Source organism: Mercurialis annua, linkage group LG7 (genome assembly GCF_937616625.2).
Source record: "Mercurialis annua linkage group LG7, ddMerAnnu1.2, whole genome shotgun sequence".
In the NCBI taxonomy this organism is placed as follows: Eukaryota; Viridiplantae; Streptophyta; class Magnoliopsida; order Malpighiales; family Euphorbiaceae; genus Mercurialis; species Mercurialis annua.
In genome coordinates, this window is record NC_065576.1 from 8,265,855 (window position 1) to 8,326,802 (window position 60,948).

The window sequence follows — 60,948 nt, forward strand, 5'->3', positions numbered from 1 at the left end:
CTCATTTAAACTAAAATATATTAAAGTAATCTAATAAATTTAATGAATAATAAATTAAATATAATTTCCATACTCTTTCTGTGCCATCAAAAGGCCAAATTTCTATTTTAGAAATGCTAAAATATAAACATTTGTTATTTTAATTTTATTAGTTAAGTTTACTTATTATAATTGAAAAGAAAAGCGTTTGTAGAAGTAATTGAACCCACACAATAGCAGTTTACTATTCAACGTTTATACTATTTGGGTTAAAACTCATTGGTAATTTGATTAGTTAAGTTAACATTTCAATTTTATCTTTTATTAATTAAACCACTTATATAATACTCTCTTAATCATCGTCAATTATCATTTAATTTAATATAAAAAAATTAATAATAAATTTAATTTATAAAATTTATTTATAATTTCAAATAATAGTATTTTTAAAATATATAATAAAATAATTAAATAATTAAATTAAGAGTATAATAAAAAATGATTAAAAATATTAGTTTCGTTAATGTTTTTTATTTTTATATAAATTTAATTTGACCTATTTTTATAGGATGGATGAGTATAAATTACTAAATTTTATTATCTAATATCAAAAACTCAACATTTATTTTTGAAAAAGCTTATTAATGAAGTTAATACCTCCATTTAAAAAATGAAACGTTAAATTTTTAGAAGTAAAAATCTAACCAATGAACCGTTTTTATTTGAGACATAAGTTACTGCTTACATTTTCAAATTGACAGCTTTGAAATGGGTCAGAACTAAATTGTAGTGGAATGAGTCATTAATGTTGGGTTAAATTTGGAGAATGGACTTAATGGACAATGGACAGAATCCATCATCATCATCATCATCATCATCATCATCATCATCATCATCATCATCATCATCTATGTATGGTTAAACTTTTCTTTAGGCTGAATACATAGTTTGACCCCTGAACTTGTACCCTTTTACCCATCAAACCCCTAAACATAACGTCTCTCCTATCGAACCTCTGAACTTGTTAAATAATCCGATTTGACCCCTGAACTTGATAAAAACGTAAACATTGAACCCCTCCGTACACAATTTCTTCTAGAATGTTTCAAGTGACAAGTGGCACGGAGGGGTTCAATATTTACGTATTTATCAAGTTTAGGGGTTAAATCGGATTATTTAACAAGTTCAGATGTTCGATAGGTGAGACGTTAAGTTTAGAGGTTAGATGGATAAAAGGGTACAAGTTCAGGGGTCAAATTATGTATTAAGCCCTTTTCTTTACGCTTCTGTACTTCTAAATTTTTATTTACCTAGCCATTTTTTAAATTTTAGTCTTTCTATATTTTTATATTTAATTTATTTTAAATATTTTGGTCTTTTTTGAAATATGAAAAGAGCGTTCGTTACACTTTTCATGAAACGCGTATGAGACCAAATTTTAAATGTTAGAGAGATCGGATAACAAAAATTTATAAGTACAAGATTTTACTGAATAAAAAAAACATAAATTTATTATAAAATATCCACACCTTTTATTTTATTTTTTCGATTCAAGCACAATCTATCAAATGTCGTACCTCGTATCTCAACCCTCTTAAACTTTTCACTCTATTGTTCAATTCCGTTTTATGCGAGTTTTTTTTTTAAAATTTAATGTTGTTTTGGCTGTTTTAAATGACTAAAAAGACATCGTATAAAAAGTTGGGACGTAGTGTCATGTTTGTTAGAATGTGTTTAGATCGAAAAAATGTGAAATGTAAGAACATTTTATAACAATAATTCAAACTTAAACAAAAAAACTAAATACAAAAATTTGAAAGTTTAAAAAAATTTGTTATTTTTTGTATAAAAATTTAATGGAGTTTCAGCCATACAGTCACGATTTATGTCTATAAACGTTCTATTAAATACAAAATAATTAATACCTGGATCAATTGACTGATAAATTTTTGAAAGGAATCAAATCAAAAAAATAAGCTATAGTCGTTTGATGGGTTAAGCTTGAAATATTCTATACCATACATATATGAGTTTATGTGTTGCCAGTTTTATAGCTCATATAGTGCAAGAAAGGTACGTGGCCCTACAATATGACATTACTCAAATGTGAGTGACATTTTTAAAGTAGAAAGATGGCTAATTCATATTAGAACCCTGTATTATATGTATTTTAATTAAGTGATCCCCATAATTTTTATTTTTGATCGTCTGAGTTTTTACACATCATTTTTAATAAAAGATCGTTTATTAATTAACGAACAAAGGATCACTCGACCCCTTAACTTGGCAGGAAATATAAAAAAAAATTAAGTTTGCAAAATAGGATCAAACAAACCCACTATTTGACAAAATGGATCAAAAAAAAAATCCAAAGAGAACGGGATATCGCCCTTCTATTACGTAAAACCGGATCAATTCATCCCTTGAAAAGCGCCGCACACACCAATGACCACCGCCGACTCAGACACCACCGCCGATTCACATCACATCCGTCATAGAAGAAACGGTGCTCCTCCTCAACGGAGAAGGAACAACTGCTCCTTCTTAGGCGAGGAGCAGCGCTGATCTTTCCCATGAGAAGGAGCGATGTGCTCCTTCTCAGAAAAGAAGCAGGCGAGGAGGAGTGTCTGCTCCTTCTCTGGCGAGGTGGTTTTCAGTGGATACGGGCGGCGGTTTTCAGTGGGCATGGATGGCGGTTTTCGGTAGGTGAAGGGATGAAAAAAATACGATAAAACTCCTATTTTTTTTAAAAGAAATATTTAGTACATAATTTTTTTAAATTGTAGGATTTGTTTTTAATTTTCAAATACTAATTTGCAAAATTTTAAAATATAAAGGATTGTTTTAGACTTTTTAATATTTTTTTTATGGAGAATGTGTTTTTTAATGCGGCGTGAGAGTGGGTGAGGGTGGAGGAGAGATGTATTTTGATCCGGTTTGGCATAGTATTGGGTTTATTTGATCCGGTTTCACGAATTTGAATCTTTTTGATATTTCGTGTCAAGTTGAAGGGATCGAGTGATCCTCTATTCATTAACAGTGAGATGCGTATTCTCACACTCCATTAGTGAGCCATTAAATTAAAAAATATAATACATGCGCCCAATAATAATAATTTTTAAAAGCAAACTAATACTGAAAACGGTACATTATAATTTTATATCTAAAATAAGAGATTTTAAACAATTGATTTTTAAAGGACGAGGAATGTTTAAATTTAAACATTCTTATAATTTATTTTCTTTAGTCTGAATACTTCAGAAAACTAAATTAAAATAAAGGAAAAAAATCGGTTCAATTCGAACTGATTGTACCAACAAACTGTAACTCAAATGGTATAAGCGTTAGGTAGCAAACTGCTAAAGTTATGAGTTCAAATCTTTTTATAAGCGCTTTCCCTTCCAATTATATATAAAAAAATGGATACATCATACATATAATAAACATTGACAAGATTTTATTTTGGTGTGGTAAAAAGGTGCAAGATCTCTCATCAAATAGTCACCGGTTAGAAATATAAAAGAAACGTAAATAGTATTTTATAATTTTTTTTTAAGAGAAAAGTACATTATAGTAGTATTAGGTGAGATTTAAACATAACCAAAAAGAAGCACTTAAATCACATAAATCATTAGAACACTTAAAATGTAACGAAAGATATAGCAAAGGCTTTCAAGTTATTCAGAAAAAACATATAAATCCATTAAGTTTTTTTTTTGGCCATTCTGGACCCTTAATGTTTTAAATGGTGCGAATAAATTCCCATGCTTAAACAACCCGCATAAAATAACTAAAAACATGAGGGGCTACGTGTCAAAAAAGTAAAGTCAAAAGGCTTAAGCGCTCTTTCCGAAAAATTTAAAGAATGTTTTTATAACATTTAAAAATGTTGAGGGCCAAGTGGTCAACAAAAAACTAAAAAGGCTTATGTGCTCGTTCTGAATAATTTTAAAAACTTTTTCTTATCTTCAGCCTATATATTAGATATTCAGTTATCTGGTTCGATCAAATTTTGTAAAAAATCAAAATTAAAACCGAACTAAATAAATATAAACATTCAACTAAACCTATTATCTCGGCTCAACTCAGTTCAAAATATCGGTTAAGTGGACTATTTTAGATACATTATATCTTACGCATCAATATAATTATAAAAATTATACTAAATTATAATTAACTTGCTTTTGTATTATACTGTTTTAAATGAATTAGTCCTTTTAAAATATGTAAGACACATACAGATAAAATATGAGTACACAGAGAAATTTTTGTGTGTATCTAATTCACCATATACACTTATAAACCATCCATTGAAATAAATATCCTTTATTGATTGGAGATAACATTTAATTATGCCACTTGTCATATATTCAATGGATGGTTCGAAATTCTACGTGAGGTTCACACGAAAAAAATTCGAGCACACCACCCAATAATTCACTAAAAGAATCAATCTAATTCAATTCTTTATTAAAGTTGTATTCTCATCTAGTAGCTTTTTTATTATTTGTTTATTAGAGATAGACCTACTTTAAGTTAGTTGTTAACAGGGATTAGTGGAAGTTAGTATGTATTTTTTAAAGTTAAATCAGACAAATCACGGCCTGAGAAGAATCGGGGGGTCGAACTCCCAACCTCATGAATCGAAAAAATTGTATAGACAATGATCCTGTTGAACTCTACAATCCGCATAATTTTTAATAAATTTATTTATAGTTCATTTATTTTTATTTAATAAAACTACAAAAGCCCATATACTTAATAGAGTTTTATGTATATTACATATAATTATAATTATTTTTATTTTTATTCAACGTTTCAATTGGTGGATAGACCAGTTAAATAGTGAACTAGTCGCCTCGATTGGACCAACGATTAAATTTTTAAAAATATATCTTTATAAGGAAGAACATCTCCATTGCTTGTTCTATTTTTTATGTTATTTTTAGCACAAAATAAGGTAAAATACTATATATAGCACATTATTGAATTTCACCCCATTGCAAAATGCTAAATTAAATGCTAAATTTATAATTTTCTAGATAATTATCATTGTTGATGGAAAATCTGTAAATAATTTAGATATAATAGAATTTGGCATATGCTAAACTTTCTAATAAATTTGGCACAAAATTTAGCATATGCCAAATGGAGATGCATTTTTTTATGCTAAATTATAGTATTGTGAGGTATTTTTGGCAATAGAGTGGAAATATTTTTAGATTGCTCCCGTTGATTACAAAATAAATAAAATATTTTTAGGTAAAATTAAGAAGAACAATTTGAATTTAAATAAATTTTTATTTATTAAATTAAACTCGAATTTAATTATGCATATAAATAATCATAGTGTAGAAGGTGATATGTTAGATGTCGAACATTAGAAAGAATAATCCATTCTATGGTCCCTGAACTTTACATTTTTAGTTTATCTGGTCTTTAAAATTTTCATTTAGTTTATGTGGTCCCTCAACTTTATATTTTTAATTAATCTAATTCCTAAATTTTCATTTTATTTGGTCCTTAAACTTTATATTTTTTAGTTTATTTAGTCTTTGAACTATCATCCGTTTGAGGATCCGAGAAAATAAAATAAAAAATTAAAATTTAAGAACTAAATAAGAGCAAATTAAAATTTAGACACCATATAATTAAAAATGTAAAGTTTAACAAACAAATAAGACCAAATTAAATATTAAGAATTAAATAAATTAAAAATATAAAATTCAAGGACCTTAACATGGGTTAATCCAAATATCAACTAACATAAAGGTGAATAATGATGAACAATTGGGGATGCAAGAAGGTCCACAAAATGTTAATTGGTTAGGCAATGAGCATGAAGTGGTCCACTAACTTTTTTAAACTTTTGCTAACTTCCATTGTCCAAATTGGGGGAACAAGATAAAGAGCCCCACCTCTATTGTCTTTTTATATACAAAATCACACTCATCACTTTATTGTATTTTCTGGATTATATCATGGATCTCATTAAGTTAGAACCTTTCATGGATCTCATGGATTTGTATGCATTTTTTCCATCTTTGAATAAATTAGTATGTTTTTTTTAAAATTGTTTAATTAATTTAGACTCTCCTGCCCATTCTAATTTTAGCAATTCTTACCATTTAATTAAGACAAAAGGTTCAAAAATTATTCCATGATTTGATGCTTTGAAATTTTCAGGATGAAATATTTTTTGAAGGTATAATGACGCCTAGAAGTACAAAAAAATCAAATATCTATTAATCTATACAAAAGTTACAAAGATTGCAAATTTATCCTAGCCTTGATTTGGTACCGCTCTCGCGGCCCGCACCGAAACAGTGCTTTATCCCTAGATGTCCAATCAATTGATGTGCCTCAACGCATTTCAGGGAGAATAATTTTATTGTATGTCAATTTATTGTTTTATCAAACAATTTATATTTTATATTTTCAAATTTTTTATGCCCAAAGGTAAAATTAATTAATTAATGAAAAGAATTATATAGTAAAAGTAGAGTTACAACAGAAAAGAAAACAAACTTTCACTTCCTGAGCTAGTAAATGAGCCTCCATGTTTTCCGGTCTACTAATGTGGTTAAAAATACAGGAGTGGAAGTACGATTTTATCTGCCAAATATCTTGACAAGTGCCCCAACTAACTGTAGTTGGCAGTTTCCGGAATTAATGGATTGAATTACCAAAATGGCAACGCCTTCAAACTTCACTTATAGCATGTCCATACGAATACTGCAACTCATGACTTCCCTTAGCGCTAGAAATTTTGAAAAATTTGGGTCCCATATAAACCTGAAAATAGAGAAGAATCCACCTAGAATCTGCCCTTCTTTTTTCATGCTACTCTAGCAACCAACCCAAATTTAAATTGCTGATTAGTCCTCACATTGTATCTTATAATTATTAGATCCAAAGGGGGGGGGGGGGGTGTCTGCTGAATCAATTTATGATTTAGCAGCAAATTGATAATTTATGTGAACTTGAACCTCCACTAGTTCGGCACGGGAGAATTCCTCTTGTAATTGCAACACATTGTTGATAGTTTCTTTGACTGACCACAAATTTTGCTTAAAGATTTTCGAGTTTCTAGTATTTCAAATGGACCAAAGCATGAAACAGCAGAGAGTGGTGCTATTATCATAGTTATTTAATGATTGAAGGTCCATTGCAAAATTGATCCAAGTAGTTCGCTAACCCTATTTGATTGAAGAGATAGAGGAAATCCAAACTAAAATCTTTGGGCGAACTCACACAAGAAGAATAAATGGATTCTATTTTCAAGCTGATGCATCGTAAGCATTTTAGCTTGCCTTGGATTCGCACATTAATGCCTCCTACAATAGGGAGTCCGTTTACCAAAATTCGCTAGATGAATACTTTCATTTTTTTCCCGGCATACCTAATATCCAAATCTGTTTCTAATGGTGTCTTGATATAATATTGGAAGATGTCCTAGCTGACCTGTTATATTGATGCATGACTATAAAATAACCTAATTTCAACATATATTGGCATGAAGCAGTATGGTGCTAAATGAGTTTTGCCTTTTGTTGGAGTATATAGGATGGGTAATGATAGATTTCCAGGGCATCTTACTCAATGAAGAGATTTTTAACCAGTTCTTCCTTCTAGGATTTAGATTGTTGAGGGAGAAGGTTACTCACTACGAGCGGGTTTTGTGATTCCAAATGGTTGCTCTTGACTTTAGATGTAAATGTAGCTCTCATTGTGATCTAGGGATCCTTCAAAGGTTTTAACTTAGATCCTGAGTTAACTTGCCATCTCCTTCCCTACTGAATAAGTTTAAGACCATAAATTAAACTCTATCAACCCCGGGAAGGAGAGGATCCACTACTTCCCTCCCAAATTGTTGATAATTGAAAATACTTGCCTTCCAACAAATGAAATAGTAATGAGTTTTAGTTTTGACATATTCTCCAAATATATTTTGTAAGGAGCGCTTAATTGAATGCAATGAAGTCTTTGAATCTCAGGCCACATTCCCATTTTCTATTACACATTTTTTCCCAGGCCACCCAGCTAATTCTACATTTCTCACCATTTTGACACCACCAGAATTAGGACATTAAGTTGTAGATTCTTTTGCACAAGAAAACTGGCAGTTTGAAGCACACCATGGTATAAATTGCGATGGCCGCTACAACAGCTTTTAGTAACGTTTTTTCCCTGCCAAAGCTAAGAACTTCTTCTTCTAGCCTGCAAGCTTTTGTTGGATCATCTGAATGATATCCTCCAAAGAGGCTCTTTTTGACCTCATGATGAATGGGGGGAGTCCTAGTCAAGTACTTTCACTACCTATGTTCTGGACTTGAAGCATCTATAAAAAGTACCTTCATAGGGTTATATCAATGTTTCTACTAAAGAAAACTACTAAGTTTGAGTAGTTTATCAATTGTTCGATGGCCTTTCCATAGCTCTAGAGGGTGCTTTTTAGTGTTGTGATAGAATCTTGAGTAGCTTGAGTGAATATTAAGGCTTCATTTGCAAAGAAAATATGGTTGATGGGCCAACATTTTTTAAAGATTCTAACACCCTAGAGGTTACGATTTCCAATTGCCAAATTTATCTTGTGGGATAAGCTTTCTACACATAACATAAATAGAAGAGGGGAAAGGGGGTCTCCATGACAAAGCCTCTGGTTGGTTTAAAGTAATTATGAGATCGCCCATTGATCATAATTGAGTAAGTGACTGAAGACACACACTCCATGATCTAACTAATGAAGATTCTATTGAAGCCCCAAGCTATTAAGATTGTCATGAGATACTGTCATTCTACACGATCATAAGCCTTACTAATGTCAAGTGGATCTAACAGAAAACATATCCCTAAGTATAATCATTTATAAAATATGCACATGTGATTTTCAGGAGTAATTATATCATCCCGATAAGACGGGCCCAGAACAAACAAAAAGTATTCTAGGCAGATTTTAAAAAGTTTCCTTTAGTCCTTTAAAATATGTGTGTCAACTTCGATGAGCAGGTCGGTCAGCTCTTATTCGAATTGGGTTGCATTAGAGGATTGTGTTGCCTCGTTTCCACCTAAGGCTGACCTACTATTAACATCTAATTCTATCTCAAAACCTTCCGATATAGGATCATCTTCGGGTACTAAGTCTGTATCACACAAACCTATACTCTCACCACCATTCCTATTCCGGTTCTAGTCGAGAGATAATTTTGCTAAACCTAAGAAATCATGAAAAGCACAATAAACCTCTAATTTAATATCAAACCAATAAAAACAACAAAAAGCTGAATCATAAACCATTCAAGCGTTGAGAATAAAAATTTCAAAAGGAAAAAAGTAAGAACAATGCAAAAATCACTAGAAAAATGCAAAAACCCACCGAAAACAATTAAAAAGTACATTACAAAAAAAAACACAATGCCGATACATGAATTTCAAGCAAGAATCCTATAAACAATGGCAAAAACTACTTGATAACCCAAAAAAATTATGATACAAATCAAATATCACAAAAAATAAGAACTTGTTGTTAAAGTAACAGGTATCAACTCATAAAGAAAAGGAAGAACAAAAGTAGTAGCGGACGAACTGAGAACGAATATAAGAAATTAAGAAAACAAGAAGAAATAGAAAGCATAAAGAAAGCTTAGAGAAAGCAAGAAAACTATTGAGCGATTATAAGCAAAGATAAAGTAAAGGAAAGAAAAACAACAAAAATACGAGTTTATAAAATGAAAATGGAAAACTTAAAGGACTCAAAGACATCAAAGTCGCATCGGTTAAGTAAAGTAATAATGAGAGTGTCACACAAAGCGAGGGACGCTCTTAAAACGAGAACTGTCAAAATTAAAAGCAACGTTTAAAATCCAACGCCTCGGTACAGTTGTCATGTTGTCAAAACCAATCCTCTTTGTATGCCATGTCTTGTCACGGAACGCCACCCACGATAAACCCCAATAATAAATTGTTATCTCCTAACATAAGACACGGTATACCCTAACTAAGTATAATAGAGAAGTTACCATAGTAACCACGTACATATATATATATTTGATTTAATAAAGAGGGAGACGACTAGTTATAGCGTTATAGGAACGAAGCAACCTCAAAAATCTATAATATCTCTACGTCCAACAAGATCAAATTCAGCCCTCAGGCTCAAACCAACATGTAGGCTCAAAGAGACAACCGTTGGAGATGTCAAGATATAAGCTAAATGTATTTCGTATCCGAACTCAATAATAAAACATGTCCTCCGACGATCACACTTATATAGCCAAGATACTCGAAAATCACACATTACTTGCTAGATAAGTTATGTGAAAGAACCACGCCAATGTGAGGGATCATAAAAGATCCCTAAACACATGCGAGGTATCTCCCGCGCCATTCGCGTCTAGCACAAACTTCCCATAGCATAATAGAAAGTTCGACTTAACCTAGACTAGTAAATGTACACTTTATCAGCATGAAGATCAAAGAACAAAGATCTGACTATAAGTAGGTCGACTACATAAATCGCACTATGGCCAACCCTAAAGGTATATTCTTTTATGGGTTAATTTCATATAAAATCACCACCTTTACATGTTTTTTTATTTTAATCACGTCCTTTAAAAAGTGTCAAATAAAATCATCACCTTTTATTTTTTTGCAAATTTATCACGAATGTGAAAATTCGGTGTATCTTTATTAACCCGACAACCGTAATCAACAAAAAAAAGTAAAAGGAATGTATTTTGTGTGTTAATAGGGCATTAGTCAGATTAAAATATTTATTTGGGAGGAAAAAGACATCAAATTTTACTCATCGATGATAGATTTGAAAAAAATAAAAGGTGGTGATTTTATTTGACATTTTTTAAAGAACGTGACTAAAATGAAAAAACGTGTAAAGGTGGTGATTTTATATGAAATTAACCCTTCTTTTATTCTCGCATTTTACACTTGTCATTGTATTTGTTTATGGTTAATTACATATAAAATCACCACCTTTACACGAATTTTCAAAAATAACACGACCTTTAAAAGGTGTCAATTCAGGGCATCACCTTTCATTTCTTTTCAAAAACAACATGGGCACGTTTTTTGATAAAATTTAGAGTGCCACGTGTCACGCCACGTCAGCAAAAATGCCACTAAAAATGTGCCCGTGTTATTTTTGAAAAAAAATGAAAGGTGGTGCCCTGAATTGCCACGTTTTAAAAGTCGTGTTATTTTTGCAATTTCGTGTAAAGGTGGTGATTTAATATGTAATTAACCCTAGATTTTATTACTTTAATGTACTATATAATTTTGTTTTTGTATTTTAATGATTCACTTAATGTATTCACTTTAAAATACAATGACTTGTTACATTTGAAATAATTTTAGTTTTACAATTTGTTTTTATAATGGAAAAAATGTCTCAAAAACTACCAATCTCTAATTTCTTTTCCAATAGCACACCGATTTGTGAAATCATCAAGTTTACTATATTTTGCATTTTCAACTCTCAATAGTACCCTAAATTGAAAATTTCAGACGATTTTTTTACTCTAACGATGAAACCATTCAAAACAACTAAATATGAGGGTAATATCCTATTCTTTTTTTTTTCAAAAAAATACAAACAAGTTCTTTATTTAAAAAAAATTCAAATAAATCCTACATGAAAAATTAATTAGATGTATAATTATTTTTTGGGGTAATATCCCAAAAATTCATAAACTTAACATGTTTTTTCAATTTAATCATGTCTTTTAAAACTTGTCATATAAATACACAAACTTTCATTTTTTTCACAAATCCATAGACGAAGTCATAATTTTGCTAAGGTGGCAACGAGAAAATGACCTCCACCTCAACAAATTGCACCAATGAATGAGTACTACCTCAATACTGTGTATGAATTTGAAAAATAAAAATAAAAGTTGATTTATTTTTATGTCAAATTTTAAAAGGCGTGATTAAATTGAGAAAATGTGAAAGTTGGTGAATTTTTATAACATTAGCCCTTAATTTTTTTTTAATTTTTATTAAAAATTAAATAAATTTAAAATGGACATCTGTCAATGCCTCGGAGTCTGCCACCGCCCTCCTCCGACCCACCTCCTCCTTCGAACCCGCCAAACCGGATCTAATTCGTCTTCCATGGATGAAGACAGACCAGATCTGCCAAACATGGTCCGTCTATCTCCATGGCAGACAAACTAGATCCGATTTGGAGGGTCTGAAGAAGGCGGCGGCGGAGTCGCATGTGTTTGTCCAATTAAATATAAACAATTAATATAATTAAATTATATTAAATTATTTAAATTATTATTTCTCAATTTATGGAGAAGAAGGATTTTTATGATATTTATAATATCAAAGAATATTTAGAATATATGCTAAATATAAAGATTTTTTTATGAATTTTATACAAATGAAAAGAGGTCAATTTGATATTTCAGGGTACAACTGAAAATCGAAAATACAAAATAAGTAAAATTAGAGATTTTATAAAGTCGGTGTGCTATTGAAAAAAAGCCTAAAATAATATCAATAGTTTTTGTGACATTTTGCATTTATAATGTATCATATTGATGACACTTTCAAAGACACTTAGATTAGTTTTTTTGGCACTAAATTAGTTCTATATTATAAATTATATTTAAAATTAGGGATCATGTTTTCAAGTAAGTCAGTCTAATCAATAACTAAAAAATTATTTTTTAAAGTAATTTTATTCACTATTATTAAAAAAATTAATTATCTATTACAATTAGAAAAATAAAATGCATTACTAATTATATTTGAAATGATTTTATATTTTAATTTATTTTTAAAAGATGTAGAATTCGCCTTTAAAAAAGATGTAGATTCCTTGACCTCGTCCAGGGATTTATAAGTGTTGAAATCACCCGCTGGCTTGAGGACCAATTCTAAAATATATCCTAACTAGTTCCTTTCTTTAGCGAGAGGGGGGGGGGGGGGGGGGGGGTGAGAACATAGATTCCACTTTTACGAAATATATTTATATCTTTAAATTGTAATTCAGTGAAACTCACTCATTAAAACTATAACATCGATGCAAATAATCTCTTCAAACTAACTCATTTTATTTTTCAGTTAGAAAAAAATTTGTTTGCATCGATTTACAAATTTAAGAAAGATTGAACCAATTTACAATAACATAAAATCCAATAACCTTATTTAATTCAATTCTACTTATAATTGAAATTTTAATCTTCATATATTATTGTATGAGTTAAATCTAAGGTATTGTTTGATTCAATTATAGTATGAAATTCATTTCATTTTTAAATGAACTAATTAAAATTTAGTTGATGAATTCTTGTGTTTGGTATCACGAATTTTAAATATAATTTTTTTATTATATATTTTATAATTTATGTTTTTAATATTTTAAAAAATAGTAATAAATTGGAATTCTATCAGCATACCAAACACATATTTTATAGAAATTCAATTGAATTCTATGAAAATATAAGGTTCATTTGAAACAAAGACCCTAAGAGTTTCTATAATTGAATATTTCTCCTTAATTAAGAATATATATATATAGGGGATATTGACGATTTAAATTTCATATATGATATTTGTACCGATTTAATTTTAAAGTCTGAAATATTACACATCAAGTTCTAACATTTCGTATTTTTTCATTTTGTAAGCCAAGTATATTTTTCGGCAATTTTTCTCACACATGGAATACAACCATTTAATAATACAACCGTTTTCGGTATGAAAAAGAATGTAAAAAAACAAATTTTGATTTGTAATATTTTAAATTTTAGAATCAGGTCAATACAAACATCATATATGAGATTTAAATTGCCACTTACCCTATATATAATTTATAAAGATGTTTTTTTTTAAAAAAAACTATATAATGAAAAAGCTAAATTGGATAAAATGTTCAAATTTTGGTGTGTGCTAAGAAGGCATGTCACGAAGCAAGCAAGCAAACAAACTTGGGCCGCTGATGGTACCACAAAACCATAAACGGCTAAACCTAAAAAAAAGTTGAAGCCCAGTGGTTGTTGTTTTTTTTTTAAATTTGGATTTTTTACACAAATCCTTCAAAAGTGCTATACTGTTTCACTTTTCCCTCACCATTTTGATTTTGGCAAAAATCTCCCAAAAAAAAAAAGTTTTCAAGAATCTCTCATAACCCAAAATTAAAAAAAAAAGACAATATTGTCCTCACTATTTGGCAACATCTCATTAGTCTATATTTTAGTCAATAAAATGTTGACACGTGGCAAATATGGGTTTGATTAGACCAACCAACCAACCACAACCGACAACCGGTCAAATTCCGGCCCGACCAACCGGTCAACGGCGGTCAACGCCCGGTCAACGGCGGTCAGCAGCGGTCAGCTGTAGTGGTGAGATATTAAAAGAATTAATAAAATATAATTTTGCTCTTAGTGGGATTCGAACCCATGACCTCTCACTCTTTGTCCATGTACCTAACCACCAAGTCAAGACATGTTTATTGTCTTTATTTACTCTTTAATATTAATACATGTACTCTTTAATAATGTATAAAAAAGCATATAAACTAAATATAACCTACTAAAATGGTTGATTATAAATGATATATATTACAAAACACTAATAAGATATTACTCTTGTCAAAATTTAAATTAAATTACTCTAATTAAATTAATAGTAGTGTAAATTAAATATTAACTTAAAGTAAACTAAGTTAAATAGATTTTATATATTAATGTATTACAAACACAATTAACTTAATATCAACTCGACAAAAACTCAAAATAGATTATATAAGTTAATTGAGTTGATATTAAGTTAATTTTTAAAATTATAATAATTTATTAAAAAAATTATCTTGCATTGACATGTAATTTACAATGAGTTGACATTGAGTTTACATTAGGTTGACATTGAGTCAGCGTTGAGTTACTAAGTTTATATTGAGTTGATATTAATTTACATTTCAAAATTAAAATAATTTTCTAAAAGATTACTTCAGATTGACAATAGGTTTACATTAAGTTAATATTATAATTATATTGAGTTGACATTAGGATTATATTGAATTGACGTTAGGTTTATATTGAGTCGTCATTAAGTAGACATTGAGTCGACCTTCAGTTGATATTAAGTTAATTTTTAAAAATATAATATTTTACTAAAAAAAATTACTTTTGATTGACATGTAGTATCAAATTTACATTGAGTTGACATTTAGTGAACATTAGGTTCACATTGAGTTGACATTTAGTGAACATTAGGTTCACATTGAGTTGACATTGATTCAACGTTGAGTTATTAAGTTTATATTGAGTTGACATTGAATGAACATTAGGTTCACATTGAGTTGACATTGAGTGAACATTAGGTTCACATTGAGTTGACATTGATTCAACGTTGAGTTATTAAGTTTACATTAAGTTGATATTATAATTATATTGAATTGACAATAGGATTATATTGAATTGACGTTAGGTTTACATTGAGTCGTCATTAAGTAGACATTGAGTCGGCCTTCAGTTGATATTAAGTTAATTTTTAAAATTATAATATTTTACTAAAAAAATTACTTTGAATTGACACGTAGTTTATATCAAGTTTAAATTGAATTGACATTGAGTAGACATTAGGTTCACATTCAGTCAACATTGATTTATTAAGTTTACATTGAGTTAATATTAGTTTACATTTTAAAATTAAAACAATTTACTAAAAAATTACTTCATATTGACATTAAATTTACATTGAGTTGACATTACGTTTATATGGAGTTGACATTAGGTTTATATTGAGTTGATATTAGGTTTACATTGAGTTGACATTAGGTTTACATTGAGATGACATTAGGTTTACATTTCGTTGACATTGAGTCGACGTTGAGTTAATGTTAAATTTACATTGCGCTGATATTAAGTTGACATTAAATTTATATTGAGTTCAAATTAAGTTTATATTGAGTTCACATTAAGTTGATATTGAGTAGATATTCAGTTAATTTATTTTAAATTTACTTTTTGTTCATTTTAATAAAACCTTAGATAGTTTAATTCAAATAACTATTAATTTATCTCATTTCATAAATTATTTTTAGTAGTTTAAATAATGAAGTTGACATTGAGTTGATATTGAGTTTACGCACACCACGACGGGTACCACTACCACGTATCCGACCATGACCACTTCGGTCCGACCACCGAACCACCATATTTATTAATTTTAACAAACAAAATATATTTTTCAATTTTAACAAGTGAAAAATCTTACTAGTTTTACTCATGTATGAATAAAAAATGAAATATAAATATTTTTATTTTTTTATTATGTAATTTTTTAATAAATAAATTAAATTAGACTAATTTAATATTATATTTATAGTAAATTTAATTTAATTAGATATTTATATTTTATTTAATTTTTATTGTATTGTAGAACTAATTTCATTTTAATAAATTAATTAAAATTTATAATCAGTTATATATATATCATATAGAGCAAACATTGACAACAATAAGGCCTTGCCTTGATGGCAAAGCACAAAGTCTTTCATTCAAGAGGGCAGGGGTTCAAATCCCTTTATCCACAAAATGGTGTTTTATTTAATTTTTAATTATCTAACCAACATTGATTCAACCATTAAAAATGGTTAGACCACAAACCATTGTTGGTCCGACCAGCAATGGTCCGACCTGATGTCAACCGGCCGTTGACTTTCATTCACCTGCCGTTGACCTGCCGTTGACCGGGCTTTGACCCGCTGTTGACTTCCGTTGACCGGGCGTTGACCGGCGTTGACCGAAAATGGTCCAGTCAATAATATTCCGACCAATGGTTTGATTTATAAAAAATGGGGAAATTATTGAGTGTAACAAAAACACAATAGGTAAAATACACCATAGGGATAAAATAGGAAGAGTAATTATAAAAAGGTAGGCATGGAAAGTTTTTTTAAAATTTGAGAGATTTTTGCAAAAAATGAAATCATGGGTCACTAACATAAACTTTTCAATTTTTGAGGGATTCCATGACATTTTCTCTTAAAATTTGAGGACCAACTGCAAAATTTACAGATTTTCATTTCTTGTTTCTTCTCAATTGATTAATTTTGCATTAGATATGTAGAGGTTAATTATGTTTATCTTACTGACATTTTATACAGAAATACTTTGAAAGAAGGCCAATTACAATGGAGTGTGTTGTACAGGGGATCATTGAGACCCAGGTAAATTTCCTTTCCTAAAGTTTTAGTTCAACTTTTTTTTTTTCTGTGTATTGCCAAGTGCAGTTTTAGTTCAATTGGGGTTAATGTTATATAAATTCACCAATCTTTCATTTTGTGTCAAATCGATACATCGGCTCATAATTGGTATAATTTGCTGAGATGGTATTCTCTGCTGTAATTTGCTGAGGTGGAAGTTATTTTTCGGCTGCTACCTCAGCAAATTACACTGAATTATGCATTGATGTATCATAAAATGAAAGTTGGGTTCATTTGGCGTATATATTTGAGATATAACGTGTATAGTTGGTGAATTTATATGACATTACCCCTTTAATTTGTTTATGAGGTTTCACCGAATTTATTCGTTTAGGTTTGCTTTGAGAGGTGATGGATATTAGGATTTGTTAGGGATGGAAATTATGATTTTATTTCCCCAAATGATTGATGCTCAATAAACTGTGCAATCTTTTCCTCTTTTGAGAATTTAAATGAAAAATCTGACCCGTCATTATATATACATTTTAAGTTTATCAAGTTCCTTTCTTGGTCTGTTAATATTTTTTATTTTTAATCAACAAGGTAGAATATGTATCCTTAATAGCCATAGTGTTTAAACTCTGGAATTTGATTATTTGGTGAGTGCATATTGAGATATGAGAGTTTGCAAATGTATGTTCTATCTCGGGTTTCTATCGTAGATTCTTTTATGATGCATTATTTGATATCTGGGGTTTTCCATGGATCTAGTGGGGTAATTTGAAGCTGGTTGAGATATGCGGTAGTTGATTGAAAATGTGCCTTATAGCTGCATGATGCAGTCAAGAATTATGCATGTTTCTTATTAATATGTATGTGTTCTTGCAGCATGTTGAGGCCCTTGAGATTCTTCTTCAAGGTCTTTGTGGTGTTCAGAGAGCGCGCCTAAGGATCCATGAATTCTGTCTGAAAAGTGGTCCTAATCTTGGTATGTAGCGCACGTTATGGGCGGTAAGCTCAATATTTTATCTTGCTGGCATGAGTATTCATTCACTCGTTGATATTCCCTGCTTGACTTTCATTTTCAGAGGTTCGACTTTTGTGTGACCTTGAGCAGCCAGAACCTGCTTGGTAAGGTATCGGTTGCTCACACCATGTTTTTTGAATATTAGATGCTCATTTCTGCTTATGCATTTGCTCATCAGAAGCGCTTTATCTTGTAGGACTGTTAAACATGTTGGAGGTGCAATGAGAGGTTCTGGGGCTGAACAAATCTCTGTCCTGGTGAGGACTACGGTGGAAAGCAAAGCAAGCAAGAACGTGCTTCGCTTATTTTATGCCCTTGGCTACAAATTGGACCATGAGTTGCTGAGAGTGGGGTTCACATTCCATTTCCAAAGAGGTGCTCGGATAACTGTTAAGGTGTCATCTGTTAACAAGATGACGAGAGTACACGCAACTGATGAGGCTGTACCTGTAACTCCAGGGATACAGCTCGTTGAAGTAACAGCACCTGCAACACCTGAAAAATATTCTGAAGTTGCTGCTGCAGTATCATCCTTCTGCGAATATCTTGCTCCGTAAGTTTATGACTTTAGATGCAAATTCAAATTTTCATAATCAAGCATAGAACCAAAGCATAGAACACCATTGAGATAATAGATAAGATTACCTATGAGCTAAAAATGATATATTCTTTTCACTGCTTCTGATATTTAGACTTTATGGGCATAACAACTGAGGTAATCATAGGAATCCTCTGGTAAAGAACTTGGACAACATGGTATGCTAATAATTAGCGGTGGAATAACTTTTGCAGGCTTCTACATTTGTCAAAACCCGGTGTTTCAACAGGGGTTGTTCCAACTGCCGCGGAAGCAGCTGCATCTCTTATGTCAGATGGTGCAGGCACAACTTTGTAGTGGGGACGTAACGGAGCTTGATATTGAGGGATAATTGTATTGACAACGGAAACTATGTATTGGCACGATTCTTGTTTATTCTTAAGCCTCCATCGTTTGTGTAGAAACAGATTGCTTCTCATGGGCGAATAAATGGTACAAGTTATAACCTCTAAAGAAAAAAATTAATTTAAGTTTGGAGTTGTTCAGTAAGATGCATTGCTGCAGGATGTGGGGCAACGATCGAGTGAAGTGTTCGTCGGACTCACATTTATGCTTCTACTGTACTTCCCTTCTCATGTGCTTTCGGAATATAATTAGTCTAGGTCTGAAATTTGCTCATTTCTAAATAAGGTTTGGATTGAAGTCTTAGCTTGGAGTACATTTTATCGGAGAGAAGGGTCATTTTTTGTCATAAATTTATGTGGCTAGATCAGTTAGGAATAAATTTATGTGGCTAGATCAGTTATGAATTTTGAAAAATTATAGTTTTCGGCATATTTTAGTTTTTTTAAACTGAAACCAATGAATATATTTTATTTTAAATTTAATGTAGTTATATTAAATTAATAAAGTTAGTTTTAAAGTTATCTTATTATATTAACTAAATATTAAATAGGATTCGAACAAAAAAAAACTTTTCATAGCATAAATATTTCAATTTAAAAAAATTAATCGAAAATCATTAAATCTGGGCATCGACCTAGTTTTATTTTATAGATGCAACGGGTTCTGCATGGTGCACTGACCATTGTATTAGTTAGTATGAAATCATCAAAGCTTGATCGTTAACTAATGTGGATTCTGAGAACATTTCTATGCATTTGCTGATTATTAGATATTCTATCCATTTGTTATATGACAATTGAGCATATTTATGTCATGTTTTTTCTGCTATTCTGCTTACTTGTTATAGGGAAAAAAGCTAGCTGTTTTGCTCTACAGCAACTAAAATTTCAGTTATAATATGTCTTGAAAACGTTATAGGATTGGTGGTGAGTCCATCATAGAAACAGAATTAGTAATCTCATTTATATATTTTTGATGCATTTTTTGATTTTACCTTGATATAGGAGCGGTCGTAAGATGCATATCCGTTTCCTGGTAGAAGCTTGTGATGAGTCCGTCTCATTTATATTCTATGTAAGATGCATATCCTTTTCGATTAGTTTCTTCTCTGCGGATCACGGATTAGCATATATACATGCATTTGCCTTAGCATTAGGACATGTTTGGTAGCACAAAGAATTGGAATTTAAGTAGAAATGATATCCTAATTCAAAGATTTTTTTTGGTAACTAAATAAACTCTACAAGCATATATATCTCCTTGTTTTTATACTTTCTTGCTTGTATATCCAGGAAAAAGAGAAGCATGGGGTAGGATCTCATCGACGAAATTTTATTTCATGCAGATGCTAAGCGTATCGGAGAGAGATTGTTTGCTTTCAAATGAAGCAACAGAGTTTTGTTGTTTTTTCATTTTTAAAGGTAATCATGTAGGATTAATAGAGGAGTAAAAAACAAACTAAGTTACCATGCAAGTGATAGTCCTGTTTCAATCTGCAGAAATTTGTAGTTCTGGACCAATTTTTTGTGTGTAAATATTTGAGAAAATTAGGAAAAATACTCTATTTTTGAAAATAATATGATTTCCTACCTCAACAAAGAAAAGATAGAGAAAATATCTCACCATTTTAATGTTTTTATTTTTTTACTCTAACACTTATTTATATTATAATTATACCTACCTTTTATTATTATTTTACTCTAACCATATTTTTTCTACTCTTAAATGACAACTGTCACTTATTTTCTTTTTTTCTCTCTCCTTTTCTCTTTCTTCTCCATTCATTTTCTTCTTCTTCTCTGTTCTTTTTTTTTCGCCATTCTTTTTCTTTATTTTCTTCTTCTTCATTTTTGTTCTATTCTTCTTCATCGTTAATTCATCATTCCGCCGTCGTTCCGCCATCATTCTGCTGCTGCTCAGCCGTTTTTCATATTCAATTTTAGCGTTTTTTTCTCGACTCGTGGTGATTAATACGATTTGTTTAACTTTCAGATCTAAATAAATTACTCTTGAATTTTTTTCAATTTTAGATCTAAAAATCTGCATTAAAAACGTTTTTATACATTAAAAATGATTTTCTGAAAAAAAAAAAAAAAAACTGCTTCTGATTATCATATGAGTATCATCACTGCATTATCATGCAAGTATCATAACACTGCAGAAAAAATCAATTTTTTATTAAAAAACAGTGTCTGATTATCATGTTATTATCATGTCGTTATCATAACATTAATTATATGATTATGATAAGGTTATGATAATGCAAATGTACGATAATGATAATAGTATGATAATGTTTTTATGATAATATAATGATAAACTTATAACAGCATGATAATATGATACTTACATGAATTTTTTTTTACAAAAATAGTGTCATATGATAATGTTTTATCATATGATAACGAGATGATAATATTTATGGTACATATATGATAATATCTATGATAATGTATGGTAAAATAGTGTCTGATTATCATGTCGTTATCATAACACTGGAATATGATAATTAGATGATAATGAATTATGATAAGGTTATGATAACTGGATGATAATGTACGTGAAATTAGAATTACAAAAAGATTCATGACACCAGTATGATAATCAGATGATAATAAAATAATAAAATTATGATAATAGTATGATAATATGATACCTATATGTAAAAAAAATTACAAAAAAATTATGACAATGAGATGATAATGTAAATATAATATGATGCCTGTATGAAAAAAATAATTACAAAAAAATTATGATAATGAGATGATAATGTGAAGATAATAGTATGATAATATGATACATGTATGAAAAAAACAATTACAAAAAAATTATGATAATAAGATGATAAGGTGAAGATAATAGTATGATAATATGACCTTATTATACTTCATTATCATAATATTTTCTTCACATTATCATCTCGTTATCATAATTTTTATGTATTTTTTTCATATAGGTATCATATTATCATACTGTTATCATAATTTTATTATTATGTCGTTGTCATAACATTATCATTTAGGTACAATAATACATTATCATCTCGGTATCATATGATTATATTATGATAACGAGATGATAATACAGTGGTAACAACATGATAATCAATTTTTTTGTAGAAAATCTTTTTTTATACAGTGTTATGATAACAACATGATAATACAGTGATACTCATATGATAATAAGAGACTGTTTTTTTTTTATAAAAAATCAATTTTTCTGCAGTGTTATGATAATCATATGCTGTTTTTTTTTTGCAGAAAATCGTTTTTTGTGCAGAAAATCGTTTTTTTCATCATAACATCGTTTTTCATTTAGATTTTTAGATCTAGAATTGAAAAAAAAAATCAAGAGTAATTTATTTAGATCTGAATGTTATAAAAATCGCAATAATCACATGAATTAAAGAAAAATTTGCTAAAATAAAATATGAAAGAACAATGCAGTGACGGTGGAGCGATGGAGAAACGGCGGCGGAGCGATGAAGGAACGAAGAAAAAAGAAAGAAAATGAAGAAAAAAAGAAATAAAGAAGAAGAAGAAAATTGACGAAGAAAAAAAAATAGAGAAGAAGAAGAAGAAGAAGAGAGAGGAGAGAGGAGAGAGGAGAGAGAAAAAGAAAGAGAAAGTCATATAAAAATGACAGTTGTTATATGCTAAGAGTAAAAAATATAATTAGAGTAAAAAATTAAAGAAAAGTAGGTATAATTATAATATAAACATGCTTTAAAGTAAAAAAATAAAAGCAGTAAAATGATGAGGTATTTTTTTTTTCTTTTTCTTATTGAGGTAGGAAATCAAATTATTTTAAAAAATAGAGTATTATTCTAATCTTCCCTAAATATTTCACATTATTAAAGTATGCAATTGGGCTATATTTGAAACTAAATCTTTCAAATGATCAGGCCATTAATAAATAATTGAAGTCCAAAAAGCATTAAAGAAAACTTCATGTGTGAAGGCTGCAACCAAAGCTGGAATGTCATGCATTATTACATTATATACATCATCAACAGCTGACCAGGTTATTGATAGCTATCATAATTTATAATCTGGTGGCTAAATTATTTAATCTATTCAAATTAACTTTGAATTTGTAATGCATTCAGGATTTGATAGATCCCATAACAATTTATCCGGATCTGAGTAACGTCAGGTAGGGCGTACATTAAGCTTTTGTGGTATAATACATGTAACATTCCGACATCCTTTTTTCCTGCATCAATGTTCAGTTCATATGATTCTTACCATTTCTGCAGATGAGAAGACTCGGAGTTCTTGCTTCAAAATGCCGTCGCTGCCGGTTAGAAATTTCGCATATTGCTGGCGAAAAAATGACAACAATTATGCGCCTTTATTACATTTAAGTTGTTTCATATTTAACCATCGTTCAAAGGTATTGTTGGAATATGTGGAAATAAAATAAATTTTTTTTAGATATATCTTTAGTCGATTCCACAAGTTTGATTGATTATTGCATTAAGTCTCAAGTATTTTCATAATGTAAAAATACTTTTATTAACTAACTAATGTACTGAATTCAAAAAAAAAAAAAAAACTAACTAATGTACTACTACTCCTTAATTGTGTATATTTTGTGAGAGATTGAAGTAATGATTTAAGTTATTTTTCTGTTGATTATAATTGTAAGATTAATACTTATTTATAAACAAAGGCTTAATTACTTAAAAACCACCCACCTTGCAATTTTTTTTCATTTATACCATGACCTAGGAAAATTTTCAATTGTACCCTATTTTCGATTTTTATGTTTCATCTCTACCCTAATGAGTTAAATTGACCTATTTTCTTTTGAAAAAGAGTTTAAATTAGTCCTTCATTTTTAACCTATATTCTAATAAAACGTTAATGTTAATCATTTATGTATCTTGTTTTTAATATTTTCATTCTTAAATTGATTAAATTATCAAAATTTTTAATTTTGGGGTACAAATGAAATATAAAAATCGAAAATAGGGTACAATTGAAAATTTTTCTAGGTCATGGTATAAATGAAAAAAAGTTACAAGGTGGGTGATTTTTAAGTAATTAGGCCATAAACAAGTAATGGGTACCACCTTTAATGGAGTTGGAACCTTTCACAAAAGATACTTCTTAACGCTTTAGTCCTCTTATTAAGTTTTGATATCAGTCAATTAAAGTGGCGTTTGGTAAAACTGAAAATAACTCCACTTGAGCGCAAAATTTTGAAAACAATAGAGATATAAAAGTCAACTAAAGAAGAAATTCCTAAAGTTTTGTAATTGAGATTGTTAAATGGAAATTATAAGTTAAAACTTTTAACTTATTTTTCTAAGTGTTTTTTGACTTAATTAAATAATTTAAGTTGCCTTATTTTGGGTTATCAAAACAACTTAAAATAATTAAGTGCTTAATATATTAATTTAAGTAATAAGTTTGATTATCAAACAACTCCTAAGTCAAAAGACTTAATTACAAAAAAAATTCAATTTAGTTCTTACAGTTATATTTTTAATATATATAAATAAACATTGTATTATTATTAAAATTTATTGACCAAATGATTTTCGTTTAATATTTAAATATTTATCAACATTTTTAGTTTTAAAAATTAAAAGAAGACAATTAAAAAAAGTAAGAAAAGTAATATGAATTTTATTGTATTTATTAAGCTATCGAATCTCATAAAAACAATCTTTTTAGTTTTGCACTTGTGTCAAAAATATATTTTAGGGAGAAATTCTTATATAGACTCGGTCTAACACGTCATCCGTAGACTAAACCTATCATAATATGATAGTCATTAAAATGATGACAATCTTGTAAATTCGTTTGTTACTTGTTTACACCTTTAAATAGTAATATTATAGAATTGTCATCATTTTAATGATGTATCATAATATGATAGGATTAGTCTACGAATGATGTGGTAGACCGAGTCTACTTAAGAGTTTCTCTATTTTAGGACTAAATTGAAATTAAAATTTGTTAAGTTAAGTACTTTAACTTAGTTGACTGACACTAGAAATAGACAGAGGGACTAAATATTAACATAGATAAAAGAGAGACCACATATCGTTTGATTAACAGAAAAGAGAGAAAATATGAATTATGCTATATAAAGGTGACTTGAGAGTAATTTATATTTTTTTTGCTAATATGACGGAGTAATTAAAAAAAATATGATTTTTTTTTTAAAAACGGCCAAACCGGCCAATTCTGATTCATGGTTCTGATTTGATTGCAACCAATTGAATTGTTTTTTCAAGAAATAAAATTTATCAAGAGAATATCATAGCTTACAGAAAAAGTAAGAGCCAGAAGGTCCCAATTGCAAGAAAAAATGGGAGAGAGCTAATAATGAAATAGAAAAGTATATTATGTATCCACTTTTTTTTAGGGACATTGTGTATCCACTTATTTATTGGTTGTTAAAATTATTATTGATTTTGACAATTGCGACTATGTCAGTTGAAATAAAATTTTAATCAATGAATAATATAAAAACCAATTTGCATAATAAAATAAAAAATGAATTATTGAACAATAACTTAGAACGTTATATTGAGAAATATATTTTTTTATAGTGAATTGATAATTAGACTATTGTACGACGCTTTAAAAATATGCAAACTGCAATTATTTTTTGGTGATTGAAAATAATTCAAAAGATAATTTTTTTTATTAACATAATTTCTATATAAATACTATTTATATATTTATTATTCACGTGTCGTTTAATTCAAACTGAAAAAATTGTGAACCATCTTTTAGCGGTGGTTATTCTTTGTTCATATGTCGCTATAGACCAAATTAACAGCCGAATATAGAGCAAATACTTTGTCAAGATTGATAGATGCAGAGGTCTTCTCATATGAGGGAGATATTGCAGTTGGTTGTCTGGTGAAAAGATGCAAAAGATTGCATTATTAAAGCCAGGCAAAGCGGAGGACAATTATATATGACCCTAGTGCAGATGAAAGACCGGAGTAGTATTATTATTGAGTCGGATGCTAAAGACGTAATTAAGGATTTCAGGATTTCCACCTTAGCGGAGGCCGATGTTTTATTTAAGAATCGTATTGAATTATCAAAACAATTTATTAGTTTATCTCTTTTTTTTTAAAAGTAATATGCAAATCGAGCGGCGTATTTATTATCGCAAAATACTCATCTGTTGTTAGGTTATCAAAATTGGTTGTCTAATTGTTTCTGAATATTTTACTACTGTGAATGTTTTGTATTATCTTAATGAGAATTTGATTTGGATTTAAAAAAAAAAAAAAAAAAAACAGTTGTTAGGCCATTTACAAACAGGGACACCAAATTTTTATTTGGTACTATTATTTTTCTCTCATGATTCACCAAAATTGATGAGCTGTAAGAGAGTGGCCAAAATGCTGTTTATTTCTTTTTTATTTGATAAAATTATAATTTAATTTTTACTTAAATAAATATCATTTATTTATAATGTTAGAAAACCTTTTGATACGCAATAAAATTAGAATAGTCTAAAAATTTATTTTTCATAATAAAGTACTGAACTTAATATGAACATTTTATTTTTATTTTATTTTTTTTAAGAATATAAAGAGTTATTTATTTTTTTCTTATTATTAATTTCATTTTATTTTTTGAAATATAAATAATTGAATGGATATTTAATAAACATAAATTTATGCATGTAGTTAGTAAAAAGTATATAAAATATTATAGTTAGAAATGAATAAATATTCAAGATTAAATTATTTTCAGATCCCCTACATATGTCATAATTCACTCTTTTATCTTTCTTATTTAAAAATTAAATGATATAATCCTCAATTTTTTATTTTCATTAACGTTTTAATACTTCTGTTTAATTTTGGTGTTTGTCGTCTAAGTCAAACGACTTAATTGAAAAATTAAAATTTTAAGTTAATCCTTAAACTTAAAATTGTATTAGTTATAAATAAAAATTATATTATTATAAAAAAATAATTTTAAATATTTATTAATGCTTAAATTTTGTTTTAAAATAACTTTCCTATTTTTAGTTTTAGAAAGTAAATGAAGTAATAAAATTAAAAAAAAATGTAACAAAATAAATAAAATAGATTTATTAAGCCATTGAGTCTTATACAAATATAACTTTTATTTATATTTGTGTCAAAAATAAGTTTAAGGATTAAATGGAAATTAATTATTTTTAGTTAAGTCTTTTGATTTAGTTGACTACCACCAAAAATAAATAGAAGAACTAAAATGCAAATAAAAAACAAAAGTAAAGAAACATACTATTTGATTTTTCAAACAAAAATAATGGAAGTACGAATTATGATATATGCGATGTTCTGAGCGTAGTTTGCTTAAAATTTTAAAATAAAAAGAAATTTTATCCTATTTGGTATTAAATTTAGTGGTTTTTATTGAAATAAATTCGAATGTGCACTGTTTTTAGGCTTAAGGTCTGAAAACTACCGACCTCTTAATTTTTTTCAATTGCACCCTCACCTTGTAATTTCTTCAATAACACCCTATTTTGTATTTTTGGTTTTCAATAGCACCCCGACCTTGTAAAACAGTCAATATTACCCTATTTTCTATTTTTGACTTTCAATAGCACCATAAATTATCAAATTAAACTCATTTATCGAGGACTTATTTGAATTTTTTTTAAGTTAAAGGACTTGTTTAAAAGTGTCCAAATAGAAAAAAATATGATTTCACCTTTAAATTTAGTTTTTTGAAAATTTTCATTCTTATAGTAATCAAATCATATAATTTTTTTTAATTTAGAGTGCTATTGAAAGCCAAAAATACAAAATAGGATGCTATTGAAAAAATTATAAGGTGAGGGTGTTATTGAAAAAAAAAATGAAAGGTCGGTAGTTTTTCAGACCTTAAGCCCTGTTTTTATGTATGTGGACACGAATTTAGTAATTTGGAGATGGCCTTAAAGACTTATTTGACAAACTTAAGATATAAGGGCTTAAGATATCCTTGCCATTTAAGCACTGAAATCGGATACTTTGAAGTGTCAAGTGTATTTAAGTCCTTTACAAAAAAGACATATATGTTATTTAAAAATAAATATTAGGTTGTATTTGTTTGCAACAAAAAAATCATGGATTCAATTTCTGAAAGTCGTGGATCGGAATGGTGACATAAATTATAGGCCTAATGGTAAAAAAAACCCAAACCTTTACGATTTGTTGTAATTATATCCAAACCTTTTAATTTTTGCAATAATATCTAAATTGCATTTTTTTTGCAATAATATTCAAATTGTATTTTTTGTAGCAATAATAGTCAAATTGATGGCTAAACTTGTTATTTTCAATTAAGATATTAGGCTATTATCATGTTTTGATGTATAATAATATAGTAAAAGTCCCAAAAAATGGCAAAAAAACTCAAAAAAATTCACATAAAAAGTGCAATTTGGATATTATTGCAACAAGATAATGCAATTTGGATATTATTGCAAAAATTAAAAAATTTGGATATAATTGCAATAAGTCGTAAAGGTTTGGATTTTTTTTGCTATTAAGCCTAAATTATACTAACTCATATTTAGTACTCTGTTAAAAATCGTAGATTTAATTTCTTTTATAAACGCTCCTTTGCTTGAATAAAAAAAATTGAAACTGAGCCAATATCCAAACAAGCTTGATATTAATAAAATATATATCATGCACGGCAAGGCTCAATTGAAATCCCACATGAGCTTGACAAATTTACTTGCAAAATTGTTGAAATGCTACGATCCATGTCTCCTTGCTTATAGAAAAATGTGTTTGTCCTCACATCAATAATAATCGATCAATAAAAAATTATACTCCTTCTAATATATATTAAAATAATCAAAATTTTATCTTAAATTATAAAAAAATAATATAAATATAACCTTATTACTTAATAAATGCATTATAAATTGACTCATAAAATCATTTATTAAGAATGGATACATTTAAAAGATAATTGAAATTTTAAAAGGATGAATAATTAGAGAACAAACATATTTTATTAAATGGAAAACTAAAAAAACAGAGAGAATACTAGTAATAAATTTTACATAATTGTTTAATAATATAAAATTAAAATAATCCAAACAAATTAAATATCATAGCAGCAAGCATAGCATTTATGAAAATAATTAACTTTATTGATTATTAAGACATGTATAGAAAATTTAAAATTTAAAAATCAAATATCAATTTAATAAACTGAAAAATCATAATCATTAATTTTAAATAATATTATAATAACTAAAATAATAATATTCAATTAAAATAATTGTTATTTAAAAGAATGTCAATCTTCATGATCTTTGATCACAAGAATTTATCAATATTTTTGTCTTAAATAAGCTTAAGCTGAACTTTTTAACGTAATTAAACATAATGTCTTTTTTATATTTTTGTAATAATAGAGATTTAAATGAGATGACAATGACCATAAGAGCTATTATTACATCATATATAGTTAATACTTTTTTTATTTGTTTACTTGTTCATTTAATTAAAATTACACATATTAAAAAATGTTCCTTTTGTTTTAAGTTATAAATATAGATACTCATATAAGTTTATTAGTTTATAAATGCTTCATAAGTTGATCATATAATCATTCTTTAGAAAATGATAAATTTAAAAAATAATAATTAAAATATTTTAAAATCTTAAATAGATAAACAGTTATAGACAAATATATTTGATTAGAAGAACAAATTAAAATACAGAGGAAGTATATTTTAATTTATTTTTTTGACACGAAGAATAATATTTTATTAATATTAAACATTTACAAGTGTAAAAATTTAAAAATATTATAACCGTTTCTAATAATTTGACATAAAATAAGATGCAAACCCTTGTTTGCAGATCACCTTAAAAAATTAAAATCAAAACTATATAACTACTCCATATAATAAGAATCTAAATTTTTTTTGTCTAATAATCTGACATAAAATAAGATGCAAAGCCTTCATAAAAAGACAAACAAATTTTTTGTAGAAAAAAACAAAAAATTTCATTAAAAAAACGATCACCACAATAAAAGGCATCAGAAAAAATTAGTGTAACCTCTAATTAAACAATTTCATTTCCAGTTTTAAAAGGTTTTAGTATCTCTAATTCTTGACTCATTTATATATACTAGTTTTGCATTACGTGCTATGCACGTGGCTCGTAAAGTAACTCGTTAATGAATATATTAGTAAATTTATTATAATTATATCAATTTTTTATTTATAATTAATATTAAATTAGTTAAGAATTTCTATAAAAATAAATATAATATATTTGGTTATAAATTTTTTTTCCATACTGAATTTATTCTTCTTTTGGTTATTTAATAACCATAATTAAATAATTAACTTAATTTTATTAATAATGTCTTTAAAAATAATAAGATAGAAATTTAAATAATATTATATTGATCAAATACAGTATTTTAATTTTGTAGTTTAATCAAACTAAAAGATATATATTCCTACTAATTTGGAGACAATTTAGTTATTTTTACATACTAAAAACTAAATTAGAGATAATTTAGCTACCTATTCTAATTAAGACTTTAATTACAATAGTGATTAATTAAATAACTAATTAGTTAATGAGTATAAACCTTTATTTAGTAGTAAATTGAAAAGAATTATTCATAAATTTGCATGTCCCCATAATAACTATAATTAAATAATTAACTTAATTTTATTAATACTATCTTTAAAAATAATAAGATAGAAATTTAAATAATAATATACTGACCAAATACAGTATTTTAATTTTGTAGTTCAATCAAATTAAAAGATAGGTATTCCTACTAATTTGGAGACAATTTAGTTATTTTTTACATACTAAAAACTAAATTGGAGACAATTTAGCTACTTATTCTAATTAGGATTTTAATTACAATAGTGATTAATTAAATAACTAATTAGTTAATGACTATAAAAAATTTATTTAGTAGTGAACTGAAAAGGATTATTCAGTAAATTTGCCTGCCCCCCTCTCCATCCGTGCTTTTATATATAGTATATAATATATATATATATATATATTAATGCGTCTCGTTGATAAATTTATCAACAAAAACAAAAAAGATGAAACATGAGGATTGTTTATTTTATTCTATGTAAATAAAAAGAAAATTTTTTACGGTTAGGATTTTATATTTGAACAAAGGGTCAACGCGCCCCCATAAACTTGTGACACGGGGTCATATAACTCAATTTATATCTTTTTAAGCAACTAACCCCAAAACTTTTCATTTTTGGGTCAAATAACCCTATAATTATATTTTTAAAACGCGTAAAATACAAATCGAAGGTGAGGGATTCAAAAATAATAATTAAATACTTCCCTAATTGTTGCAATATAATTATCCTAAATCCATTTTTTAAAATTAAAAAAATAAATTATGGGGTTATTTGATCTAAAAATGAAGAATTTTGGGGTTAGTTACTCAAAAAAATATAAATTGGGTTGGATGACCCCGTGTCACAAGTTCAGGGGGCGCGTTGACCCTTTAAATTTCATTTTTTTTACAATTAAATTATTACATTTATCACAGTTTATTCAAAACAAATAATTATATTTATTGATTACTAATTATTTTACATTATTTGATAAATGATCAATAGATTACCACAACCATTATTTTAATAAGATATGATAAAGTCCATCAAATTTCAAAAATTCATAACTTATTAAATAATAATAATTTTTTATTGCATTTAGTAGCTAAATACTAATATTAATTATTTTATTTTGCCAAATTCTATTATAAATTATTTTTATTTTAAAATAAATTATAACCAATAATTTTTTTAAATGTTGTTATATATTTATGTTTATAATGTTCATGAATTGAGTTTGACATGTTCGGACTTGTCACTTTTTTAAATATAAGTCTGAACCCGGCTCGGGACTATTTGGATCCATATTAAAATTTTGTTAATCATAAAAATTAAAGTTTTATATAGAAAAATTAAATACAAGCTTAAATTGGAACTGATGTAAAAATATAAATGTTCAAATTTGGTTCAAGCGGGTGTTTAGTCCGATGATTAGATCTATTTTTGTTATACTAATATTAAAAAATTAAATATTTAAAGAGTAATTTAGGATGGAGTAATTCTTTTAAGTAAGATATATTTTTAATTTTTATGGAATTAATTACTGTATGTAGGATAATGAGAGTTATTGGCCACTAAATACCAAAAGTACTAAAAATGATTAATTCTATAGAATTTGCACTCTTGCTTGGAGAATTATGTATATTTGTCTATGGAAATTTTTTATCTAGTCCCGGTTTATGAATTTTCCATGCACCTACCCATTAAGGTGTTAGAAAATTTAATACAATTTTCTCTCTCTTGCTATTATTTTCTCATTTCTCTAACACATCATTGGATAGGTCTATAAAAAATATTTTGGAGCGCGAAAATCATTTCCCTAAAGTAGACGTAACTAATCCTCATAAATCACTTTCCTTGTTAAATTATTGAGCTGAACACCATATATATGATAATTCTAAAAACAAACTGACTTTTCAAAAGATTATTTTCAGACATTTATTCAAAAACTAAAGTAGAAATAAACTTATGAGGTCCTCAAAAACTAAAGTAGAAATAAACTAATGAGGCCCATAATATTAGTACCCCATGCTGTGCAGTCTTCATCACCTGCAACTATAAAAATAATGCCAAACCAACCCATAATGTATGCATTAAAACCATATTTTTGTATGTTTTAAAGCCAACACAAAAACAATTCTAATTCATATCACTTTAGCTGAGAAATGGGTTCTGTTGGAGACACAAAACCCCATGCAGTATGCATACCATTTCCAGCACAAGGCCATGTTAACCCTATGATGCAACTAGCCAAGCTTTTGCACTCAACAGGCTTTTACATAACCTTTGTCAACACGGAATTCAATCATACTCGACTAATCCGGTCTAGAGGACCGGAGTCTGTCAAGGGTCTGCCTGATTTCCGATTTGAGACTATACCGGACGGGTTGCCACCGTCCGACAATTTTGATGCAACACAAGATGTTCCACCCTTGTGTGATTCAACAAGAAAGAATTGTTTGGCTCCATTTAAAGAACTGCTCAGCAAGCTAAATTCAAAATCGACGGCTGATGCGCCTCCAGTTAGCTGCATAGTCTCGGATGGAATCCTGAGTTTTTGTATAAAAGCTGCAGAGGAATTGAACATTCCTCAGGTTCAGTTTTGGACTGCCTCAGCTTGCAGCTTTATGGCGTATTTACACTACAGTGAACTCGAAAGAAGAGGACTCATGCCATATAAAGGTACATCTCAAACTACAATAATTCAACTATGTAACGAAACGAAGAAGCGCTAAAACAGAAAACAAAAGAATGGTATTTTTTTGGCTGAATTACATAAAAAAAATGACGACCATGCAATTATTTTCCTTTTAATCATGACTTTTAAAAGGTGACATTTAAAGGCACGACCTTTTAATGTTTTTCAAATTCATCATTTTAGTGTATTTTTGTTGACTAAGTTCTTCACTAAACTATTAATTAAAAACCCAAATTATAAATTGACACAAAATCTTATTATCTTTCAGTTATAGTATGTAGGATTATGAATTTTTAGTTATAAAAATTACATCGAATTTTATTTTGGTGATAGATTTGAAACAAAATTAAAGATCGTGTATTTAAATGCCAACTTTTAAAATTCGAGATTAAAATGAGACTACGCGTAAAGATCGCGATTTTTTTATGTAATTAACCCTATTTCTGTAGAAAAAAATAGAGTATAAATATTGAGTTTCAGAATTTTAGATGTGTTTTCTGAAATGGAAATGAAAAACATTGAAATATATGACTCGAAAAGTTTATGTGCAATAGTAATTCAATAAACATCATATGCACTGCACTCACGAGCTAATAATTTCTGCTATATTTATTTTTGTTTCAGTTAAAGATTTTCTGAATGATGGTATAAGTTATACCCCAATTGATTGGATCCCTGGCATGACTGATATTCGATTGAAGGATATGCCGACGTTCATCAACACCTCAAACGATGAAATACTGTATGATTTCGCAGGATCAGAAACACGGAATTGCTTGAACTCTCCTGCAATTATCTTCAACACATTTGATGAGTTTGAACGTGAAGTTTTAGATGCTATAATTGCTGATAAGTACCATGGGAAACTATACACAATAGGTCCACTTAACTTGCTCGCAAGGCACATACCAGAAAATGAATCCAAATCATTTGCCTCAAGCCTATGGAAAGAAGACTCAAACTGTCTTGAATGGCTTGATAAAAGAGAAGCTAATTCCGTTGTGTATGTAAACTACGGAAGCATAACTACAATGTCCGAGAAACACTTGAAAGAATTTGCATGGGGTCTTGCAAACAGCAAATACCCGTTTTTATGGATAACCAGGAAAGATATAGTAAAAGGGGATTCTGCAAGTTTACCCCAAGAATTTCACGAGGAGATCAAGGATAGAGGATTGCTAGCAAGTTGGTGTCGACAAGATCAAGTGCTAGCACATCCATCAGTTGGTGTTTTCTTGACACACTGTGGATGGAATTCTACCATCGAAGCTGTTAGCCATGGTGTGCCTATAATTTGCTGGCCATTTTTCGCTGACCAACAGACCAACTGTCGATATGCTTGCACTAAATGGGGAAACGGTGTGGAGGTTAATCAGGATGTGAAAAGGGATGAAATTGAAGGTCTCGTAAAGGAAATGATGGAAGGGGATGACGGAAAGCAAAAGAAGCAAAAGGCGTTAGAATGGAAAAGAAAAGCAGAAGAAGCTACAAATAAAGGAGGATCGTCTTATAATAAGTTCAATAGATTCATCAAAGAAGCTCTTCATAGCGATTTGCAATTAGTAGAATAAATGCGAAATAATGTCAGGAGGGGAACTATTACGAGCTATTTGTTCAATTGTGATATCTTCGTAATGTTTAAGTGTGCAATTATTTAATAAGTGGCAGGCACAGGCAAATCACTTTTATTAACATAAGGCTATGGAGATTATTCTGTTATGATAAGCTACCTGAATTTTGCCAATTCATTTAAGCACTTCTTTGGTCAGACTTGTTCTTTGATACCTAATTTTCCTTGTTTTTTTCCTTCGATATAATGATAAATTTGGTTATTAGATGATTGCAAACAAAGCACATGCGACATTGTAGGGAACAAGATTTATTATTTAAACTACATGAAAGTTTCATGACATCGTTTCAAACAAGAGATAATATTATCAGCAACAATTTATTCATTTTCATCCCAAAATGTGCATTACTCAGCAATCAAGTTTATTCTGTGTATATTAAGAACCAATAGTAAGTAACCTCCCTCCAAATAATATAATAGGGTACATCTATACAGGGGCGGACCTACGAAGAGCGTATGGTGGGCAACTGCCCACCTTATAATTTTGAGTCCCTTTAAAAAACGTTGATATGGAATTGAAAAATATGATTTTATCACCTTAAATTATATAGTTTGCCCACCTTAAAATTTATTTGTTGTCAATTTTACTCATCTTATAAAGTTTCAATATAATTTTGACCATCATATAAAATATTTATGGGTGAGTCACTGTATATATATACCATTCAATTGAGCCCACGGGAAGGTAATACTTACCCTGAGGACTCGATGAACACTACAACAAGGACAATGAGCTTCTCGCATCAGCATCAGAATCAGGATTTACTTTTTTTCATTAGCGAAGTCATGTGCTCTGTTTTCTGCAAAAGAAAACAAAACAATTCAATTACAAGTAACCAAGCTGAGATGACATATAATTTCTTGTTTAGAACAATGGGATTAGCCGTGAACAATTAGTTTCTGTAATTAGTTATGTAATAGATTGTCGGAAACTGCAGGATATATAGTATGAATGATAGAAATTGCTGTTCTTTTCCTTTGAAATTAACAGGATATATACTATGGTTGACAAACTGAAGAAAAACAACGAAAGAAATAAAAAAGAGCCCTAAAATCGATGTAAACAAAAGAAGAAGAAGAACATAAAACCTCCGTTAGCGTCATCCTCCGCCTCAGAGTTGAAACACCAGCTTTTAGTTTAAAACTAGGTCGATGCCCGCGCGCTGCGCAGTTTTGATAATAAAATCTACAACAAATTTATTTTCTTATACTATATATATATACATGAAAAATTTGAACTGTAACAAAAATTAAATAATTTTATTTCATTATATGATCATATATAGTTGTAAAGTTAAAAACACTCGTAAAATATAATTCATGCATATCACTACTAAGCAAATAAAAAAAATATCATTCAAATATACTTACTAATTGTAAGTTAACAATTTACGTGCATTTTTTCTCGTACAATAAAACACTTTAATAGAGCATGAATAATAAAAAATCAACCATAAGTAATTTTGTTTTTTCGTGAAATATAAATAAAATGTCATTTGAAAAGATGATAAAATGTAACAAAAATTAAATAATTTTATTTTATTACATGATCTTATATAGTTGTAAAGTTAAAAACACACATAAAATATAATTCATGCATATCACTACTAAGCAAATAAAGAAAAATAATATCATTCAAACATGCTTTCTAATTATAAATTAACAATTTACGTGCAATTTTTTCTCTTACAATAAAAACACATCAATTGAGTATGAATAATAAAAAATCAACTATAAGTAATTTTATTTTTTTGTAAAATATAAATATATTTTATCATTTGAAAAGATGAAAAATACATACCTCTCTTTTAGTATACAAGTGCATACATGTATATAAGATAAGAAATTATATGTATGAAATTTGATTGATGTTTCGCATTTATATATAGAAAAATAGTCTTTTCACATATTTCATAAGTTACAAATATTAATAATATAAAAGACTTTTAAGATTTCATAATAAATGACTTTAAAAACTTATAATTAATTAAACTTATAGCTAATTAAAAATAATAATTGATTTCATAATTTATAACATTAATTATGTATAAAAAAATTCTTTAAATTAATAACTTTTTAAACATATATAATATATTAAACATTAGAAATATTCAAATATACTATATACTAAATATTAGAAATAAATTAGACTCTTTAAATTTTAATTTCATATTTTCTTTTAAAATGCAATGAATTTAAACCTTCATTTTTTAAATTCAAAATTATTTTTTAATTAAATTTATTTCCTTAAATTTTAATTTCATAATTTTTTTTAAAAATAAAATGGATTTAAAACCTTCATTTTTTATATTTTAAATTACTTTTTTAATAAAAAATAATTTTAAAAATATATTTTAAGTCATAATTTACAAAAATAAATAATTAAACAAAACTCTTCAAATTTTATAACTTATAATAATCTCTTTGAATTTCGTAACTATAAAATTTATTGTGTTTAAGAAATAATTAATTAAATTACATAAATAAGAATTAAAATAAATTTGAATATAGTTGTACACGTGGATGAAATATAGAAAGACACTTAGCGAAATTGTGTGAAAGATCTTTTAGAGCTCAAGATTATAATATATATATATAGATAGATATATATAGATATAGATAAGGAAGTGCAACATAAAAATCTTCCGAGTACAATGGTAAAAAAAGTTCAAAATAGTTTTTAAAATTATCTGATTACTTAAATTAGCGTTTAATAATTATCAAATATCAGTTTAATTCCTACAACATTAAAACTTCAAAAATCTTATCAATTTTTAAATAAAGATGCAAGGACCATTTTGCACTTTTTGACATTTTGATTATCTCCTCTCTGACTTTCGAACCCTAATTTATTAATAACCCTTTTTCTTATTTTCTTCTACCACCACCGCTTCTCCTTTCTATACCGAGCCATCGTTACCTACCGGTTGAACAAGCAACAACATCGACGGTCTTCAACTCCCGCAGCAGCGATGAACGACGGAACAATTGATGGCGAAACTATAGTTAGGTTTAATCATGCTTAATTATAATTAATTAGAGTTTTAATATAAGATTTTAATTAGAATTATAATTACTGTTAATTGGGATTTAATTAGGGTTAATTATGATTAATTGATGCTAATTAAGTCTCAATCTGTTGATACGCATATTTTATATAGGGTTTTTCCAAGTATTTGATATAGTATTATTGCATATTTTTTAGGATATTATGCTTGGAAAGGTGTTTATTTTGTAGGTTTATGCGTATGGAGTGAATCAAAGCAATTTGGAGCAAATTGGAGAAAAGCTGGAAAAAAGTGCCTAATTCCTCAAAAGTGCCTAGTTCTTAGGAACCAGACACTATTGAGGAACTGACCCGGATTACATTCTGCGAATCCTTTGTGGCCAATTCCTAAAAAATGTCGTGTTCCTAGGAATCAGGCACTATTGAGGAACTGGCCCGGATTTACCTACGAATCTAAAACGTGAAAAATCTTTTTTCTACGCGGATTTTGACCCGATTTCAACTACAACTCTTGCAACACATCAAGGACTCCTCCTCTATATATAAAGACATCTCAAGATCAGGTATTCTATCTAGTTTTTCATTATTTCTAATCTACAAACAATTTGTCTTAGGTTAATTTTCTTTTAGTCCTTAATTTTATTTTAAAACTTAAAGCTTTGAAGGTTTGACGTTCCTAAACAATTTGTTTTCTTTTTTACTTCTATTCATTGTCTCTCTGAGCCTTCATGTTACAAAGAAGCAATTCTTGATTCTCTTTGGCAGTGTGCTATGGCTGAGAAGCTAACTGCTCTTCATCAAACCCATACTTGGGATTTAGTGTCTCTTCCTGCAGGAAAACGAGCTATTGGTTCTCGTTGGGTCTATAAGATTAAAACAAAGTCTGATGGGTCTATTAAAAGATCTAAAACTCGTTTGATGGCTAAGGTTTATTCTCAGGAATATGGTATGGATTATGAGGAGACTTTTGCTCCTGTTGCTAAAATGACTATAGTTCGAACTCTTATTGTTGTTGCTTCTGTACGTCATTGGGATATAACCCAAATGGATGTTAAAAATGTGTTTCTGAATGGTGACCTTCATGAAAAAGTCTATATAGTTCCTCCTCCTGGTCTTGATCATTGTCCTGGTGAAATTTACAAACTTAGGAAGGCTCTGTATGATCTCAAACAGGCTCCCCGTGCCTGGTTTGTGAAATTTTCTACAGTCATAATTTCTCTTGGTTTTCGTCCAAGTAACCATGATTCTGCTTTGTTTGTCAAGTGTACTTCGACTGAACGAATCTTACTTTCCGTTTATGTTGATGATATAATTATTACGGGTGATGATGTTATTGGAATTAGCTTGTTGAAGTCCGAGTTGACTTGCAATTTTGCTATGAAAGACTTAAGTCCTCTTCATTACTTCTTGGGTTTTGAAGTTGCATCTTCTCCAAAAGGGTATCTTCTTTCTCAATCTAAGTATATTTTTGATATTTTTTAGCGTTCTCGCCTATCTGATAATAAGACTGTTGATACTCGGATTGAGCTCAATGCTCCGTAATCTATTTCTGATGGTCACCTCTGCCAGATCCAAGTCTTTATAAAACGGTTGTTGGGAGTTTGGTTTATCTCACTATCACTCGTCCTGATATTGCATATGTTGTTCACATTGTCAGTCAGTTTGTTACTACTTTTACTACAGTACATTGAGCTGCTGTGATTCGTATCTCACTACTAGAAAACTGCATATTAGCAACGGATTTTTCCGTCGCTAAAAGCTGAAATCCGTTGTTAAATTAAGTTTGTCGTTGGTAAAAGGCTAAAATTCGTCGTTAAATCAAAAAATTTACGTCGGTAATTCTCTGTTTTCTAGTAGTGTCTTGAGATATCTCTATGGCACTCAGTTTCAGACTCTTTTGCTTTTATCTACTTCAGCTTTAGAGTTATGTGCTTACTCTGATGCTGATTGGGAGGGTGATCCCACTGATCGCAAATCCACTACTGGCTTCTGTATTTTTCTAAGCAATTCTCTTATCTCTTGGAAAAGTAAGAAGCAGGATGTTATATCTCGGTCCTCATCTGAGGCCGAGTATTGTGTTATGGCTTCTACCACTTGTGAAATAGTTTGGTTGCGATGGTTGCTTTCTGATATGGGTGTTTTTTTGCGGCGACCAACTCCTTTGCACTGTGATAATAAGAGTGCCATTCAGATTGCTCAAATAACTCAGTTTTTCATGAAAGGACCAAGCATATTGAGATTGATTGTCATATTACTCATCATCATCTTCAGAATGGCACATTGACGTTGCCCTTTGTCTCTTCTTCCTTACAGCTTGCAGATTTGTTTACCAAACCATTGTTCTCTTTGCGCTTTCGTTTCTTGACTGACAAACTCTCGATGCTTATTGTTGTCGCATCATAAGTTTGAGGGGCGATGTAAAGATAGTTATGTTATGATTATATAAGGGTAGTATAGTCCTTTCCTATTATTGTTTAGGTTTTTTATTTAGGTGTAAGATTTGGAGAAGTGGCCAAGTACAATGCTTGGAGTAGTGGCCAAGTATAAGACTTGGAATAGTGGCCAAATATACTTTCTCACTAAGTTAGTTAGTCTATATATATAAATGTACTTTTATTTTAGAGATTAAGGTTTTCCCTTCTAATATTAGCCTCCATCTTCTCTTTTCTCTTATCAATGGTATTTGCTATTTCTCTTGTTATTTTTATCATACTTAATTTGATATAATGTCAATTCTAGACTTTTGATACTCTCATCTTTAAAATAAATATAAGCATAATCATGACCTTCTTATACACACACACGTTGCATACACAATTATCATTCAACTAACTTATTTGATACATTTTAAAAAAGGCCTAATTATTTAAAAACATTCCATTTTAAACTTTTTTTTCGTTTATATTCCGACGTAGGAAAATTTTCAATTATATCCTATTTTGGGTTTTTCATTTTCAACTCTACCCCCACTAAGGGTACAATTGATAATTTGAATAATTTATAGATAAAAATGTTAATAACAACAAATAGAAGGATCATATCATCTTTTCTCTTATTTGAAAAAATACAAATAGATTCTTTAACTTTTAAAATATTTAAATAAATCCTAATCATTAATTAAAAAATTAAATTATTTTTTAAAAAATTCCGATTTACCAATACTTCTTTAAATTTAAAACCCGTCATTAAAATATATTTTTTAAAAAAATTATTTTTTTTTAATTTTTATGCTCCTTCCATGGAAGGAGGAGCTGCGTGCTCCTCCTTCCATGGAGAAGGAGCTGCTCCTCAGATCAGAAGGAGGAGCCCGAGCTCGGGCTCCTCCTTCGAAAAAAAATCTGAATTTTTTTTTAATTATTTTAATTGTGTAAGTATTAATTTTTTTAAGTTTTTTAATTTTAAAAAAATTAATGATAATTAATATAAATTAAATAATTATTATTAGTTAATTTTTTTTAAAGAAGATGGTATTTTTATATAATTAATAACATTAACGTCTAATTAGAATATAAGTTAAAAATAAGGGACTATTTTAATTTTTTTTAGATGAAAAAAGAACAATTTAGTATTTCGGGGTAGAGTTGAAAACGAAAAACCCGAAATAGGATATAATTGAAAATTTTTCTACGTCGGGATATAAACGGAAAAAAAGTTCAAGATGGGCTGTTTTTAAGTAATTAGGCCTTTTAAAAATGTTAAAATACTGATAAAAAAATAAATAAAAATTCAGACTGAAATAAAAAAAATTAAAAGTTCACAATCCCTTTATTAATAAACTAGCATTGAAGTTTAGCGTATATTCAAACAAGCTCTTATCTCATCAGCCATGACTCGATTAATTTAATTATAAAATTAATGAATTGTTGTATTCATGTTTCCTTTCTCATAGGGAAATGTGATGTGTATCCTCACATTAACAATAATCAGTCATAAACATACAGATGGAATTGGTATCCTTTGCATCACTAATTTACTCCATCATAAATACTCCCCTCTACTCTCCCTCCCAATCCTTTTCTCACATTTTTCTTCACAAAATTTACAAATATAAAAATAGGATTAATTACGGAATTTTTCTACAAGTTAAGTAAACTAATATTTTCATATTTTACATTCTAAAATTAATATATGTTATATTTTATTTTTTATATCTAATCAATCATATTTTTTTCTAAAAATACTATTATATCCTCAAAACATTACTAAATTATTTAATATTTATATAAAGTATAATAATTTATTTCTTAGTTTAGACTTACTCTTTTTTTATAGATACAAACTATTTGTAAAGATAAAAATTGTTTTCAAATTGTTTTTTATATATACGTGTGAGTATTTTTTTAGATATTCATAAAAATTGATATATTAAAATGTATAATATTTTATAATTATATTTTAAAATTAAATATAAATATTTTTATTGTCGAGCCAATGCACGGTTTCCATGCGAGACAGAAGCACGTAAAAAACGATCAACATGTTGGCGACACTATTTAATAAATTACAATCTTTAAAATTAATCTTTCTCTATTGCCTCTATTTAAAGTCTATATTCATTGTTATTATTTCAAGAAAGTGAATGTAGTCATAGTATTTAATAAAAATATAATAAAAAAAATAAAGATCAACTTATAAAAACTTGAAATATTAACTGTGTTGAAAATAGAAAAATAGACAATTATTTTTGGACGGATACAGTACTAAACAATACCTAATAAATAAAATTATTGTATACATTATACATCATGTATTGAAATTATAATTTATAAAATTAAATCAATAATATTTATTTTGAGCTAATTAGAATCATACATTTTTACGTTAATTAATAACGTAAAGTTTAGAAAAATAAGAGATAAAGTACGAAGGATAGCTTAAAATAGATAGCAAAACAAAAGTAATGCTCAAGAAGTATAATAATTAGAGTAAAAATTATAATTGGAAATATATATATGTAAGGAAAGTATGTATTTCACATATTTTAAAATTTTATCCATAAAAATACTTTAAACTTAAAAAATTGCACTTCATGCGTAACCAATTCACCACTTGAACTTTTTTAATCTTTTATTTTTTATTTTTAAATTTACTGAAAATAGAAATATTGTGGTTTGGAAGCAGCAAGTGGTGGTCTGATGGCGGCGGCCGGTTGCTGGTGACTGATTACCAAAATTTGGCCAAAATTTTGGTCTGTCAGCGATGGTCAATGGTGGTATGTTGACTGTAGATCAAATATTAACATTTTTTCTCTCTGTCCTGCTCTAACTGATAAAATGTCATTGTATAGATGTACTATTTTAATTGATAATTCGCATTTAAATTTTATTTTTAATTAAATTTTACTTTTTTATCCTTTTTTATTATTAGATTTAAAATGAGCTTTTTAATATAACGTGAAGCATTTAATGTAATAAATAAAAGGATATAAAAATAAACTAAATTTCATTTAATGATTTTTTTAAAATATTGTGTAAAAAAATTTTTGACAATAAGGAGTGGATCTTAAATAAATTTTAGATGAATTTTAGTGTATTATTCACTTGAAATATTATAATCTCAAGATCAACTCCTTTCAAATTACCATAAAATCCATTAAAAATCACTTGAATAATTTTTGATCCAACATAAATACAATAATCTTAAATTTATTTAGATCCACCTAAAATATACTTTATAAATTCACCAAATCCATCTCGAATTCATGTCATATAAACACAATAAAATAAATTTATCAAAATTATGTCAAGGTCCACCATCCGGATTCATCGGAGTAACATTAAAAATGAATTACGATGTGATTTGAATACTGAAAAATCACCAAAAATATTCGCGGCTAATTCCAACGGTAATTTTTAGTTCATAGACCAGGTCTAGGTAAGAATTTCCCGTTTTTTAAATCCAGCAGTTTTGCAAATTCATTTTTAGCTGACAGTTACTGTTTGTACCAGTATTTTAATTTTATTTTTCCAAATAATTGTGTAAAAACTTTATCTAAACAATTGAAAAGACATAAAAAAACAGCCTCATAAATTTTTAATTTAACAAAACATTTTCAGAAATTTCAATTTATATAAACTAATTTACTTTTTATTTTTTTACTTTTGTTTATTTAGATAATATATTTTTGAAAAGGAATAGTACGAAATATAAAGAAGATACAGTTGGTACTATTAAATTATCTATCTATATCTATACTATATATAAAAGCACGGATGGGGGGGGACAGGCAAATTTACTGAATAATCCTTTTCAGTTTACTACTAAATAAAGGTTTTATAGTTATTAACTAATTAGTTATTTAATTAATCACTACTACTAAATAAAGGTTTTATAGTCATTAACTAATTAGTTATTTAATTAATCACTATTGTAATTAAAATCCTAATTAAAATAGGTAGCTAAATTATCTCCAATTTAGTTTTTAGTATGTAAAAAATAACTAAATTGTCTCCAAATTAGTAGAAATACCTATCTTTTAGTTTGATTGAACTACAAAAGCAAAATACTGTATTTGGTCAATATAATATTATTTAAATTTCTATCTTATTATTTTTAAAGATATTATTAATAAAATTAAGTTAATTATTTAATTATGGTTATTATAAAACCAAAAAAGAATGAATTCGGTATGAAAAAAAAAAATTAATAACCGAATATATTATATTACGAGCCACGTGCATAGCACGTAATGCGAAACTAGTTAAATTAAACAGGGTAAAACTAGCTGTGCAATTTTCCAAGATTGCACAAATTAGACGTAACCAGTCCTAATAAATCACTTTCCTTTTTAAATTATTGAGAATGAAAACAAATTGACTTTTCAAAAGATTTTAATAGAAAATTAAATTAGAAATTCATGAGGCATAATACCCCATACTGTAAAGCCATCACCAGTGCGACTATAAAAATAATGCAAACCAACCCATAATGTATGCATTAAAACCATATACCTCTATGTTCTAAATCCAATAGAAAAACAAAAAAAATCTAATTCATATAACTAATTAGCTGAGAAATGGGTTCTGTTGGAGACACAAAACCTCATGCAGTATGCATTCCATTTCCAGCACAAGGCCATGTTAACCCTATGATGCAACTAGCCAAGCTTTTGCACTCGACAGGCTTTTACGTAACCTTTGTCAACACGGAATTCAATCATACTCGACTAATCCGGTCTAGAGGACCGGATTCTGTCAAGGGTCTGCTTGATTTCCGATTTGAGACTATACCGGACGGGTTGCCACCGTCAGACACTTTTGATGCAACACAAGATGTTGCACCCTTGTGTGATTCAACAAGAAAGAATTGTTTGGCTCCATTTAAAGAACTACTCGGCAAGTTAAATTCAAAATCGTCATCTGAAGCGCCTCCGGTTAGCTGCATAGTCTCAGATGGAATTATGAGTTTTTGCATAAAAGCTGCTGCGGAATTGAACATTCCACAGGTTCAGTTTTGGACTGCCTCAGCTTGCAGCTACATGGCCTATTTACACTACTGTGAACTCGAAAAAAGAGGAATCATGCCATATAAAGGTACATCTCAATTTCTTCTATCCCTTGACTAGATATTAAACTATGATAATTCAACTATGCAGCATGGAAACATTGAAACAAAAATATGCCAAAATAGAAAATGAAGAAACGGTAATTTTTTACAAAAATATATTATAAATATTGAGTTTCGAGGTTTTAGAAGTGTTTCCGGAAATGGAAACAAAACTGAAATATAGCAGTTGAAAAGTTTCCATGCTTAGTAATTCAATAAACGTCATTTGCATTGCGCTCATGAACTTATAGCCGTCTGATATCAAAAATGAACATGCTTGCAAGACAATTTTAAGCTCGTGCACGCAAGATTTATGAGACAACAATCATATCATTCGAAGCTTAAATGAATTGCAAGTTGGTATGATCTTACCTTCTTTTTCTTTTTGTTTCAGTTAAAGATTTTCTGGACAATGCCATGAGTCATACCCCGATTGATTGGATCCCTGGCATGACCGACATTCGACTGAAGGATATGCCAACGTTCATCAACACTTCAAACGATGAAATAATGTATGATTTCTTGGGATCAGAAGCACAGAACTGCTTGAACTCTCCTGCAATTATCTTCAACACATTTGATGAGTTTGAATATGAAGTTTTAGAAGCTATAATTGCTGATAAGTTCCTTGGAAAAATTTACACAATAGGTCCACTTAACTTGCTTGCAAGGCACATATCAGATAATGAATCCAAATCATTTGCATCAAGTTTATGGAAAGAAGACTCAAACTGTCTAGAATGGCTTGATAAAAAAGAAGCCAACTCCGTTGTGTACGTAAACTATGGAAGCATAACTACAATGTCCGAGAAACACTTGAAAGAATTTGCATGGGGTCTTGCAAACAGCAAATACCCGTTTTTATGGATAACCAGGAAAGATATAGTAAAGGGAGATTCTGCAAGTTTGCCCCAAGAATTTTTCGAGGAGATCAAGGACAGAGGACTGATAGCAAGTTGGTGTCAACAAGATCAAGTGCTAGCACATCCATCAGTTGGTGTTTTCTTGACACATTGTGGATGGAATTCTACAATGGAAGCTGTTAGTCATGGTGTGCCTATAATTTGCTGGCCATTTTTCGCTGACCAACAGACCAACTGTCGATATGCGTGCACTAAATGGGAAACCGGTATAGAGGTTAATCATGATGTGAAGAGGGATGAAATTGAAGGTCTCGTTACGGAAATGATGGAAGGGGATGATGGAAAGAAAAAGAAGCAAAAGGCATTAGAATGGAAAAGAAAAGCAGAAGAAGCAACAATTAAAGGAGGATCATCTTACAATAAGTTCAATAGATTCATTAAAGAGGCTCTTCATAGTGATTTGCAATTAGCAGATTAAATTTGAAATAATGTCAGGAAGGATACTATTACTTGCTATTTGTGGAATTGTGATATCTTCGTAATGTTTCAGTGTGTAATTATTTAATAAGGGGCAGGCAGATCACTTGTATAAGGGTATGGAGATTACTCTGTTATGATAAACTACTTGAAATTTGCCAATTCATTTTAGCACTTCTATCGTCAGACTTGTTCTTTCATAATACCTAATTTCCTTGTTTTTTTTTCTTCAATATGATAATAAATTTGGTTATTAGATTATTGAAACAAAGCACATGCGAAATCGTAGAGAACAAGATTCCTTATTTAAACTACATTAAAATTTCATGACATTGTTTTAAACAAGAGATGTTGAAATTTACTAGAGGTTCTGCAACCTTTTATTCATTTTGATCCCATAATGTACATTGTTCAGCAATCAAGTTCATTCTGTTTATTTTAAGAACCAATAGTAGCCTCCCTCCAAATAAAAAGGGTATATATATACCATTCTACAGAGCCCACATAAAGGTAATACTTACCCTGAGGACTCCATGTACACTTTAATAAGGACAATGAGCTTCTCGCATTAGCATCATAAATCCGGATTTATTTCTTTTCATTAAACCTTGGTAGCGAAGTCATGTGCTCTATTTTCTGCAAGGGAAAACAAAATAATTCAATTTCCCGAGAGGAAAAGGAGATGACATTTAATTTCCTGTATAGAACAATAAGGCTAATGAGCCATGAAAAATTAGATTCTGTAGTTAGTTATGTAGTAGATTGGGAAAGTGAAGGATATATAGTATGCATACAGTCCAAAAGTATACATATATATATCTTACGAAGTTGAGATGAACATATACATTTATTCCCACACTTTCTCTTCTTTTTTCTTATCTAGTTAAGGGCTGAGTTGGTGTTGTTGCATTGCATGTCAACATAAAATTTCTATTCCCGCCCTTGACAAACACAAAATAATACCGAGCACTGCAAAAATTACATATCTTTGTTGTCTGTTTTTTTAAAACAAAAGGTAGGTCAAATCCTAAACCAACAAAGCTACAACTCAAGGAAACTTTCTTTATATAAGTTTCAGTCCAATCCCCAACTTCATTTAAGATATGAAAAAAACTGATGGTTGAACTTAGATACTTCTCACAAAGGCCAATTTATCATCAATTATCGGATACAAGTTTTGATGGAGATGCTTTACGAGGATTAACTATGAAACAAAATTTGCTTTCTGCTGTTACTATGATTCAGTTAAGTACTCTTCTTGCTGTTCAGTTCTTATCTAATTTCTTATGTTTATTCTATCTCAACACAATCAATCATATACATAAATTCATAAGCCTTTAATTATTGTACAATATTAAAATCAACAAACCTGCTCCGAGTAAGGCAAATACTTGCCATCAAATGTCACAACCACACGATCCTTTCCATCCACCCCTTTCACTTTGTTAACAGAGCAGTAGAAATCTATGGCCGACATACTGATAAAACAACGAAAGAAGTCGAAAACAAAGTGAATTAAGTTAACAATATGTAACTTCATGCTCATATACATACTATTGCAGATATCCAGGTGCACATTAATCGAACATACATACGGTACAAGTGTTCTATAACAAGCATTAGGTAACACGGAAACGGACACGGGAAAAGGGAAACTTACATGCCATCACCATACTCTTCATTGATAATTTCTTTAATGCTTTCACCAAAATGCATAACTGCTTCATTCAACCTGTAAAACAAACAAATTTATGAGTGTTTATCCCATACATTGGTTGTGCCATGTCATATTTACAACAAGGCGATAGAGAATCTTTTAATTATTGTTTAATTTTTTAATTATTAACTTTTCCACATAGCTAACCCATCATTGATTTGTTCACATGGCACAACGGTTGCGTAAATTTTCCAAATTTATCAAAAATCTTTTAAAAAGAATATCAATTTAAGTACAATCAAAAGAAACCAATCAATATCACCTGTAAACAGTTGGTTCTTGGAGCAAGTTCGGGTCGTAGAATCTCATGGGTGGTTTCATCATCTCCTTAATAAGCTCATCGGTTAGATCCGGCAGTGCTGCTCGGAGCTTAGGGGCGGTTTCAGGCTTGAGTTGGGCTTGGCCTCTCAGTAACTGCGCCACGTACACGTTTGTGAGGCCAGTCTCCTCCGCTATCTGACTGTAGCTCTTGCCGGACTTCTGTTTCACGGCCAGTATGCTGTTTGCTACGGCTGATTTGCTAGTCTCTGCCATTTTCAGAAATTAGTCAAAAACGTCAATAGAAACTAGTAAACTGGTTTTCTTTATGCTCTTATCACATTTTTAATTGAACTAATTTTGTTTTAAGTGTTTGGTCCCCAATTTATTTATTTTATCAATTAAAGCCTTTTAAAGGATTAAGATGAGATATATTGTAAATATTAAAGAAATTTTTGATTTTTTTAATAAATTTGACCTCCTTGACCAACATATTTAACGAAAGAGTTTATTTGTCCAATAAAAAAAATTAAAAGGTTTAACTGCTCAATTTAAAAAGCATGAGGGTTTAATTGTACCCAAAAAAGAGTTTAAGAATTTATTTTTACATTTAAAAAAACTACGAGAGTTTTTTTATATTTTATACCTAAAAAATTTATAATAATTCATTATATATAAAAAATGAAAAAACCTTACCGAGAATTGGTTCATAAAAACTTAGAGAGAAATATTTAAAAAAGTGAAAGTTTACAAAAATTTAAAGAGGAAAAAAAATTGGGAAGTGAGAATTTGTAAATTTAAAAAAATAAAATTTTAAAAAGTGATAATTCAAAATATTTAGAAAGAAAAATTTAAAGAGAAAAAATTTCGTATATTTTTAGAAAAAAATATTTGAAAAGAGAAAGTTCATAATTTTATTAGAGTGGTGGAAGTGGAGATTTATAAATATTAGAGAGAGAGAATTTTAAAAAGAGATAATTTTAAAAAGAGATAATTCAAAATATTACAAAGAAAATTTAAAGAGAGAAAGCACATAAAAAATTAGAGAGAACATTTTGGAGAATGGAAAATTATAAATTTTAGAAAAAAAATTAAAAAGATATAATTCAAAAATATCTAGAAAACAAAATTATAAATTATTAAAAAGAGAAAATATTTAAGAGGGGAGATTTATGAACTCTCTCTAAAATAGAGCGCTCTCTCTCTAAAATAATTGTTCTTTCTTCTCTTTAAAAATCTCTTCTTCATTTTTATATGTTTAAGGGTGGGAGAAGGTGATTTTCTGATTCTAATCGAAAATCACTTCCTCTCCGTCCATGAATAGTAAGTAATATAGAGTTTTAATCTTCCTTTTAATAAGATCTCTTTAAGATGAATTTTTTTTTTCAGTGTAGATTTTATCATGTTCTTGTAAGAATATATATATATTTTGTAGGATCTTTTTTGTGTTGCTTGCTTTCATAGATCGCTCGAGAATTTTTAGTGATTGTTCGGACTTTTGAGGTAATCTTTTGTAGATCTAAAATTTGATGGGCTATATATTTATCTTCTAAGAATTTCATTGACAAAGATGATCAGAAATACAAATCTTCAATGGATCAAGCGGGTCATGTGTGGTCGGCTATCGGAGTAAAACGCATATCCAAGTCCCGCTTTAACAGAAATCTTGCTTCTCGTTCGGTCAAATTAATACGGAATCTATAGCTAAATTTATACTCTTTCAATTTTTTTAGCTTGTATGTTGGATTTATTAGTATTTTTATAGATCAACATTTGAAAGATGATATTTAGTTTTATAATATGATTTTTCTTATGTAATTAATCTTTATCAATGACTTCTATCTTTGGGATAAAAATCCCTGAAAAAAAAAAGATTTATAAATTTTGGAGATATATAATTTGTAAAGAAATAATTCAAAAACCTTAGAGACAGATAGCTTATAAATTTTTAGAAACCTATAAGTTTTAAAAAGATAAAATTTTTAAAAACGAGATAATTCAAAAATAAAATAGAGAGTGAAAGCTCATAATTTTTTAGAGCGAAAATGTTGAAGAGTGAAAATCATAAATTTTAGATTTTAAAAAATTATAAATTTTAAAGAGACAAAATTCTAAAAAGAGATAATTGTAAAAAAAATAGAGTCGGTCGTCAAAAAATAGTGCCATTACAACATATTTTATTTTTATTGACAAAACATTGTCGCATAATTTAAAATTTCGTCACTGAAACATTTTGAGATTAAATAGTTTCTCGCCCCAACCAGTTGGCGCAGTGGGACGCGAGTGTCCGGTTTGTAAATATATCTAAATTTTTAAATTGTTTATCTGACATGAATACAACAATTTAAAACCCACCTATAATCGACGTTAGATCCACATAAATTTCGAAATGTTAATCTGACATAAATACAATAATATAAAATTTACATCCTAAATCTATGTTAGATCCGCCTAAATTTTAAATTGTGGATCTGAAATGAATATAACAATATAAACCTTAGTCGAGTCCACATAAAACCAATGTTAAATCCACGTAAAATTTGAATTGTTGATCTAATATGAATACAACAATATAAGATTCACTTAAAGACACGTAAGATCCACTGTTAAAATCGGACGAGCGTCATATCCGCCTGAATTTAAAGTTATTAATCTAAGATGAATACAATATTACAAAGTCCAACAAAATTTACGCCCCATCCACAACCAAATTCCGGTAAACAGTCGTTGTATTTCGACGGTCGGTTAAGGAAATCCAGTGATAAATAATGGTCGACAACGGTCCTCTAGTGCTCTGTGATGGAAATTTGATGGTGAGAATAATTATACAACGCAATGGTTACGCCATGTCATTCTTGTAACAAACCAATGAGACGTTAGCCATATGTAAATATTTAATAATAAAAAAATAAGCAATAAATAATGACTCTATATTGCAAATGTTTATTGTTTTGTTGTAAAAATAACGTGGCACGTCATTTGTATGAGATAAATGCTCTGATGGTGATCATGGTGGTTGTCTTATATAAAAAAGTAATTATTGTTAAAATTATTTTTATTTTTAGATTAATTTTTAAATTAATAATTTGTTAATAAAATAAAACAAAAAATAATTATACAACACAACCGTGTCGCTATGTCATTCGTGCAACAAACCAATTGCGCGCCAGTCATTTAGAAAATTAAATAATAAAAAAATAAATAATAATTAAATAATTCCCTATCGCAAATGCTCATGGCTTGATGTAAAAATGGCGGGGCGTAATTGAGATAAACACTTCAAAATAAGAAAAATTTAATAAGAGAAATGAATCAAATCCATGATTTAGAAGGCCAAGCCCATTGATAACACATCTCAACAATAAATATCCACAAAACCCTCACTCCCATTTCCTATCTCTTCCAAAAACCCTTCTTCCTCTCCCCATCCAAAATGGCCCAAACCCTAGCTCGCTCCTTCACCCGCCACCTCACCTTCTCCTTCCTCCTCCCGAAGCGCCTCCTCTCCACCTCCACCGCCATCGTAACTCAACCACCTTCTCCTCAGTCCCTTTTCCTTTCTCGCCGCTCACTGCTTCCTCTTTCTCATGCCGTCCCTTCAATCAAACCGACCCGTTTCACTACCATTCGATGCCGGGTCAACCGTTCCGGTAACTCGACTTACTCGCCGTTGAACTCAGGGTCAAACTTCAGTGACCGTCCGCCGAATGAAATGGCCCCGCTTTTTCCGGGATGTGATTATGAGCATTGGCTTATTGTTATGGACAAGCCTGGCGGTGAAGGAGCTGCTAAGCAGCAAATGATTGATTGTTATATTCAAACTTTAGCTAAAGTTGTTGGCAGGTATACAATTGATTTATTTTTCAAGTTTTATTTTTACTGATTTAAGATTATTTTTGTAACTATGTTTGTTAAGTTATGTTTTTGTTGGTTGGTTTTAGTGAGGAGGAAGCCAAGAAGAAGATTTATAATGTGTCTTGTGAGAGATATTTTGGATTTGGCTGTGAGATTGATGAGGAGACATCAAACAAGCTTGAAGGTCCTTTGCTTTAAAAGTTGATTTAGTATGATTTTCTTTCTCCGAAATGTGCTTTAATTTGATTGCGTTGGTTAACAGGTTTGCCCGGTGTTCTTTTCGTTCTACCTGATTCTTATGTCGATCCCGAAAACAAGGACTATGGTGGTAAGCGTTTGACTTCCTAGAAGTTTGTTTGTTATGTAGCGAATTCCTAGATTAATTTGATTTTTTTGATTTTTTTCTTTTGGTTCAAGAGAAATCCCCGTTATATAGATTAATTTGTCACTTTTGATAGTGAATACTGATATTAACAATAGGGTGCAGTGGTGCTTTGTGAAATGTTAATTGCAAAATTATGTCTCAAGTGCAATCTGATTATCCTATTAATGCGTAGTCCATCTTGGCAAAGCTAAAGGAGTTGTAGACAATCTTAGCTTTGAATGCTAATGGACTTGTATCAAATGTTTGCTCTTAACAATTCCGTGCTTCATGTGAAGCTTCAGATCAGTAGGATTGAAACAATATTTTTTTTTGTATTTAAAGATGAATCATGCAGTAATATTTTGAGTGGTAGCATTATTAGGTGCATTTCATTCTTAAACCAAACTAATGTATTTTCATATAAATTTGTGTCTATAATGAACATGTAGAATTACAATGGTCTACTATCTGAAGATTTAGGAAGTTAATTAGCATAAATGACTTTGCTAAAAGTGTGCGATGCTAGTTTTGGTCAAATTATAAATTAAGAAATGAACAAAGGGTCAACGCGCCCCCTGAACTTGTGACACGGGGTCATCTAACCCAATTTATACTTTTTTGAGCAACTAACCCCAAAACTCTTCATTTTTAGTTCAAATAACCCCATAATTTATATTTTTATTTTAAAAAACAGATTTAGGATAATTATATCGCAACAATTAGGGAAGCATTTAATTACTTTTTTGCATCCCTCACCTCCGATTTGTATTTTACGCGTTTTGAAAATATAATTATGGGGTTACTTGACCCGAAAATGAAGAGTTTTGGGGTTAGTTGCTCAAAAAAGTGTAAATTGGGTTAGATGATCCCGTGACACAAGTTTAGGGGGCGCGTTGACCTTTTGTTCATTAAGAAATTGTGTCTCTGATATACAGTCCATCTTGGCAAAACTAAAGTAGTCTTACAGACGATGTTTAGATTTTGAATGCTAATGGACTTAAATTGAATTTTCACTCTTAACAATTCTGGGCTTCTTGTGAAGCCACAGATCAATAGTAATGAAACATAATTATGACAAGTTGAGATGTGCTACTGTATTAATCATGCTGTTACCTGCCACTATATGGATCATGCAGATTGTGAAACATAATTATGACGATGCTACTGTTATTAAATTATGAATTTTGAAACTGTGTTTGTCTTATATACAGTCCATCTTGGCAAAACTAAATTAGTCTTACTGACAATGTTTAGCTTTGAATGCTAATGGACTTAAATTGAACTTTCATTCTTTAAGTCTTAACAATTCTGGGCTCCTTGTGAAGCTGCAGATCAATAGTAATGAAACATCATTATGACTAGTTGAGATGTACTACTATATTAATTGTGCAGTTATACTCCTGTTTTCAAACAAAATTATGATGATGCTACTTTTGTCAAATTATGAATTTTGAAACTGTGTTTGTCTAATATACAGTCCATCTTGGCAAAACTAAATTAGTCTTACTGACAATGTTTAGCTTTGAATGCTAATGGACTTAAATTGAACTTTCATTCTTTAAGTCTTAACAATTCTGGGCTCCTTGTGAAGCTGCAGATCAATAGTAATGAAACATCATTATGACTAGTTGAGATGTACTACTATATTAATTGTGCAGTTATACTCCTGTTTTCAAACAAAATTATGATGATGCTACTTTTGTCAAATTATGAATTTTGAAACTGTGTTTGTCTAATATACTGTCCATCTTGGCAAAACTAAATTAGTCTTACTGACAATGTTTAGCTTTGAATGCTAATGGACTTAAATTGAACTTTCATTCTTTAAGTCTTAACAATTTTGGGCTCCTTGTGAAGCTGCAGATCAATAGTAATGAAACATCATTATGACTAGTTGAGATGTGCCTACCATGTCGATTGTGCAGTTATACTCCTGTTTTGAAACAAAATTATGACGATGCTACGTTTAATCTATAGTAGAAAATTATATCTCTCTTTTTAAAAGTCCTGATGACCATTCTTGTTAACTGATTTGCATGAGCTTAAATCTGTATGTTCTATATTTGTTTATATATTGAGATCTAAAACAAACTCGTATGACAAAAAATCATTGGTGTATAAATGTGCCCTCCACTGCTACACATGCATATCCCGTGGCTGCCACTATCTTTCCTTTTAACATTTTTTATTTGTTAACCAATGTATGTCATAACACTCCATCTTGGCAAAGCTAATAATCTCAAGTGGACAATGACTAGCTTTGAATGCTAATAGACGTACATCAAAATTCTATCCTAACATATTCTGCTTTTTTCTCCTCAATGGAGCTCTGCAGATTTACTGGAGATGATACATTATTTATATTTCCTTTTAACTTTATATTCTGGTTGGTTTTAATTTTTCCCCCACATGTATGACTTGACAGTCCATCTTGGCAAAGCTAATAATCTCAAGTGGATAATGACTGGCTTTGAATGCTAATGGACTTGCATCAAAATTCTATCCTAACCTTCTGCATTTTTCTCCTCAATGGAGCTGCAGATTCATTGGAGATGATACATAATTTATAATGCCTTTAAGTTTATATTCTGGCTGGTTTTTAATTTTTTTCCCCACATGTTTGTAATTGATTGTGGCTGAGTTAATTCTGTTGAAGGCTTACTTGCATCTAAATTTATTAATATGGTTTCTATGTTCATACTCTGGATTTGTATGATTAGGGTATTGTATCTACTGTTTTGGTAAAGATTCATTCATTTCCTACTCTATGCTGGATTGTTTTTTTGTTAATTGTTGTTCTATATTAGTTCATCTTGGCACGGCTAATAATTGCATATGGGTTACTTTTGGAGATGAGACAAAGTTCAGTGTAATTATCAAATGTAATCTTGGTCCTGTACTGGTGTTAAAACTCCATAAGTTGTAGAAGTGCCATCACTTGGTCATTAATGCCATTTGTTCCTTAGTTCGGTCTGTGTATTAGGTGGAAAACTAAATCCCTATAGTATAGGTGCCTTGTGATTTAAGGTTTAATGTGTTGGATGTGTTTGTGTGACATTGTCTGTTGTCACAGATGCTCATCGTTTCTCAAGATTCCAGCTAATATGATTACTCTTATCTTGCAGCTGAGTTGTTTGTGAATGGGGAGATAGTTCAAAGATCACCTGAAAGGCAGAGAAGGGTGGAACCACAGCCACAGAGAGCTAATGATAGACCAAGATACAATGATAGAACCAGATATGTGCGTCGCAGAGAAAATATGCGGTAAATTTCCAAGCGGAACAACTAGTTGTATAGATTGTGGCCCTGAGGTTCTTGTTCTTTCTGCTTGGTTACGATTATGAGTAGGGTTTAAATGCTCGGAAGATTGTTGAACTAGTAATGATGATTGTGTGCGAGCATTTTGTAGACATTTATGGAAAGGTAATGAATGTAAGACGGAAACATCTGATGTCTGTTATAACTGTCTCACTGTTGTATACTCTTTTGTTGAATAACATGTCTGAAATTTTCATTAGTTCCTTACCAGCTTTTGCTAGTTGTGATATAATTGTAAATGTTAAATTTTTTGGTTGTAATTGATAATGAACGAAAAATAGTCTTTAATCTTCTTACTAAATACTACTAAAATAATTAAATTTAAAAGTATTACTATTATTGTTTGACTAATGTTTTTCAAATAACTTTTCGAATAACTACGAAAGATTTTACTGCTCTTGGACGAGTCTTACTTGTCTATTTAAGTCAACCACGGAAGCTCTTAGCATTTAAAAGAACCCACTACAAACGGTTGATACTGACCAAAAGGGCACCAAGATTACAAACCGGCAATTTATTATGAGATTACAAACTCTTTTTTTTTTAGAGGAAAGATTGAACTTTATTAATCAAAGAGAATAATTAATAAGTTCATTATTGAGGGTACATTATCACTTTTTCATTATCCTCATAGACTATGCAGCCCATACAAAACAAGACACTTGAACCGTACGAAACCATATTATTTTAAGGTTTTTTTGTGTTAAAAAATGAAGTTTCGTGTCTGAAACACTCAATTTTTAACATGTTTCCAAAACAGAAAACGTTGATTGAAGGACATTTAAGTTCAATATATGGTTGTTTTCAAAGTAGAATCTCCTGGATAAATCTGTTAAAATCTTGGTAAGATGATCCTCCAATTTTAGTTGCTATTTCTGCTTTTCTCTTCCATTCTAAAGCATTTTCCTTCACCACCTTTCCCTTTTCAGTCTCCATCATTTCCTTAACAAGCTTTTCAATTTCACTGCGCTTAATCTCTCCATCAATTTCCATACCAATCCCCCAGGTCGTGCACGAATACCGACAATTCGTCGGTTGCTCACCAAAGAACGGCCAGCAGAGAAGAGGAACACCATTAGATAAGCTTTCCAACGTCGAATTCCATCCACAATGCGTTAGAAACGCTCCAATTGAAGGATGAGATAGCACTTGATCTTGACGACACCAATTTGCTATAAGTCCTCTTTCTTTAATCTCCTCATAATACTCTTCGGGCAGGATTTCAGAATCGCCTCTCACTCCGTCCGCTCTGACTATCCACAAGAATGGATGGTTACTATTAGCAAGACCCCATGCAAATTCTTTGAAGTCCTCCTCTGACATAACTGTAATAGAACCATAATTTACGTACATAACTGATCCAGGGTTTCTTTTGTCAAGCCAGTCAAGACATCTGAAATCTTCTTTCCATAAATTTAGCTTCAAATCCGACGTGGATTGTTTACGCGAAGAAGGAATGTGATTTTCTAGCATGCAAAGTGGTCCTATGTTGTACATATGAGGAATTTTTGCCCTAATTGCGTTTAAAGCTTCATGTTCAAGTTCATCAAATGTGTTGAAGACGATTTTCGATGCTTTTAAGCAGTTTTCGGCCTCGTCTTTCAAGAAATTTAACATGATATCGTCGGGATTGGTTGTTCTGATGAAGGATGGTATGTCTTTGAGTTTCATGTTGCTCATACCTTCAATCCAATCAATTGGAGTTTCAAGAGTGCCATCATTTGTAAAGTTTGTATCTGAAATGCAAAATATTTGGTTGGTATATATTAGCTACAAACAATATCACATTTTATGAATAAAAAGCTTTGTTATTTAATTATACATTAGCAAATTGAGCAAAGGATCTAAGCATCCTCTAAATTTGGAATAAAGGGTCATCGCGGTCCGTAAACTCGTGTATCAGAATTAATTGACTCACGCGTAACTATTTTAATTAATTAAGAACAATATTCTCTATGTTTAGGCCAAACAAATATTCGTTATTTTTAAATAAATTAAAGATAAAATATGGTCATCTTGGTTCTTGAATTTGCTCATTTTGTACTATTTTATTCTTGATCGATATAAAAATAAAGAGTATCATTTATCAAGAAAAAAATATTACTTTGATTGATTAAAAATTTAAAATAACTAAATATGAATTAATTGACTCTAACATACAGATTAAAAGACCGAAATGATCCCTTGCTTCAGAGTTTGTGCACGAGGCTTAATTAACTCACATTTAGTTATTTTTGTCAACGAAGAACAAATGTCTCTAATTAAAACCAATACAGCTTCTAAATTTATACACTAGATTCAAATAACTCAAACGTAATTCTTTTTGTTAATTAAAGACAAAAAATCTTTAACTTTAAGTCAAATTGCCTATAAATTTTGGTACTTATCTAAATTCATGTCATTTTGTGGACAAATGTTGCATCAAATTCTATCATCAAATACAAGATTTTCCACCACCAAACAACAAAATGATGTATCGTCCATAGAAAAAAGCAAAAAGATAATGCAAATCCTTAAGTTGTAAATTACAGAATCATCAGAATCGGTAGAACCTGGACTTCGCTTCTTGTTTCCATTAGAATATGTATTGTCATTTACTCCTTACGTGATGCAAGATAGGTTCATATATTTATATATATATATATATATGCCTCTAATAAAAAGTCACCTTGTTTTTTTAGACGATACATGAGTGGAAATATTCCACATAGATCTGTGCAAGAATCGAACCAGACTAAAAAACCGAACGAAAGCAAACCAAATTCGTTGTTTGGTTCGGTTATTCGGTGAAAACGGTTTACTTTGGTTCCTATTTAGAAAAAGTTTGGAGTTCAGTTTGGGTATTTTGAAAAATGAAAAATTGAAAAAACCGAACTGTAATATAAAAAAATTATGGTTTGTCTTAAAAATAATATATTTATATTTATATTTTTCGGTCTTAATTTCTTAGTTATTATTGATAAATAAGTTTATTCATTTTATACAATATATATTAAAATTTATTAGATCCAAATTATTTAATATTTGAATTAATTTTTATATAAAAAATAAAAAAAACAAAAAAATAATAATTTCGGTTTTAACCGAACCGTACCGAACATAAATTTTTGGTTCGGTACGGTTCAGTTTTTGATATGACACCATCACTTATAAAGTGACCCTCCAACAATCAAGTCAAGTAATTAGCATAAGAGTAAGGTGAGGTAAGGTACGAAATGAAATTTTAAAATTGTACCTTTGAAAGGAACTATGCCTCTATGGATGAGTTCATTAAACTGCAAATACCCCATGAAACCACAAGCTGAGGCAGTCCAAAATTGAACATCAGGAATCCCAAATTCTTGCGCAATCTTCGTTGCAAAACCCATAACACCATCAGAGATTATACAACTAACTCGACCCAATTCCGGGTTTAAATTCAGCTTAGCCAATAAATTTCTAAAAGGATCAAAGCAATTGTTCCGGAGCGAATCACATAGGGCCCAAACTTCTTGGGTGGCGTCCCGGTCTGATGGCGGTAGCCCATCGGGTATAGCCTCAAACCGAAAGTCCGACAAGTCGGTGAAGAAATCCGGGCCTTTAGACCGGAGGAGACGAGCATGGTTAAATTCGGTGTTGACGAAAGTTACGTAGAAGCCTGTTGAGTGTAAGAGCTTGGCTAGCTGCATAAAGGGGTTAATATGGCCCTGTGCTGGAAATGGAACTAGCACAATATGGCCTTTTTTTTGGACTAGAGATTGGCTTGACATTATAAGATGTTAAAGAGCTTTCACAGTATCGTTTGTATAGAGCTTTGGTTATTATGTGATCATATAAATGTGTTGTATATATATATATATACAACCGATGTAATATATAAGTTTTTAGAAAATAAAAATATTTTTGGATAGATGTTACATAATTTGAAATTTGATATAGATATAGCTAGTTTTGTTTATAATAATACATATTTTATTGATGGATTAATAAAATTGCAATATGGTCAAAGAATAAGTGAAAGAGCATATTTGAAAAGTATGAAAATAAGAATACTAAATAAGTCATGATAATTTAGATTTATATTCGTCAAATGTGTTGATGAAGCTTTTCTTTTTTATGAACAAAATTTCTATTAAAACCGCGAGAAGTAGCTAAGAAACACCACTACTTAAGAGCATTCACAATAAATTTTTAATAAGTTTAAAAATAAAAGATTTAATTACATAAAAAAATTACGATCTTAACACGTAATTTTATTTTTATTGTAATTTTTAAAAATTGATATTTATGTACACCAAATTTGATTTTGTTTAAAATCTATTATCAAAATAAAATTCGGTGTATTTTTTATGACTAAAAATTCATAATTGTACATACTCTGACTGAAAGATAAGAAAAATTTGGTGTCGATTTATAATTTGGGTCTTTAATTAATGGTTTAGTGAAAAATTTAGTCAATAAAAATACAATTGAAATGATGAATTTAAAATTTGCGTTGTAATTAAAAT

The 60,948-nt window shown here is 29.4% G+C and overlaps 6 protein-coding genes and 1 non-coding gene across 8 annotated transcripts; 5 read left to right on the plus strand and 2 right to left on the minus strand.

The window, feature by feature from the left end:
* The first annotated feature begins 17,000 nt into the window (after nt 1-17,000).
* Nucleotides 17,001-19,605, plus strand: LOC126656159 (mediator of RNA polymerase II transcription subunit 18-like). Its single transcript, XM_050350658.2, has 5 exons — nt 17,001-17,182; nt 18,047-18,146; nt 18,247-18,289; nt 18,382-18,738; nt 18,978-19,605. The coding sequence occupies exons 1-5, from the start codon at nt 17,147-17,149 to the stop codon at nt 19,078-19,080; spliced, it is 639 nt and encodes a 212-aa protein (XP_050206615.1). The 5' UTR covers nt 17,001-17,146; the 3' UTR covers nt 19,081-19,605.
* LOC126658947 (small nucleolar RNA Z103) lies at nt 17,593-17,688 on the plus strand. Its single transcript, XR_007634512.1, has one exon. It is a non-coding gene; the product is annotated as a small nucleolar RNA Z103 (small nucleolar RNA).
* Nucleotides 19,606-32,799: 13,194 nt separating the features above from the next.
* Nucleotides 32,800-35,195, plus strand: LOC130014695 (linamarin synthase 2-like). The gene is made up of 2 exons (XM_050349475.2): nt 32,800-33,411; nt 34,052-35,195. The coding sequence occupies exons 1-2, from the start codon at nt 32,895-32,897 to the stop codon at nt 34,996-34,998; spliced, it is 1,464 nt and encodes a 487-aa protein (XP_050205432.2). The 5' UTR covers nt 32,800-32,894; the 3' UTR covers nt 34,999-35,195.
* Nucleotides 35,196-35,797: 602 nt separating this feature from the next.
* On the minus strand, nt 35,798-49,294 carry LOC126655345 (cyanate hydratase). 2 transcript variants are annotated; one of them, XM_056103625.1, is made up of 4 exons: nt 48,929-49,294; nt 48,610-48,681; nt 48,319-48,427; nt 35,798-35,857 (listed from the first exon to the last, which is right to left on the minus strand). In XM_056103625.1, exons 1-4 carry the CDS (start codon nt 49,198-49,200, stop codon nt 35,813-35,815), a joined length of 498 nt encoding a protein of 165 aa, XP_055959600.1. In that variant the 5' UTR covers nt 49,201-49,294; the 3' UTR covers nt 35,798-35,812. The 2 variants fall into 2 exon arrangements, with proteins under 2 accessions (XP_055959600.1, XP_050205435.1); XM_050349478.2 differs by lacking the exon at nt 35,798-35,857 and adding an exon at nt 47,299-47,585 and having other exon boundaries at nt 48,929-49,289.
* LOC126655343 (linamarin synthase 2-like) lies at nt 44,975-47,135 on the plus strand. Its single transcript, XM_050349476.2, has 2 exons — nt 44,975-45,596; nt 46,004-47,135. The coding sequence occupies exons 1-2, from the start codon at nt 45,080-45,082 to the stop codon at nt 46,948-46,950; spliced, it is 1,464 nt and encodes a 487-aa protein (XP_050205433.2). The 5' UTR covers nt 44,975-45,079; the 3' UTR covers nt 46,951-47,135.
* Nucleotides 49,295-52,301: 3,007 nt separating the features above from the next.
* Nucleotides 52,302-56,660, plus strand: LOC126655847 (multiple organellar RNA editing factor 2, chloroplastic). Its single transcript, XM_050350179.1, has 4 exons — nt 52,302-52,767; nt 52,866-52,963; nt 53,042-53,107; nt 56,269-56,660. Exons 1-4 carry the CDS (start codon nt 52,358-52,360, stop codon nt 56,409-56,411), a joined length of 717 nt encoding a protein of 238 aa, XP_050206136.1. The 5' UTR covers nt 52,302-52,357; the 3' UTR covers nt 56,412-56,660.
* Nucleotides 56,661-56,960: 300 nt separating this feature from the next.
* On the minus strand, nt 56,961-60,274 carry LOC126655844 (linamarin synthase 1-like). The gene is made up of 2 exons (XM_050350174.2): nt 59,697-60,274; nt 56,961-58,197 (listed from the first exon to the last, which is right to left on the minus strand). Exons 1-2 carry the CDS (start codon nt 60,208-60,210, stop codon nt 57,266-57,268), a joined length of 1,446 nt encoding a protein of 481 aa, XP_050206131.1. The 5' UTR covers nt 60,211-60,274; the 3' UTR covers nt 56,961-57,265.
* Between the last annotated feature and the right edge of the window lie 674 nt (nt 60,275-60,948).

Excerpts from the sequence above, each read along its gene's own strand:
- LOC126656159 (XM_050350658.2), top strand. The coding sequence starts at position 17,147 with ATGGAGTGTGTTGTACAGGGGATCATTGAGACCCAG. Across the intron at positions 18,147-18,246 it reads GAAAAGTGGTCCTAATCTTG|AGGTTCGACTTTTGTGTGAC; the intron begins GTATGTAGCGCA and ends TTTCATTTTCAG. Across the intron at positions 18,290-18,381 it reads GAGCAGCCAGAACCTGCTTG|GACTGTTAAACATGTTGGAG; the intron begins GTAAGGTATCGG and ends TTTATCTTGTAG.
- LOC130014695 (XM_050349475.2), top strand. The coding sequence starts at position 32,895 with ATGGGTTCTGTTGGAGACACAAAACCCCATGCAGTATGCATACCATTT. Across the intron at positions 33,412-34,051 it reads AGGACTCATGCCATATAAAG|TTAAAGATTTTCTGAATGAT; the intron begins GTACATCTCAAA and ends TTTTTGTTTCAG.
- LOC126655343 (XM_050349476.2), top strand. The coding sequence starts at position 45,080 with ATGGGTTCTGTTGGAGACACAAAACCTCATGCAGTATGCATTCCATTT. Across the intron at positions 45,597-46,003 it reads AGGAATCATGCCATATAAAG|TTAAAGATTTTCTGGACAAT; the intron begins GTACATCTCAAT and ends TTTTTGTTTCAG.
- LOC126655345 (XM_050349478.2), bottom strand. The coding sequence starts at position 49,200 with ATGGCAGAGACTAGCAAATCAGCCGTAGCAAACAGCATACTGGCCGTG. Across the intron at positions 48,682-48,928 it reads CAAGAACCAACTGTTTACAG|GTTGAATGAAGCAGTTATGC; the intron begins GTGATATTGATT and ends TTTGTTTTACAG. Across the intron at positions 48,428-48,609 it reads GAAGAGTATGGTGATGGCAT|TATGTCGGCCATAGATTTCT; the intron begins GTAAGTTTCCCT and ends TTGTTTTATCAG.
- LOC126655847 (XM_050350179.1), top strand. The coding sequence starts at position 52,358 with ATGGCCCAAACCCTAGCTCGCTCCTTCACCCGCCACCTCACCTTCTCC. Across the intron at positions 52,768-52,865 it reads TTAGCTAAAGTTGTTGGCAG|TGAGGAGGAAGCCAAGAAGA; the intron begins GTATACAATTGA and ends GGTTGGTTTTAG. Across the intron at positions 52,964-53,041 it reads GACATCAAACAAGCTTGAAG|GTTTGCCCGGTGTTCTTTTC; the intron begins GTCCTTTGCTTT and ends GTTGGTTAACAG.
- LOC126655844 (XM_050350174.2), bottom strand. The coding sequence starts at position 60,210 with ATGTCAAGCCAATCTCTAGTCCAAAAAAAAGGCCATATTGTGCTAGTT. Across the intron at positions 58,198-59,696 it reads AGGCATAGTTCCTTTCAAAG|ATACAAACTTTACAAATGAT; the intron begins GTACAATTTTAA and ends TTTGCATTTCAG.